General features: G+C 40.8%; 1 protein-coding gene across 1 annotated transcript; it reads right to left on the bottom strand.

The window, feature by feature from the left end:
• Positions 1-21,447: 21,447 nt before the first annotated feature.
• Positions 21,448-58,905, bottom strand: efhb (EF-hand domain family, member B). The gene is made up of 13 exons (XM_052016618.1): positions 58,745-58,905; positions 58,470-58,532; positions 50,599-50,742; positions 46,696-46,876; positions 42,652-42,762; positions 41,920-42,049; positions 39,322-39,405; positions 35,869-35,936; positions 29,236-29,390; positions 27,553-27,760; positions 27,159-27,338; positions 25,428-25,609; positions 21,448-21,694 (listed from the first exon to the last, which is right to left on the bottom strand). Exons 1-13 carry the CDS (start codon positions 58,817-58,819, stop codon positions 21,533-21,535), a joined length of 1,743 nt encoding a protein of 580 aa, XP_051872578.1. The 5' UTR covers positions 58,820-58,905; the 3' UTR covers positions 21,448-21,532.
• Positions 58,906-72,089: the final 13,184 nt, after the last annotated feature.

Below are 72,089 nucleotides of genomic sequence, written 5' to 3'. Positions count from 1 at the left end.
AATTTATAAAGGAAAATAATCACTAAATGTTCAATTCCATCTAATGGCAGTGATTGGACATTGGCAACAAGTAAAAACAGAATGATAGATATGAGTTAGAATGCATCACCACTTGATGTATTTTATTCAAATTGCCATCTCAGCTGACAATATGGAGATCTGCAGTTCATAGATTCTCATCACCCAGTTACAGTAAGTGCATACTTATAAAAGTTCTTCAGTGACCCTTCCCCAGCTATTCATCAGTCTGGGCTACAACCAGCAAAAACTTGACATCAGTACTTCTAATCAAAAATCCTACCCATCATCAGGACTTCTATTTCCATCTGGGCACTGCTGGTTGCCCAGATCCTATCTCACACTCATTCAATTCTACCCACTATTCCATGCTTGGACTTTCCATTTTCCACCATCTCTACACTCCCATTTTATTCAAAAACCATTTGCAGCCTCCTGCACCAGTCCATCCATCCACTGGACTCTCTGTCCTCAAATGGATTGAATTTTAAATTCATGTCCATGTCTTAATATATGTGCAGCTATCCCCATCACCTTCCACCCCAACTCCATTCCCTCCTTCCTCCATCTCACATCACAATTTTAACAGCATCCCCCAACCTTACATGCCCTCACACATCATTTTATCTACCTGCTCTGGCCTTTTCTATACATGTCCACTCATTCCATTCTTGCAGACAAAATCTATGAAAGTGGGAGATGGAGAAGCACGGGTTCTTACCTTTATAAACTTCCTTGTTATCCACTGTTTTTGATGAGTTCTAGGCAACTCAGCAGTCTTCCACTGAAACAGGTAGAATTGACAGGTGTGAGAGTCAGTCTGTGCTGGTGGTTCATCTCCCCACAATGGGTTTTTCATGCAGTAACTGTAGAGTTGTAGATATATAGCAATACGGCACAGAAACAGGCCCTTCGGCTGCACCGACCATCAACCACTCATTTACACTGATCCTACAATAGCATCCAATTGGTCCACAACAATTCTAAAGAACCATCTGCTATGATAATTAATCTGGACTTCACATATTGTGGATGATATTTGTTTCACCATCACCCAGTTTTCAGTGGGAGCTGGGAACAAAGCCAAAACCATAAGGATGAACTTACTGCTCAATTTATACTGTTATCCTATTTCTTGGAGAGCCAGAAAATAGGCATCCAACTGGTACCAGGAAATAGCCTTATTTACACAAAGGAATGGTTTTGTTACTGGACTAGTAAACAAGAAGTCTAGATTAATAATCCAGGAAATGTAAATTTAATTCCCACCATAGAAGTTAGAAAATTTAAGTTCAGTTTGAAACAATTGAGAATAAAGGACCATGAAACTATCAGATTGTCATATAAACTCAATAGGTTCACTAGTACTCTCAAGGGAGGGGAATATCTTCTATACATATCATGTCTCATCTAGATGTATCTGAACCAAGAAGCCCAGTCCAGAGGACCTAAAACTGAATATTTTTAATGAGGTGAAGAAACAGGCTTTATCTAGCAGCTTGTAAATATGACCAGCCATTGGCAATCAATTTGCTTGCATGCTAGTCACAAGTTCTACAAGGGACTACCCTCTTACAGTGATCTTAAATCACTTCTTAATCTTAACACTAGTGCTGTCTACCGCTGTTGGCAGGACGTCCATGTACCCCTGTGGAAATGTCATTTTCCATCGCTTTAAATTGCCAGTGGTCTCTTTGGCCCTGCTGCTCTGGTCGACTCCTCATGGAGTCCAGCCCATGGATTCAACCAAGACAGCACAATCTCCCACAGACTTCCCAGCTGCTGGAGGCCTCGCTGGAATATGCAGTACAGTACGTGGGCAGGTGGCCAGAATTTGGGGGCAATGTCAAATTATGCCCTCTCTTTAATTGTACCCAACATTTCTTCACTCTGTCAAGATTAAGACTGACAAAAATATAAATAATTGTACCTTTTTGATCAGTAAATCCACTCATTAATGTGATATATAAAGCATGGTAAAAAGAATACCTTTTAATTTCATTTCATCATATAACTGCTTTCCACACTCTCAGATGAGCTCTAGTGAAAGACAAGTAAATAGCATTCAGATATCCTCTCTTTGCCCCCTAGTCTCATTGCTTATATCCTGAACCACCCATTTTGCTGCTTCTTTGAGTAAAATAACTGAGTTCCAAATTAGAGGCAGTGTTTGTGCTGTTAGCACATGGCCATGAAAATTGAGCTGTGAGCTTATTTCATCTAACCATATTTATGGTCAACCACTGGAGAAATCCAGATTCCAGAGGTGAAATGCAAGCACGTTGATCCATTTTGTCAACCAGTTTGGAAATGTAGTATTTCACTGATTAAGGAAATATTATTTAGTCTGAAGATATTTGCAACTTTCCCTGAGTATACTTGCAATCAATACTGAAAATGAGAAGTGAGTCTGCCACTCTGAGTATTTGACAAGAATTGCATAAAGTGAAATGATTACTTTCACAATAATTTAAATACCTAGAAAATACATAACTACATTTATAAAGTTCTTCAACACCTCAACTTCTATTGTAAGTGAAACTGTTGAAATGAATAAAAACAGAAAAGGCTGCAAATATTCAAAACATCATATAGCATCTGTGGAGCGAGAAAAACAGAATTAACATTTCAATTCATCAGAACTGAGAAAAGTTAGAAATGGAGTAAGTTCTAAGTTGCAGAGAAAGCACGAGAGAGGGGTGCAGAAAACAAAGGGGAAGGTCTGTTTTATATGGAGATAAGGAGAGATTAAATGACACAATTGCTGGTGCTAGCTGAAGGCATGACTGGGGAGGTGCAGATAGGAGGAGATATATTTCTAAAGCAGGATGGTGTGCACTTGTTCCCTTGATCCTCTTGGTGGTAGAGATCATGGATCTCTGCCCTTTTTCCAGTCCTGATGAAGAGTCTCAGCCCAAAATGTCGACTGTTCATTTCCCTCCATAGATGCTGCCTGACCCTGATGAGTTCCTCCAGCATTTTGTGTGTGTTGCTCCAGATTTCCAACATCTGCAGTCTCTCTTGTGTTCCAGTGAACTTCAATCAAGTTTTCCACTTTCAGGGAAAAGTCACTTCTACCACTGGTGGACACTCTTCACAGGAGATTCTGGCAACAAAGACAATTCTCTTTTGGAAGAAATGATCTAGGTCCAAAATAGTTCTGAAGAACTCTTCAGATTCTCCTGAAAAATCAGATATGATTTTGCAACAACTGAACATAGATTACCTCAAAATATAATTTCATGATCCAAACATATTGTGGCTCAATGTAATTATATGTGCAATAAATCCAGTTATGAAAGGAATGACATTAAAATTGCTCTAAACATATGAGAAATAAAATATCCATAATTATCACCAGTTTCACAGAGATCAAATAAGTACTGGAGAAGGTAATGCCAAAAATGCAAGATCCTCTGGCCATTATTATAGTTGTTATGGAGGTATGTACAACCATGAGATAATCATATGTATCATCTCTACCAAAAATGGTAAAATCGATTATCTAATAGTGTAAAATATTCCTATGCTTTTGTGAAATTACTAACTGAAAAACATTAAAAAGCAATTTGTAGTTACTTGATCCTGCAGTATTTTCTGCTGCGCCAGATAGTCGCAATGATGTGCTGTGGACTCCCTCTACTGGTTGAATTCAATAAAGCAGCAAAGTTACTCTGAACTATTGCATTCTTCTCCATCTCCCCAGTTCTCGCCTGACTGTTAGTTGTTTCATCCTTGACCTTTATTTACACTCAGGGTTTGTTCACGGGGGTCTAGACTGCAGCAAAGCCTATAACACTGATATTATCCTTAAAGAATATTACCCTGATTTTATTAATCTTCTATTGACAGCTCAACTTCAAATATGTTCACTCCAGTTTCTGTCAACTGTATAGAAAATGACCCAACATGACTTGAAGCTTCTCTTTTTACATGCGCTTAATGTTTTCTTTACCATTATATTTCTTTTGATATGTATTTTTGATGTTTGTTATGTGACATACTATCCTTTAGAAGAAATGTTGTCAACATTAATACATTCGAATGGTACAGTCTTTTTATATTGTAAGAGGGTATGTATCTCTGAAGATCGAGTGAAGAGGCATTGGGGTCTCGGTGTAACACTTCTGGTAGTCAATTGGAGTTAGCAAAGTGGGTCAGACTATATCTGTGGAAAGAGAAAAAGAGTTAACATTTCATGGCGAAGACCCTTCACCAGGGCCACAATCTTCTATTCTAATGATGGGTCTTCAATTGAAACATTCGCTCTACTTCTCGCTCCACAGATGCTACCTGGCCTGCTATTTCCAGCATTTTCTGTTCTGATTTCAGATTTCCAGCATTGGCCTTTTTTTAAATTTTCATTTTGGTTTTAAGGATACCTGATTGTTTGCAAAGAGTGTTCTGTGTAGTAATTATCTACCTAAGATCCAGGTGCTGAGTGAGGAGTAAGAGGGGTAAGAAGAGAAAGACTTGCATTTATATAGAATCACCCTTGGCCTCAAAGTCAATAAAATATGTTTGAAGCATTGCCACTGTTGCAATATAGGAAACACCACAGCCAATTCTCAAACAACAAGCTCCTACGTACAATAATCTGATAATAACCGGATCATCTATTTTCATGATGTTACTTGAGAAATAAATGCTTGACTGATAATATAATAGACAACTTAATCTGCATGTCTTCAAATCATTTTATGTCCACCTTGGACAGCAGCTGAGGACTTGATTTAAAGTTCATCCAAAAGGCATCACGTCCAGTGGTGCAACACTCCTTCAGCTTAGATTTTTGTGCTGAATTCTCTGGAACTAACAATCTCGTGACTCATTGCTGCTAATCAAACCACAGCTGACACTGGCTAAGTTAGTGAGCAACGGCTTGGTATATGGAATATGAGTTGGCAAGAATATCTCAACGCACCTTACAACCCATAATTGGTACTTGAATCCTGTCTCATGTTGTGTGATTATTTTTCTCACTGATTGGTTCAACAGACAGTCTGCAGCAGCCTCATACCAGTCTTCTGGTTGCCAATGCTCAACAAACTTCCTCTTCTGCTTCCAAATTTTTTCCCTAAAGGGTAATGCGCCAAAGAATCTCAGTAGCTGCTGCCACCCTTCATGCCGCTCCGGCTGCTACTTTAGAAAAGCAATGTTGCCTTTTAAATGCTACACCAGTGCTGGATGTTTTTCCACCCTGCAGGAGCAATGTTACTGATTCAAACCCATTAGGCACAGACAGTGAGAGTTCCGGGAGGGCTGTGTTTGACTGTGGTAATGTTCCCACTGAGTCATTAACCTGCCATTGGAAAGGAAGTCCAAATGCATGATTTCAAATATCCAGAATTCATTGATTACTGTGTGTTCCAAAGAACCCTCTGCACCGACTGGTGAATCTACCATACTGTGGGAGATGCTGCAAGTCACTCGTGCCTGGAATTCTTTCTGTTTGGCTTTAGTTGACCCTAAAAGCAGCTGGAATCTGACTGGTGATTTTTCAGAGCAATTTAAATGCTATGTATTAGGAGTCTCCAAAACTGCTCATCTCCGCTTATACTTTTCGACATGGTTTCCTGTGAGGAAAGAGTGTACAATCCACAGTGAACAAACTAAAACCGTACAGGCAGATTTGATTTTTCTAGTAAGTGAAAAGTAATGTCTTATGGTGTAGGGACCACAAACATGTCGGATTGCTGACAGATGTAAGTAAAATTTCTTCTTTTCCTGAATGAAAACTGCCAACAACATATATTCATGTCAATATTATGAAAATAGTGTCATGTCTTAGAATGGAAATTTAACTTCCCAGTTCTCACAAACATTGAATAAAAGAAACCAGCTAACACAGAGATAAAGTAACAGAGATGGTGGGAGAGAGCTGTACACCAGAATAACAATTCATTCACTCTTTCTCCCATTCAGTTTGGGACCCATATATGCATGTATATGTGTCAATGCAAATGGTTGGGTACATGGTGAGGATGTAAAGGGTTAAGAAACTGGGACTATACATATAACCAATGGAAAAAATAACTTGCAAGCAAGAGCAGGCAAGCTACTGACTTGGCTAGGTGATAATTGCTGTGTCCAGAACCTTGGTGACAGGCCAATATACTAGACAATAAGGGTGGTGGGTATAATAAACAGACTGGAGGAAGTTTGTTTTAAACAATGAGGGTGATACCTGTCTTTGAATCTCTTGATTGTAAATCAATTATATTGGACAATAGGTGCGATGTCTGCCTTTGGATCTCTGAGGCCTAACCGAAACTCGTGGAGCCGAATTCATTAAGTGTGCGTGACAATATCTGTATAAATTACTGTCTGCTCCTTTGGACTGCGGAGACCTCGGGAAGCGACTCTCAAAGAATGCTAAAGAGACCCCTCCCAGGCAGTATACTGCTAATAAACGTATTTTAACTGAATCAACCTGGTGGCACTGTGTTACTTTGCAGCAGACAGAAGTGGGAACTTAAAATCGGGACAACAATTTGGCGAGTCAGCCAGGAGTCCAAGACGAGGTTTCAGAAACAGCATGAGCGATCGACAGGGATAACAACTACCTGAGACGGAAGGGCCCACAAGGTAAGATTCACCTTGATCCCTCTCAGGAAGTCGGACACCTGATCGATCCCTTCGCTTGTCGAATATCCTCTGAAGGACTCCTCGCGAACCTGTTTGAGTGCCACAGGTAAGATGGGTTTGGGGTTCAAGTCCCCAGTTTCAGGTTTAGCGTTTGAGTCCCCAGGTTTGGGTTTTAGGTTTGTGTATTTTAAGGTTTTGAGCTCTAAGTTTTGAGATCAGTTCTCCGGTACTACCACCCTGCCTTAGACTGGTTCTTAAGAGGGGAAATCCCCACAGAAAGGTCAGGAACCTGGAGCGGGTGAAGGAAAGAGACCGATCTTATAGATAATTGCAGCGATTTGTACGGTACAGTGGGAAAAAAATTGGGACAAACTCTCGATAAGTCTGGGTCCAATACCCCACTATCTAAGTTATGTAAAGACGATCCGAAAAATGAGAATAACTTCTGTAAATTATCAGCATGCCTCAATAAAAAAATTGGGAAATGAAATATGGCCATTAGGGGGAACTTGGGATGTGGATAAGTGCCTAAAGACAGAAAGGGTGATTTGGGAGCGCAGTACAGAGGAAAAATGGAAAACAATAATGTGGACCTGAAAAATGGCCAAAGACCTAACAAATAGATCTAAACAGAGTAGCTGGGAACATAATGCACGTAGAAGGGGGATTAGTGTATGCGATGAAAAAGGAAACCCCAAGAGTTGGGAAGTTCTGAAGTCTCAGTGTGAAGACCACGATGCTGAGAGAAACAGAAGGGAGAGGGAAGGGGTAGATCAGAAAAATAAGGAAAAACGTAGGTATAAAAATAGAAAAAAATAAGGATAAAGTGGCGGTACCTCCCGACATGTCTGGCGTGCCCCTGTTGTTCCAAAGTAATGATACTGACAAAAATGAGGAGGATTGGATGGTCCGACCTACAGCCCCTATCTACCCCCCCAATTTCACTGCCGCCCCCATATAATGCGACTAGTCCGCAAACCGTTCCGCTCTCACCACCAACGACTACTATCCAACTTCTGTCCCAAGGACAATTCCATGGCCCTATTGTGTCCCGAACTAGAAATCATCTTAGACGGAGAGAAAGCTCACATATGAATGGTCCTAAGGCCACAGACAAGCGACGGAACTTTTTGGTAGGGGACAGACCTTTAGTAGATCCTCAGGTGGACACCGATTATGACTCCCGACCACTGATAATGACGACCCTAAAGATCCCGGCCCACCACCTATGTCGAATGAGGTAAAGGGTATCCAATGCACCCCAATGGCCCAAGAGCCCCAGTGTATGGACCCCCCTTACGCGCCACTACTGCCCCCTCGTAATTACCCAGGACCCAGGGGACCCCCATAAACCGCACCAGCGAGTGCCAGGTCAACAGGATGCTACCTTTGCGGGGCACCTGACCATTGACAGCAGGACTGCCCCCACTACCGCCAACAGCAGGCTTGACCCCCAGGAAACGACAATCTTTTTCAACTAGCAACCCATTTTCCGCCTAACTAGCTGTTGGGAAGTAGCCATTCCATGTACCCTACCCTCACTGATAACCCGGCCAATGAACCTATCATTAGTTTATTAGTTGAGGGAAAACTGATCCCCTTTATGATAGATACAGGGGCCAATACCTTGACCCTCGAAGCTCCTTGTATCGCCCAGCATGATTTTAAACTGTCCATGGCCACGGTTTTTTTGAGCAGTTAAGGACGGTACAGCATTTTTAGTTCAACTGCCTAATGAATTGTGGGATCAGTCAGCCTTGATGTCCCCTCACATTACCCTGTCAGTTAATGAGGGTCATAAACCGAAGGACACAGGCCTTTACGGGGTTCCCCAGATACTGCCAGAAGGGACCCTGACTTATTACCTCAACCCTTTTTCGGTGACAGGCTGTTTACGCCACCATCAGCCCCACCAACTCCCTTCGGATGAGCCAACCCCCGATTCATGGGCCGCGTCGAAAGCTGAGGTAGGGTTCACCCCAGTGACCCCAATCCAAATCCGTGTAAGACCTGGAGCACAGCTGCCTTCCGTCCCACAGTACCCCCTTCGGAGAGCGGCAGTTGACGGAATAACCCATTTAATAGATTCATTCTGCAAACAGAGCATCCTGGTTCCTTGCCAATCACCCTGCAACAGTCAGTGGTTGTTTATTCCTCCCATACTGTAACGGCACTCCTGACTTCCCATCAGACTCAACACCTTACCCAGGCCCGTTTAAACCAATATGAGGTAGTGCTCCTGAATAGCCCACTCCTTGCTTATGTAAAGAACTTCCTCCAGGCCATCCTCCTCCCTAACAAATTGGCCATCATTAAATGCTCGGCTCACCTCTCAGATGCCTCCCTAGTAACACAGGGCAATAACAGGGCAGACGCGGAGGCTAAATTGGCAGCACATCAGGGATCTAAAATCGTTTTGACTGTGGAAAAACAGGCAGTTGCTTGCAAGCCAACAATAACAATGCAGGGCACCCCAGACATGGTCACTGTGCAGCACTTACAGGGGGATACCCCTGACTCAGAAAAACAAGTATGGAAGGTGCACGGGTGTACACACTCTGCGCCACATGGCCTCTGGACTACTCCAGTTGGTCAAGTATGTATACCTGATTCCTTGTTACCGATGCTTATTGACTGCCTACATTCTGACACCCACCTTGGCAAGGAGGGAATGATTAACATTTTACTACGTACCTGGTGGCATGGCAGATTGGGGGAAGCAGCACAACGATCGTATTTAATATGCTAACAAACCAGTGCTGGGAAAGGGGTGAAGTGCACCCCAGGCAAAACCCCCTTGTCAGGTGGTCCTTTTGAATGTATACAACTTGATTTTATTAAATTACCGCGTGTTTGTTGTTATAAATACTGTCTTATTATTATTGATGTATTCAGTAGATGGATTGAAGCTTTTCCAACCACCAACAATAAGGCCTCAACGTTGGTGAAGTCATTGCTTACAGAGATCATACCAAGGTTTGGGGTACCCCGACAGATAAGTTCAGACAATGGTCCCCACTTCATAGGGAAAATAAATAAGGAGTTGTGCAAGGCATTGCATATTGAACAGCAGTTCCACTGCACCTACCACCCCCAGGCAGCAGGTATAGTAGAACGAGCTAACGGCACTCTGAAGAATAAATTAACTAAATTAGTATCAGAGACAGGTCTAAATTGGCTGAAGGTTCTCCCCTTAGCATTATACCACATGAGAATTACCCCCCACTTGGCCACCGAGGTGTCGGCTGCCGAAATTGCCTATGGACATCCGGGAAGAACCCCATGGGATGCTGACACCCAGCACCCACCCAGGTTGACCTTAATATCATGGGGGATGAACTACAAAGGTATTTCAGACAACTTACGTCCTCTTTAAAGTTTCTTCATTCACAGGTGGAGAGTGCCTTTAAACCACTGGAAGGATAGGATGCGGAGTTGCCTGACCTGGACATCGGAGATCCAGTACTGATACGGGATTGGAAGTGCCCAAATCTGGGACCTTGGTGGAAAGGCCGCTTCCAGATACTACTCCAGACTTCTACAGCTGTGAAAGTACAGGGCCAGGAACACTGGATTCATCTGAGTGACTGTAAATGATGGCCATCGGAAGGAAAATGATGTTTCTTAAATTTGGACTCCTTACCATTACCGGTACTCTTGCATGGGCATTAGAGGATCATTTGTTTTACAAAACACATATACAACTACACAGGAACCGCACCGTTTGCTACCCCTTGGCAGAATCAATGGAAGGTCTTTTTGTAGCCACGCCAAGCTGGAGCCCCAGGGCTATCTTAAAATATGAATACTCAGAAACAAAGTGTATTGGGCAGATGGGAACTTAGAGGAGGGTGTTGCCATGTAAATGCTTGCAAAGAACAATAACAGATCCTAGGAGCACAACTAGCTACCAGTCCTTCTCCCGCTGCTTCAACAGTAAAGGATGGGGTTGTGGGATAATGATTGTACAGCACACAATATCATGTGTCACCACCACCTATACGGAGAGAATATGTGGATTTAGGGGGGATGGTTTAGGTGTGAGTGTGCTACCACTGGGTGTGTTAAATTACTTGCAGGGGAGCGATGGGTTTGTGGGGAAGGGAATGGGATCCATGTAAAATTGTCTAATGTCTCTTTAGAATGGCTAACCTGGGAGAATTACCTGAGAGAGCATGGGAGAAATGTTGTTGGAATCTCTTGGTATTCTCAGATGCCCAGTCCACAGCAATCGGGTAATGTAACCTGTTACTGGGCCAAGGAAGGGTATGTGTTCCTCTCTAATGGTACTTACACTACCGCCACCCCCACTCTGCCAGCCTGGTTTGCAATAGGAACAATCGGGCCGGTCACGGTCCCCTGCCCCCAGAAGGCTCATGTCCGAAGACTTGTGGCACAGTCAGTTAGTGAGGAGTTCTGTGAGGACTGGAGGGATCCTATTACGTTGGGATCTCCCTTATCGTCATTAGGCTATGGGTTTCTGAGTACTCTCTCTCTGGGGGGTTCGGCAGGAACTATAGCCGTAAAAAAAACCGGAACTACCTTATTTGTGGACTGGCCGTGCTGGGAAACAGTACCATAAAGGGCCTGGAGGCAGTCAACCAGGAACTTGCGGAGCTTCGACTTTATGCCCAGGAGACCTGGTATGCTGTGGACTACCAGTTGGCTCAGCAAGGAGGAGTATGTGACATCGTAGGGGACAAATGTGTCACCAATGTGAGAGATGAGTCCTGCATTTCCCATGCCATTCAGGACATTCAGAAGCAGGTAGATAGCTTTAGACAGGGACTTACAGGAGGGGCGGGTTGGTTGGGGTGGCTACTAGGAGGATCATGGGCATCATACCTGCTGCACGGAGCAGTAGGGCTAATCGTTATTATTATAGTATGCTGTGTGGTGCTGGCCTGTTTAAATACCAGTTATTAATAAGGCCCCATTCTCGGCGCCTCTCTAGATTATCATGAAATGATAACAGGAGGGAATGAAGAAGTAAAGGGTTAAGAAACTGGGACTTTACATATAACCGATGGAAAAAATAACTTGCAAGCAAGAGCAGGCAAGCTACTGACTCAGGGCTAGGTGATAATTGCTGTGTCCGGACCCTTGGTGGTGGGCCAATATACTAGACAATAAGGGTGGTGCGTGTAATAAACAGACTGGAGGAAGCTTGTTTGAAACAATGAGGGTGATACCTGTCTTTGAATCTCTTGATTGTAAATCAATTATATTGGACAATGGGTGCGATGTCTGCCTTTGGATCTCTGAGACCTGACTGAAACTTGTGGAGACGAATTCGTTAAGTGTGCGTGACAATATCTGTATAAATCACTGTCTGCTCCTTTGGACTGCGGAGACCTCAGGAAGCGAATCTCAAAGAATGCTGAAGAGACCCCTCACTGGCAGTATACTGCTAATAAACACGTTTTAACTGAATCAACCTGGTGGCACTGTGTTACTTTGCAGCAGACAGAAGTGGGAACTTAAAATCGGGGCAACGCATGGGAGATTACGTGTTTATGTATAGATGGGCTTCGTGTGAAGGCTGAACATTATGTGAATAAGACGTGCAGGTACAGGGGCAACTGGAATCTTGACCATGTTGCCTGCAGTTGTATATGGATGGCACAGTGGTGCAGAAGGTAGTGCTGTTGCTTCGCAACTCCAGTGGCCTGACTTCAATCCTGATCTCAGGTGCTGTCTGTGTGGAGCTTGCACTGTGACCGTGTGAGTTTCCACAGGTGCTCTCATTTCCTCCCAAACCCAAAGACATGCTCGCTGGCAGGTTAAGTGGAATTGCCCCTAGAGTTAGTGGTGGGAGGAGAATCAGGGAGGAGTTGATCAAAGTGTGAGAGTGTAAGGATTACAGGAGAATGGGATTGATGGGATTGCTTTGAGAGCTGGCATTAACTCAATGGGCTGAACAGCCTCCTGATGTATTGTAAGAAAATACAAGATATATGTGTATACTCTTATAGCACAGAGTTTCGGGTAATGATATGGATTGTGAGTTAGTTATTGGACAGAAAGCAAAGAATGGGATCAGGTAATAATAGGCCAGTTAGCCTGACTTCAGTGGCTGGTAAGATGTTAGAGTCCATTACTAAGGATGTTTCGGGGTACTTGGAAGCTCATGATAAAATAGATTGAAGTCAGCGTGGTTTCTTGAAGGAGAGATCTTGGAATTCTTTGAGGAAACAACAGGCAGGATAGACAAAGGAGAGTCAGTGGACGTTGCTTACTTGGATTTTCAGAAGGCCTTTGACAAGGTGCTGCACATGAGGCTGCTAAACAAGATAGGAGCCCATGGTATTACAGGAAAGGTACTAGCAGGATAGAAGATTGGCTGACTGGCAGAAGGCAAAGAGTGGGAATAAAGGGGGCCTTTTCTGATTGGTTACCGGTGACTAGTGGTGTTCCACAGGGGTTAGTGTTGGGTCCGCTACTTTTCACGTTATATGTTAATGATCTGGATGGCAGAATTGATGGCTTTGTGGCCAAGTTTGTGGATGATACAAAGAGAGGTGAAGGGGCAGGAACTGTTGAGGAAGCAGGGAGTCTGCAGAAGGACACGGACAGGTTGGGAGAATGGGCAAAGAAGTGGCAGACGGAATACAGCGTCATACACTTTGGTAGAAGGAATAAAGGCATAGACTATTTTCTAATTGGGGAGCAAATTCAGATATCAGAGGTGCAAAGGGACTTGGGAGTCCTAGTGCAGGATTCCCTAAAGGTTAACTTGCAGGTTCAGTCAGTAGTAAGGAAGGCAAATGCAATGTTAGCATTCATTTCGAGAAGACTAAAATATAAAAGCTAGGATGTAATGCTGAGGCTTTATAAGGCATTGGTCAGACCACATTTGGAGTACTGTGAGCAGTTTTGGGTCCCATACCTAAGGAAGGATGTGCTGGCATTGGAAAGGGTCCAGAGGAGGTTTGCAAGAATGATCCCGGGAATGAAAGGGTTAATTAATGAGGTGCGTTTGATTGCTCTGAGCCTGTACTCGCTGGAGTTTAGAAGGATGACAGGGGATCTCATTGAAACCTACCAGATATTGAAAGGCCTGGATAGAGTGGATGTGGAGAGGATGTTTCTGGTAGTGGGAGAGTCTAGGACCAGAGGGCACAGACTCAGAATAGAAAGGCGTCCCCTTAGAACAGAGATGAGGAGGAATTTCTTTAGCCAGAGCATGGTGAATCTGTGGAATTCATTGCCACAGTCAGCTGTGGAGGAAAAGTCATTGAGTATATTTAAAGCGGAGGTTGATGGGTTCTTGATTAGTAAGAGTGTCAAAAGTTCCAGGGAGAAGGCAGGAGAATGGGGTTGATAGGGAAAAATGCATCAGCCATGATCGAATGGCAGAGCAGACTCGATGGGCTGAATGGCCTAATTCTGCTCCTATGTCTTATGGGAATAAATGGATCGTTTTCAGGTTGGCAGGCTGTGACTAGTGATGCACAATGCTATTCACATCCATTTCATGGATTTTGCTGAGGGGACTAAATGTCATGTTTCCAAGAGTGTTGCGAATATGAAACCAACTAGGACTGTGAGTAGAGGGGAGAATGTAAAGAGGCTTCAAGGGGATATAGACAAGCTGAGAGAGTGGGCAAGATTGTGGCAGATGCAATATAGTGTGGGAAAAATGTAGAGCTATCCAGTTTGGTACACAAAAGCAAAAAAGCCGCTTGTTTTTTGAATGGTAAGGGATAGAATAAAGTTGATGTTTGAAGGGACCTAGATGTTCTCTTGTACACATGTCAGTGAAAGCCAACATGAAGGCACAACAAGTGATTAAGAAGGCAAATGGTATATTGGTCTTTATTACAGAGAATTTGAGTATAGCATTAGAATATTGCTTTTGCACAAATTCTTGGAGAGACTGCACTGGAGTATTGTTTACGGTTTTGTTCTCCTTGCCTAATAAAGGATATATTTGCCATTGAAGGTGTGCAATGAAGATTCACTAGGCTGGTTCCAAAGATGGCAGGTTTGCCATGTGCAGAGAGATTGAGTTTACCAGGCATATATTTTCCAGAGTTTATTAGAATGAAAGGAGATCGCGTTGAAGGGCCAAAAGGCCTATTCCTACTCCTGACTCTTACATTCTTACATCCTTATTGCAGTGACTAGACCAAATAGCTTCTTCTGGAAACTGGTGAAATATATATCTTTGGCAACTAAAGCATTGATTCAAACTGGATTTGAGTTGGTAACATCATTATCAGAGTCAATTAGATTCTAAGTAATAGAATTGTTAGTCATTTCTATGGAAAAAAATCAATGCAAAACAGCAGTGCAGTTTCATTCTCTCTGTTTTTATTACTCACCAATCATCATTTTGCAATGAAGTCAAAATCATCTTCCATTAGTATGAGTACAGTTCCAAAGGAACATCCGTAAAGATTTCTTTGGGGACTTGTACACATTTTCTTTCGTCCAAAGGATGTTTGTCATTGATGTAAACTATGTTTGTGTAATTGTGACAACAATCAATTTCAGAATCTCTAGTCATACATTTACAGATCATAAGTGTTTCTTCAAAGAAACTTGGGGCAACTTAATACTACATTCTAGCTTTCCACTTCTTCACCCACTCCCTTTATCTACCACCATCCCAATATCAACAGCCCCACTGTGAACAGCACTTCAGCATGTGGATCCCACCAGTGAATATCATTACAATCTTTACTATAGTATCCAATGATCAACATTGAGTCTCTAGGAATTACCTCAGTCAAAAAATCAGTCACGGTTTTTATGCACTATTAATCTTCACTTTCTGAGGCAGTCCCTCAGGATTAAGGATAAATTGCTTCCACTCTGGTTTTGTGGGTTCTGAGGTGTCTAATGCAGCCAATGTGGGAACCACAGACTATCAACTTACACCCGAGATTCCTCTGAATATCAATGCTCCTAAGGGTCCCACCATTTACTGTATGCTTTCCTCTTACATTACATTTAACCTCCCAAGGTGCAACACCTCATACTTGTCTGGATTAAACTCCCCCTGCCATTTCTCTGCCAATATTTCCAACTGGTCCATATCCCTGACAACTTTCCTTACAATTGACAACTCCGCCAATTTTCGTGCCTTCTGCAAACTTACTAATTAGCCCACCTACACTTTCATCAAAATCATTTTTATATATACAGATCTTGGGTGTAAATCCATAGTTCCCTGAATAAGAATTTAGGGTGGTAAACTGGACATAAGGCATACCTGCCTTCATCGGTTGGAGCATTGAGTATAAAGATCGGGAAGTCATGTTGCAGCTGTATATAACTTTGATTGGACCATTTTTGGGAGTATTGTGTGCAGTTCTGGTCACTGCATCGCAGGAAGGATGTGAAAGCTTTGGAGAGGATGTGGAAAGAGTTCACCAGGATGTTACCTGGATTAGAGGGAATTAGCTATAAGGAGAGGTTGGACAAATTTGGATTGTTTTCTCTGGAGCATCGGAGGTTGAAGGGTGACGATGGAAGTGTATAAAATTATGAGACGCGTAGATAGGGTAGATGGTCAGAGTCTTTTTCCTAGGGTGGAAATTGCAAATACTAGCTTTAATGTGATAGTGGGGAAGTTTAAAGGAGATTTGCAAGGCCCTTGAGTCTATCCCAAAGAAACATATTCAGTCCAGTCTTGCCCCTATTTCTGAGCAACAAGAAGTTAAAAAGGCCACATCCCAACTAAAAAAGTAACAAAGCCTCGGGTGAAGAGTCTCAGTCACAAATCAACAACCTCATCGCCCACATCAAGGAGACCTCAAAAATGCTGTAAATGCTCAAGAAATGAATCAAATCTGGCTGGTAACCGCAGAGGGATCTCCCTGTACAATTAATGCTGATCCTATGCTGCCCTTTCCACTGAGCATCAGAACTGATCCTCCAACATTAATCATCCAATCCCCCAGTCTTTTCCTATTCTCCTCCCAATCTTCTTTCTCTTCTATCCACTCTTTCCCATTCTGGCATTGTTCCCTTCTTCAAAGCTATTTCTTTTTCAACTCTTCTTCCTCTACCAGTTTCCTCCTGCCCTCTTCTCCAAGTGTCTCTCCATCACCCATACCACATTATCCTCCATACCCACTGTTCCTCTCTCTGCTCTTTCCAAGCCTTTCTCCCCTTTCCTTCCTCCTGAGGATAGATTTCAATGATATCATCCCAGCAGAGAGAAGTCATATAAACATCATACAGTTCTGGTGCTTTATTAATGGAGCAGGCATGTTTAGGCTTCTCTAATTGTTAAATTACAAAAATAATTCTGTGTCAATTACAGTCAGATGTAAAAAATGAGTTGGTATTTGTTAGCTTTATAAATTTAAGCTGTATGGTTGTAAAATGTATGGTTAAAAATTAAGATACCAAAATATTCATAACATTATGTAGTAAATAAAAATGTATCTTTCTCAGACAACACAATGCTAAACTGCATTAATTAATCAATTTTCAATCACATCTTTTCTACTTACTTTTTTTTCAGAAACATATTAAATATATTTTGATTCATTAATGGATGCTAAAAGTTACAGCTGTAAAATGTTAATCTGTTTTCAAAAGGAATCGGAGAAGTTTACCTCAAAACTGTTTATTTTGCTTTGATCAAGGTGAAGCAGTAAACTGCTTAACATTTGCTTTGTAATGGGCTTTATGAAGTTAATATATTACACTGCTGCTCAAACCTAATTTAGAAGTTAGTGTAATAAAATTAATGCAATGCATTCTGTGTTTATTAACATTGTCATGCATATAAAAATGAGTGTAATTTGATTTGCTGCATATTTCAAATTAGATACTGTTAAACACTTTGGACTAATATTATTTAGAGACTGCAGGTCCACCATATGATTATTTTAGGTATCCATTCAGAATGTGCATTGTATTTATTTTTACACAGTTTGAGAACTCTGAACAGTAACTAATTCAATATTTTTTTTTGAAGAGATTCAATTAAAGTAGATAATCGATTTATTCTATCATTTATTAACCAAAGAGGGCTGATGCTATATTTTTAGAGGACTAACTATTAAAATGCTCTAAAACTGCTTGAACATGTATAGTTTGCCAAAAACAAGCAATTAACTTCCCCCCCCCACCCCGACAGTTGAAATCAAATTCAAACTATCATTTAGTATTTTAAACAAACATGCGGCAATGCCAACATTTATTACCTATCATTAATTTTTCTTGAGACGATGATAGTGAGCCACCTTCTTAAATGTTTGAAGTCCTTCTGGTGCAGGTACTCCCAGAGTGCTGTTGGAGAGTTCCAGGATGATGAAGGAAAGGCATTATATTTCCAAATCAGGATGATGTGAGACTTTATTAGATTGTGCAAGTGGTGATGTTGTTCCTATGCACCTGCTACTTAGTAGATTTGGAAAGTGCTCTTGGAGGAGCCAAGATTAATAACTACTGTATTTTGAATAAGGTGCACATTGCAGCCGCTGTGCAGCATTGGTGGATGGAAGAAAAATTTAAGTATAGTCTAGCGATCAATCTGTGTTCTGAGTGTTGTTAGCGATCTACATATCCAAGCTATTGAAGTGTATTGGTTCACACTCCTGACTTGTGCCTTCTAGGTGGTGGATAGGCTTTGGGATGTCAGAAGGTGATTCACTCACCACAGGATAAACACCCAGCCTCTGACCTACTCTTAGAGCCATAGTATTTATGCAACTGATCCAGCTGAGCTTTTGTTAAATGGTGATTCCTAGGCTGTTGATGGAGGAAGACTCGGAGTTGTTTCTCTCAAAGACTCTATGACTCAACATTGGTAATGCCTTTGAATGGTTAGAGTAGATGGTTTGACTCTCTCTTGTTGGAATTGGTCATTGCATGGTACTTTTGTGGCACAAGTATTAATTTCCATTTATCAGCCTCTGCCTGAATGCTGTTTGGTTCTTGCTGCATGAAGGCATGGATTGTTTCATTTGCGAATGAATATTGTGCTATCATCAGCGAACATCCCCACTACTTATCTTACAATGGAAGCAGAGTCAATGAAGCAGCTAAAGATAGCTAAGCCTACCTCACTCCCTTTGGAAGTCCTGCAGTCCTGGAGTTGGAATGATTGACCTCCAACACCCACCATCTGCCTTTGTGTAAGATATGGCTCCAGCCACTGGAATGATTTCCCCTTGGTAATACAAGTGGATAGGGTGGTAAAGAAGGCATATGGCATGCTTGTCTTCATCAGTCAGGGCATTGAGTACAAAAGTTGAGAAATCATGTTGCAGTTGTGTAAAGCTTTTGTTAGGCCACATTTGAAGTACTATATGCAGTTCTGGTCGCCATGCTATAGGAAGGATGTGGAGGCTTTGGTGAGGGTACAAAAGAGACTCACCAGGATGTTGCCTGGATTGGAGTGTATTAGCTATAAGGAGAGGTTGGACGAACTTGGATTATTTTCTCCGGAGTGTCAGAGGCTGAGGGGCGATCAGGTAGAAGTATGTAGAATTATGAGGCAGAGATAGGGTAGATAATCAGTGTCTTTTTCCCAGGGTGGAAATGTCAAATACTAGTGGACCTAGGTTTAAGGTGAGGGGGGAAAGTTTAAAGGAGATTTGTGAAGAATTTTTATGCAGAGAGTGGTAGGTGCCTGGAACATGCCACCAGGAGAAGTGGTAGAAGCAGATACAGTAGCAACGCTTAGAAGGCGTTCAGACAGACACACAAAGCAAGCAGGGAACAGAGGAATATGGACCACATGCAGGCATGGTAAGCACAAATATAGTGGACCAAAGTGCCCATTTCTGTGCTGTACTATTCTGTGCTCTATGTTCTATGTCCATTGACTTCAGTTTTACCAGAGGTCTTGTAAGTATAAGTAGTTATAATGTACATTTCCTTCAGTTTTGTACAGCATTTTTGGGTGACTGAAATTTTCATATCACAGTGTGAATATTTGTTGGGAAATTTGTGTGATGGTGGTAGATCCCATATACTTTAAAGACAAGGTAATCTATATTCTAATTAATTTTGCATTTACCACTGACCAACAGAATTGATAGTCAACAGGTACAACTCATGTAGAAAAGCAGTCAACAAAGCCATTATGTAATGAACAGAAATGCACATGAATTTTAAAGAACCTCATGATATTGCTCTGATTTCAACGGTAAATTTCAAGAACTGCCATAAATCCCATGAACACGTCATTAAATCAAGAAATACACTAAAATAATCCAGTAATTTTCATGTTTAAATTGGTAACTTGCCTCTTCTGGGGGGTTACACACAAAGAACACACCAGAATTAAATGTTGATGGAGGTGAAATGGACAAGCTTCTGGATGAACTCACATTTTCCACAAACTTAATGTCATGCCATCACTTTAATGCACATTCTGCTCCACTTGTTAAACCCCCTTTGGGTTTAACAAATCAGGACATGACACGCTTGTAAGCAGCAGACGTAGTAGCAGCAGAAGCAGGCAAAGTAAGAGGTAAATGTCAGCATTCTTCAGGATAGAAGGATCACACAGGACCAATGCTGCAACCACTTTATTAAAACCCAAGACAATAGCTGGGGATGAGGATGGGATGGGGGTTGGTGGAGGATGGAATTACCGGTAACTGGGCCAGATTGTGGAGATTATGCGAGAGACCAAAGATGATGGTTTCAGTCATTGTAACATTTGGTTGCAGGAAGCTACAGCTCAGGAGAAGATATTGGACAGCCTGACTGACAATACAGAGGCAATGAAGGGTAGATAGAGCTGCTGGAGAATTGCTTGTCTGGGATACCTTGGAAGTCAAGCCATGCCTGCAGATGATGCTAGAAAGGGGATTGGAGAAAGTGTTTATGCTGGAGATGAGCTTGCCACAGGCGAAGAGATAAAAGTGGAAGCAAACAGAAGCACTTCTAAAGAGCTGCAAAACAGAGAGACATTGAAGAAAGATAGAAGATTAATGCACTCTAGTCAAAAACTTCTGGCTTTTGTCAGAGTCACTTCAATGCTATGGGAGGATCAGAAATATAATTGGAGAGAATTAAACAAGGAATTTCATCTGAGGTGAGTACAGATCGTCAAGGGGGCAACATGAAGCTAGAGTTATGATAGTATCAAGGTCTTTCTCAATTTGTGCTCCCTTCAAATATAGTTCCAGCTGGAAACATGAAAGCTATAAATTTACATTATATTATTTAAAATACTCTTTTGCTACTTAACAACAGTAAACAATATTGTTGCAAATGATTAGTGATTCAGCAAAGAATCTCACATTGTTACAAAGACATACTGCCATAGACACCTTCTTGTTCAAAACAATGGATTTGTATTTCCAAAGGTGATTTTCCAAACATCTGCCATTTACTAGTTCTCATTGATATTCCAACAAAGTAACAGCAAGAATTGGTTTGGGGAGCCATTGTGAAAATTCGTTCTCAAGTTGTTTTTTTACTGTTTTTAGCTTGAAGAAAATGTATTTTCACATAATTATTTGACAAAAGAGCAATTGTGAGTTGAAATATCACATAGTAAACACCAAGGAATTTTTCTGGGTGTTTTACAAACCAGATTACAAACATGCCAAAAAGAAAATAATTTTTCAAACAAACCACAGAGTTATATAGATATTTTAATGTTTTCAATGTCAAAGCCCATTATTTCTTTTCATACTTAAAAATACTTATATGACCTTCACAAACACCACTGAAACTCGCTGCATGATATCTGACAAGTTCTGACTGATTTTTGTTCCAAAACTACAATTAAAGGATTACACTGAGAATAAAATTCCAACTATTTAACTTAAAAAGTTTGTTTTCAGTGTTGTGCCCATAATGAGCTGACAAAAAAATTGGAGTTAAAATTTGTGTCTCAAATTGAAATTTTGAAACTGTTCAAAAACTTTAAAAACAATTACAAAATTTTATGCATTTAATTTTTAAGAAATCTTAGATTCCCTAGAGAAATACTAAATCATTAACAAGTTAAAGTCTCTGATGTCTGGATTTCATCCAGGACCTCACGGAATGTCTCTACGGAAACTTCTCCCTTTGAATGTTTCTTTGCAGCGCGCTGCCATACCTCTTCAAAGGTCTCCCTAGGCATATCCACTCCAGCCTTACAAAATATTTGCTTTATCTGAACCAATAAAAATGGAAATGAATGTCAATGCAAATTCAAGACCAAATTACTGCATTCTTTGTGATTAAAAATTGAATCTGCAAAGATGATTTAACCGTCAAAAGGAAAATTGAAACAGAGGTTTATCCAAATGAATTTGATTGAAAAGTACTAAAAGTTACCTACAACATATTTAAACACAGACATTCACGAAATATAATAAGCAGGACATTTCATATTAATTCATCTACTGCTTTAAGGGCCCAAGCTATTTAAAAAATATCAGCATCTTACAGAAACTTGGATGTACAATTTGTATATAACAATACACAACATATCATGAAGGCCACTACCTGGTGTCAAGTTAGCAACCACAATGCTTTCATGTTGCATCACTCTGCTATACCCTCCATACTTAAGGAACCATGCCAAAGCAATATCTAGCTATATGGAATAAGAGCTATGTGCTCTGACTACCTGGTTTTTAACTTCAGTGTGCAACCTATGCACAAGAGCACAATTTGCTTACAACTAAAGCCCTGCTGCCAGCTGCCAGAGCAGTGATAATTGAGGATCCCAGAGTAAGCTTCTGCTGCCTGGGATCATCTGGAGAAGTCTTGCTGTAAAAGCCAAGTGGATGTCCAAATTCACTGTCATTTGCTGTGAATTATGCAATGTCGTGATCATGCAGCCTTAATCCTTGCAAGCAACTGAGGAGTAGGATATGGAGAAAGAGGGAGAAGAAAGTGTGTGGAACCCCCCCCCCCCCCCCCCCCCCCCCCCCCACCCCAACCACCCCCCCCCCCCCCCCACACACACACACACACACACAAAACTACCCTTTGGTTTGGCTGTCAGATTACAGTTTGTCATACTGCACTTCAAAGGAACACGGTGCTAATTCACCATTCCATAATTTTTCACTCTGTTGCTGAACATCTCACTGTCCAATTGACATTGACAGAATAAAATTCAACCCTAAATCAGCCTTCCACTCCAGAATTATTTATTCAATTTTGCAATAGTGCTTAGAAATATCAATTAATCACTATTATGCATTCCTTAGTGTCTGTCTACTGCATGATTTTATTTGCCCTGGTATTGGTATTGGTATTGGTTTATTATTGTCACTTGTACCGAGGTGCAGTGAAAAACTTGTCTTGCATACCAATTGTACAGATCAATTCATTATACAGTGCAACTACATTGGGTTAGTACAGTGTGCATTGAGGTAGTACAGAGTGCATTGATATAGTACAGGTAAAAACAATAACAGTACAGAGTAAAGTGTCACAGCTACAGAGAAAATGCAGTGCAATAAGGTGGTGCTCCTGTGCAGTCCTCTGTAGATTCAGAATGCAGTGATGGAGGCTACAGACATCCTTGGAGGATGACGGTAAATCTCCTGTGGGTGGAGAAGGCCTGTGTCATTTTGCATTGCCTCATTAGAAATGGCAATAATCTGGCTTGCTTTCAGGTCAACAGAAGGGCATTAGCAGAGAGGCAGTGGTGAGATCACAAATACAGTGAGAGGACAAAATGTTCATGCTCCATATAGCAAAGGACACTCTCCTGGAGGAGCACCTCAACAATCCTAGTTACCTATTGGAGAACAGATTGGTGGACTGCTACGATACCTTCCAAGTGCCTTTGAACATTGGTATCCAGAGATGTGATCCCATTAACTTGAGCTTCCACTATTCTACTCAATGATGGATAATTTCTGCTTGTGCTGGATCAAAAGGTGAGACATCAGCCATTGGACTTGGGTCTGCAAGAGTTGAAGTGGAGCTGACCATCACTTCCATGATGGAAAGGATAAGCACCAAACTTCCTGCAAAGCATTGTCCCTCCCCATGCTCCTTGGCATTGACCCCATGTTTTCTTGCGGGCCTGCCAATGCTCTGAGCATTTCATTGTGCATATATTGAGCTTTTCTTTTTGTAGGTTGTGCCATTGAATGTTAATCTAAGTCCATAGCAGCAGAATGCATGCACAACTTAATCCTTGAAAGTTTGCAACTGGGCTACCCTGTCTTTCTGCCTTGTCCAGTTTATTCATACCAGGTGACTCACCACTTACAGATCACATGTTTCACCTAACCTCTTTGAAATGCAAAATATCTGGGCCTGAGCTATTGGTTTCAAATGCCAGATTGAGTGACACTGTGCCTTAATATTTGCTCTCAAGCTATTAAACCATTGAAAGGCCTTTTGCTGAAAAAGGAGGGCGAAGTTATGGTAAGGGAAAAGTGGGGCACAAGAGGTGCATATGTTAACACCATCTGCAGCCTGTAAATCAGAAGAACTTGAGGGAAATGGAATGTTAGGAAGAAGATTATGTATGACCATGCTTGTATATACTAAGATGTTTTCTCCACTGCTGCCAAGGGGCAAAGGCTACTTAAATGATGGTCAGCATTTTCTGTTCTAGGAGAGTAAATTGTTGCAAGAGCACACTTTTCAGTTTGTCTCTGTTGTCAATTCTGGGTCACCTTGTTCTAGAGAGAGAGAATAAGAAAGGGAGAAAGTGAAAAAGAGAAAGTAAGAGAATGAGGAAAAGGCAAACCAGAGAAAAGAGTGAGCGAATGGGTAGAAGAAAGGGAAAAGTTGGTGAGAATGGATTTGGGTGCTACGCTTGAATAACAAGCAACCTCTGTGAACTGGATACGGTTGTGAGGCTTGGAGAAATATGAAGTGTGTGAGGATGTGTTTCCACATAATGTGAGCTGTGACTCCTGATCAATAGAGATTGTTGGCCATTAACTAGTAATGGTGTGATACACTGAGCAGTGTATAAGGCTAATAGTACAGTTGGATGATGACCTTCCATGCAGCATCACTGAGCATTTTTTAGTACTGCAACCTGGTCCTTGACATTAGATTCCTTGCAATTATACCCACAGTTGGGCCCCTGCGTTACCATCAAATCATTTGCCTAGAGGACCACATAGGCCATTTCATTAAACACCAAGTCATAACAAAGGCTTCTCATCTTTGTCAGAAAATCTTCATGCCCACTCTTGCCTACGTTCTACCATCTTTTTCAGCCAGCTCAAGTGGCCCCTGGAATGGATTCTGCCACTGGATCCAGCCATAAAGTACTCATCTTGTTTAAGGGTGTCATTAATCACTAAAAGTGCAATTCACAAAATTAGAACCAGTGCTGATATCCTAAAGAAATCAACAGCATATTTATCATGAGATAATCACTGAAATCATGATGAGTACAAATGCCATGTGTGGCCTGCAATGGATTGAATGGGCACAGGTTAATCACAGCTCAATATCCCAGCACCCATTTTCCAGCACTATTCAATTTAGCCACCATTGAACAGGCAACTAATGCCTGAAAGCTTTCTGGTTCCAATTTAGCTTGTGGTACTATTTACTTTCTGAGCAGCAAAAAGCAGCAAAATTATCAAAGTCAATAGGAGCACTGTTTTCTAAAGAGGTCCTGGCTAAATATATGTAGAATTGCCCTGGTCTCATTGAAGTCACTTTTCATCCTACAGTATGGTTACCCTTGGCTCCAACTGAGAGAAAGAAATACATAGGAGGAGGAATGAGGCCTTCAGCCACTCAAACCAGCTCCATGTGGCTGACCTGTACCTCAGCTCGATTTTTCTATCTTTGACCCATATCCTTTAACACCAAAAACTTGTAATAATCATCAATTATTCTGATCAATGCAAGTTTGCTTCATCGTGTTTGGACGAGGAAGAATTAAATGATGTTTGGCAATGACTTACCTCTTCTTTGGACCTGTCTAAAAACATGTCCTTCTCATAAACTTGACTTTGAGCAAAGATAGAAGGATTCAGCAAGCCCGAAGCAGTTGCTTCATCACCATAGTTAATCGTATCACTAATACGACGAAAACGAGGGGCTGCTAAGTCAGTACGAATAGTAGGTACACCACAAGTTCGAAAATCTGTTTAAAACAAAATATGAAAACATATATCAAGAGATTCTTACTTAATATTTTAATCAAAATTAGACTTTAACAGCAGATATATTCCTTCCATGCATTGTGACTTAAATGCAAATTATACTTCCAACAAATCTTCTTGTTGAACTACAGTTAAGTTCTTTTCGATAGAGCATCTGATGTTGTTATAGATCATTAGTAGCATGTCATAACACTGCTTATAGTAAATTTTTGGTTCATATATCTAACTTCTTAATTTTCACTTGACACATTCTCTTTGGATAAATTTTCATCTTCAGCATTCAAAATGCTGAGCCTCAGATAAGGATCATACGTCAGGAATCCAAGTGCTTGGCCAATTTCCCATCCATTAACGTTAATGAATAGGACTTTTCTCTTTGCAGAAAGGAAAGACGGTGAAGAGACTCGATGAAGGTCTTCAACACTTTCAAGGGCATGGAGCATTTATATCCGGAGAAATTTGCAAATTAGTTATTAGAACTGGGGCTAGAGAGAAAGAGAAAGTTTTAGAATGTTAAATGAAAAATAACATTTTTTCTGTGAGAATATGAAAAAAAATGTTAATTAATTGCCAGTACAATGGTGGAATGGAGAATCATTGTTTTAAAAGAAGAAATAAATGAATTCCCACTGGGAAGAACAACACAAGGTTATTAATTCTAGAGATAAAGTAGGAAAACTGATGATGGATTTCAAATAGTAGGCCACATGGATCAATGCACCTGAAATTTCCAGGGTCATCATTAGATCAGTGGGTTGACATGATCATTAAAGAATAGCTGTTTATGCCATCTTCTCTGCTGCTTTTTCTTTGATCTTCCATTAAAGGCACAGCAGAAGATTAGGACAACACCATATACGTTCTTCTCCTGTTTAAAACATTATTACATTACCCTGTGAAAACTTGGGAAGATGAGCGTTAAAATTCCTCAAGTACTACACAATGAGCTAGAGGCTCAATATATTTCTAATTTATGGCCTAGGAATCAATTTGTTTGCAAAAGTGCAACAACAACCATTTTATTCATGGGCAGCCATTGTGTACTTCAGTGGAAACTTTCTTGGACAATGTTAACCAACCACCCTCTCCTACCCCATCCCCTGCTACTTCAAAAGAAGTGTTACCCAGGAAGTGATGTCACTTAAAGCAAATCTGGCATGGAAATAACCTCAGATGTGCAAGCGTGACTCACACTGGAAGTGTGCTGTGGAATTTCTGGAGTGGTGCAAAGAATAGCCAATTTTTAATCATGGAGCAATGAAATAAAATTCACCTCTATACTTTCTTCTGATCACACCCTTTTCTCCAGATCAACGGAACATAAAGACATGAAAAACAAAAACAGGAATAGGCTGCCATCACTTATTATAGGAGACAGGAGTTGCATACCATTGGATGAAACTAATTTCAAGTATTCAAGAATTAATCTTAACTATATCATATATTCTGTATAAAAGCACAAAACTGTTAATTTAAAATAACAATATCTGTTATTTTAAATTAAAATGAAAATGAAGTCAGCACACTTACTTTCTGGTGAATAACTACCAACAACTGCATTAATCAGTGAAGAGCTTGTGCGATAGTGGCCATTGGACTTATCTTCTTTTCTGGTTATAGTTTTGAGTGTCTTGACTGAACTACCAATTTCTAATGGTACAATATCATCCGGTGCTACTAGCCCACAGCCAGCATCATTTGTCGCATTTCCTGTTGAAGAATTAGTTTCTCTTTAGCAAAGGGGCATATGGTTGTTAAAAGTAATATCAGTTGATACTGATATCTGAAGATAGCAGTCAGGTTGCATCTGTAGTGAGCAAAACAGAGTTAATGTTAACTCTGCTCTTCTCTGCATAGACACTGCCTGACCTGCTTAGTATTTCCACCATTTGCAATTTTTCCAAAATATGCAGCACTGATGTACCTTTTGTAATAATCTTTTGTTCTGTTTCTCCCAGAGGCATTTTATCTTTCCAGTTCAGAAAATTTGCAAACTCTAAGAAGTTGATGGTGCCAACCCCTTCCACGTCACAGTAGTCAAATAATTCATCCATCAGCTTGGGGTCTAACTTAAGGTTAAACTGTAAAAGGACATCTCGTAGCTCTTCTCGGTCAATTTTACCATCACCATTCTGGACAGAGTCAAATGAAAGAAGAATAGAAATCAATCATTTTGCTTCTGACTGTCAGTATCACACATCAGGAATTCAAGTTAAACCTTCCCCAAAATTTTCTATCCATTCACCTAAATGAGCAAAAACATACTCCTGGTTGATCGTGGTTGGGTGGACTCTGGGCAATTAGGGGGGCACAGTATAGCTAAATTCCCATAAGGTATACAAGGTAGATGAGAAATAGATTTTCTGTCATTGAGACTGTGTAGGTCCTCATACAGCAGCCACCATTGAGTTGAGCATTGTACTGAGAAAGCAACTATTAATTAAAATAGTAGTAAAATAGACTTAATTAACCAACATTGTTGTACAATTTCTCCTTGCACAATAAGAAAGGTAGTTTTATGAACCAGGAGCTGCAAACACTGTTACAAAGTTTCTCTCCATTCTGCACCCCGCCCTGTTATACCTCACCACCACAAGAGCAATAAAAGTATCTCTGACATCAGAAGTAGAAAGAAGCAGCTGAATTGAAATAGCATCCAGTCAATCATCAGTATCTTGCATGCAATAGACTGATGTATAAGTCCCTTGCATTGCAAATGCAAAGGATGTCATGGCCAATAGAATCCCAGCATGCTGTCAATGAAAACTTGAATGCAAACTTATTCCACAAAGAATCACTTAGGAAGAGTGGTAAACTGGTAAACTAAGGATCAAGGTGAAGCAAACTAAAGCTGTCAATTTTCATACACATAAACAAAAGGGAATAAATGAAATATACAAACATACAGTTGAATGTATGTAGAATGACATGAAATAAAAATCAGGCCTATCATATTCAGCAAATACTGCAGTGTTATATGCTATCTACCTTAATAACTCGTATCTCTTGAGAGGCAAAAGAGAAAGTTAGCTACACTTATTCAGGAAAACATTTAAGGAATTGTTCTCCAAGTCCCTAAAGCAATCAGGAAATTCCAGCTAGTTATTATAATTTAAAAAATCCAGATAACTAACAACTTATCCTTTATTATTTGGAATTCTTGGGAACTTATTGTTCCTTTCAAAGAATGTAACCTGGCATTTGTAAGAAGTCTGGTCCAGATATTACCCTACAAAAAGATATATTGACTGGCACATAGTATGAGTTTTTTCTGAGAAGTTTGTATGCATTCCCTCTGGTTCTCAAAGTAGTGATAGGTCTATTTCTACCACAAATAACTAACCAAATTCCTTCATTATATACCTTCTAAATTAAATGCTTTCTGAATACTCAAAACTCAAAGCGTGTTTCTTGTAAGATTATTTATTATTCTCAGCACACTACTTAATGGCCAAATGATTAGAATAAGGTTAAATTAAAATTGGAAAACAAACATTCAAATTAATGGAACCAGATTTTACTTGCTCATTAATTAAGACTGAGTACCAGTTGTGCAACTGTTACATTTTTAGAATGTTAAAAGAAGGCGAATAAAGAATTTACTTACTTTGTCATAATGTCGAAAAGCTTCAAGAAGTGTTCTGAAATTCTGGAAGTTAGTTTTTTTCAAATGCTGCCGAATGGTAGTTAAATTCCCCTTTTCCCTGTCTTTTTCTCGGCGGAATTTGGTAGGAGTCCTATTGTAAATAAGATCTCCAACACCTGAGATAAAAATGCATTCATTGCAATGATGCAAGCCAAATTTTTAAAAAAGAAGCATTCATTAGATTTGCATACAACAATTGTAGTGCTCAGAATTTGGCTGCAAATTTCAGCTCCATAGAACCTATTGTTCTGGGGCAACAGATGCCAATTTGCTTCAATTCAGCTTGCAATGCACTTATACATATTTGTAACATAACTCAGTAAAAAGATGAATGGTTCTTGACCTGAAATATTTAGTCCATTCCTTTCTCAACAGAAGCTGCATCAGTACTTTTTTCTTTAATGCTGAAAAGCATGTTTGTGTATGTGAAGAACTCACATAATATTGCATCAGTATTTATGAAGGAAAAGGAAATAGAGGACAGGGAATTTAAGCATAGAGCATGCTAATCTGCTCGGGCATTTTGACATAAAGAAGGAGGTAGTGTTGGCTCTCTTAAAGAACATTAAGGTGGGTAAATCCCCAGGCCTGATGGGATATACCCCAGGATATTGAGAAAGGCAAGAGATGAGATTGCTGGGGCCTTTACCAATATCTTTGTGTCCTCTCCAGCCACAGGCGAGGTCCCGGAGGACTGGTGAGTAGCTAATGTTGTTCCATTTTTCAAGAAGGGAAATAGGGATAATCCTGGAAACTATAGACCAGTGAGTCTCACGTCATTCGTAGGGAAGTTACTGGAGAGAATTCTGAAGGGATAGGATTTATGAGCATTTGGAAAACCATGGCCTAATTAAGGACACCCATGTCTTGCTAACTTGACTGAGTATTTTGAGGAGGTGACAAGAGTGATTGATGAAGGTAGAGCTGTGGATGTTGTCTACATGGATTCTATCCATGGGGCGTTTGACAAGGTCCCTCATGGGAGGTTCATCCAGAAGATTAAGATGCATGGAATCCATGGTGAATTGGCTGTTTGGATTCAGAATTGACTTGCCCATAGAAGACAGAGGGTAGTGGTTGATGGGACTTATTCTGGCAGGAGGACTGTGACTAGTGGTGTTCCACAGGGATCCGTACTGGGACCTCTGCTGTTTGTGATATATATAGGTGACCTGGATGAAAATCTTGATGAGTTGGATAATAAATTTGCAGGTGATTGAGGCTGGAGGAACTTCAGCTCAGAATTGATGAGCTGGAGTTGCAGCTTCAAACACTGCAAAGCATCAGGGAGGGAGAGAGTTATGTAGATGCTGTGCATCGGGAGGCAGTCACCCCCCCCCCCCTTAGAGCAGGTATTTCAAGGGTCCAGGAGGCAGATAGATGGGTGACTGTCAGGGGAGAGACAGAGAAAGGGAACAGGCAGACAGTGCAGAGGACCCCGGAGGCTGTTCCCCTCAAAAACAGGTATTCTGCTTTGGATGCTGTTGAGGGGGATGACCTACAGGGATCAAGCGGCAGTAGCCAGGTCTGTGGCACTGGGACTGGTCCTGCTGCTGAGAAGGGAAGGGAGGAGAAGAGGAGGGCAATAGTGATAGGGGACTTGATAGGGGAACAGACAGGAGGTTCTGTGGACATGAGCGAGAATCCCAGATGGTATGTTGCCTCCCAGATGCCAGGGTCCAGGATGTCCCTGATCAGGTCCACAGCATTTTTGTGCAGGAGGGAAAGCAGCCAGAAGTCGTGGTACATGTTGGTACTAACGACATAGGTAGGAAGAGGGATGAGGTCCTGAAAAGTGAGTTTAGGGAGCTAGGCAGAAGGCTGAAGAACAGGACCTCAAGGGTAGCAATCTCAGGATTGCTGCCAGTGCCACGTGATAGTTAAGGTAAGAATAGGAGGAGATGGCAGGTGAATGCATGGCTGAGGAGTTGGTGCAGGGGGCAAGGTTTTAGATTTTTGGATCATTGGGATCTTTTCTGGGGAAGGTGGGACCTGTTACACCTGAACTCAAGGGGGACCAATATCATTGCAGGCAGGTTTGCTAGTGTGGTTCAGGAGGGTTTAAACTAGTTTGCAAGGGGGATGGGAACCGGAGGGATAGGTCAGTGGAAGAAGTGCATGGAGTAAAGCCAGATCTAACATATAGAGAGGCTTTGAGGAAAAAGAAGCAGAGTATAGGGTATAAAAGTAGTAGGGTGGATGGGCTAGAGTGCATTTACTTAAATGCAAGAAGCATCAGGAATAAGAGTGATGAACTGAGAGCTTGGATAAATGCATGGAACTATGATATTGTGGCTCCTGCAGAGACTTGGCTGTCACCAGGGCAGGAATGGATACTGAATATTCCTGGATTTCAGTGTTTTAATAGGGATTGGGAGGGGGGGGAGAAGAGGAGGATGGGTGGCGTTACTGGTCAGGGATACTGTTACAGCTGCAGAAAGGGTGGATAATGTAGCAGGATCCTCGCTAGAGTCAGTATAGGTAGAAGTTAGGAACAAGAAAGGAGCAGTTACTCTACTGGGAGTATTCTATAGGCCCCCTGGTAGCAGCAGGGACACTGAGGGGCAGATTGGGAGGCAGATTTTGGAAAGGTGCAAAAATAACAGGGTTGTTATCATGGGAGACTTCAACTTCATAAATATTGATAGGCACCTGCTTAGTACCAAAGGTTTCGACGGGGCAGAGTTTGTTAATGTGTCCAGGAAGGATTTCTGTCACAGTATGTTGACAGGCCAACTAGAGGGAATGCCATATTAGATCTAGTATTAGTTAAGGAACTGGGTCAGGTGACAGATCTCTCAGTGGGTGAGCATTTGGGGGACAGTGACCACCGCTCCCTAACATTTAGCATTGTCATGGACAGGGATAGGAGCAAAGAGGACAGGAAAATATTTAATTGGGGAAGGGCAAATTATGAGGCTATAAGGCTAGAACTTGCGAGTGTGAATTGGGATGGCACTTTTGAAGGGAAATGTACTATGGAGATGTGGTCGATGTTCAGGGATCTCTTGCAGGATGTTAGAGGTAAATTTCTACTGGTGAGGCAGAGAAAGAATGGCAGGGTGAATGAACCATGGGTGGCAAGAGAGGTGGAACATCTAGTTAGGAGGAAGAAGGCAGCATACATAAGGTTTAGGCAGCAAGGATCAGATAGCTCTCTTGAGGAATATAGGGTAGCAAGGAAGGAACTTAAGAAGGGGCTGAGGAGAGCAAGAAGGGGACATGAAAAGGCCTTGGTGAGTAGGGTTAAGGAAATCCCTAAGGCATTTTTCACTTATGTGAAGAGCAGAAGGATGACAGGAGTAAAGGTAGGACCGATGAGGGATAAAGGTGGGAAGATGTGCCTGGAAGCTGTGGAAGTGAGTAAGGTCCTCAATGAATACTTCTCTTGAGTATTCACCAAGGAGAGGGCCTTGATGAGCTGAGGACAGTGTTCGTAAGGGTAATGTTCTAGAGCATGTTGATATCAAGAGAGAGGATGTGTTAGAGCTGTTAGAAAATATTAGGACAGGTAAGTCCCCGGGGCCTGACTGAATATTCCCCAGGCTGTTCCGCGAGGCAAGGGAGCAGATTGCTGAGCCTTTGGCTAGGATCTTTGAGTCCTTGTTGTCCACAGGAATGGTACTGTAGGATTGGAGGGTGGCAAATGTTGTCCCCTTATTGAAAAAAGGTAGTAGGGATAGTCCAGGGAATTATAGACCAGTGAGCCTTACGTCTGTGGTGGGCAAGCTGTTGGAAAGGATTCTTAGAGATAGGATCTATGGGCATTTGGAGAATCATGGTCTGATCAGGGTCAGCCAGCATGGCTTTGTGAAGGGCAGATCATGTCTCACAAGCCTGATAGTGTTCTTTGAAGAGGTGACCAGACAGATTGATGAGGGTAGTGCAGTAGATGTGGTCTACATGGATTTTAGTAAGGATTTGACAAGGTTCCACATGGTAGGCTTCTTCAGCAGGTCAGAGGGCATGGGATGCAGGGAAACTTGGCCATATAGATTCAGAATTGGCTTGCCTGTAGAAAGCAGAGTGTTGTGGTGGAAGGAGTGCATTCAGATTGGAGGGCTGTGACTAGTGGTGTCCCACAAGGATCGGTTCTGGGACCTCTGTTTTTCATGATTTTTATTAATGACTTGGATGAGGGGGTAGAAGGGTGGATTGGCAAGTTTTCAGATGACACAAAGGTTGGTGGTGTTGTGAATAGTGTAGAGGCTTGTTGAAGATTGCAGAGGGATATTGATAGGATGCAGAGCTGGGCTGAGAAGTGGCAGATGGAGTTCAATCTGGAGAAGTGTGAGGTGGTACACTTTGGAAGGACAAACTCCAGGGCAGAGTACAAAGTTAATGGCAGGATTCTGGGTAGTGTGGAGGAGCAGAGGGATCTGGGGGTCCACATCCACAGATCCCTGAAAGTTGCCTCACAGTTGGATAGGGTAGTTAAGAAAGCTTATGGGATGTTAGCTTTCATAAGTCGAGGGATCAAGTTTAAGAGCCATGAGGTAACGATGCAGCTCCATAAAACTCTGGTTAGACCACACTTAGAGTACTGTATCCAGTTCTGGTCGCCTCATTATAGGAAGGATGTGGAAGCATTAAAAAGGGTGCAGAGGAGAATTACCAGGATACTGCCTGGATTAGAGAGTATGGATTATGAGGAGAGACTAAGGGAGCTAGGGCTTTACTCTTTGGAGAGAAGGAGAATGAGAGGAGACATGATAGAGGTGTACACAATATTAAGAGGAAGTAGATAGAGCGGACAGCCAGCGCCTCTTTCCCAGGGCACCAATGCTCAATACAAGAGGGCATGGCTTTAAAGTAATGGGTGGGAAGTTGAAGGGAGATATCAGAGGAAGGTTTTTTACCCAGGGAGTGGTTGGGGCATGGAATGCGCTGCCTGCGGCGGTGGCGGAGGCAAGTACATTGGTCAAATTCAAGAGATTACTAGCTAAGCATATGGAGGAATTTAAAATAGAAGGATATGTGGGAGGAAGGGGTTTGATAGTCTTAGGTGAGGTTTAAAGGTCGGCACAACATGGTGGGCTGAAGGGCCTGTATTGCGCTGTACTGTTCTATGTTCTATGATACAAAGATTGGTGGTGTTGTGGGTAGTGTAGAAGACTGGCAAGGGATACAGTGGGATATAGATCAGTAGCAGATATGGGTGGAGAAATGGCAGATGGAGTTTAACCCGGCCAAATGTGAAGTGTTACACCTTGGTAGATCAAATGTAAAGAGACAGTACGCTGTTAATGGCAAGACCTTTTGTTGATGAGCAGTGGGATCTTGTGGTCCAAGTTCATAGCTCACTGAAAATAGCTAATCTTTATGCACCAATCTTTATGTACCAATCTTTATGTTATGCTCATGTGATCTCAGCACTATCAAATTGGATTCAATGCCATGTAGTTAATCGCAGAGGATTCAACATTTAGGACCTGCATTATTTAAAGGAATCAGCATGGCTTGCAGGTTGGTTTGAATAAGGTATCAATTGTTTTTTCCAGGTCTTGTTCATTTGTGAAGTACACAAGAAGCCTTCACTTCAAGTATTTAGCAACATCCAGATTTTGCTGGGAATGCCACTGACTGCACTAATGTCAAATCACAGACACCTCATATAAGTGCCATGACGATAAGGGCTTTACTTCTCTCATGATGATCACTGCTCTAATTGCTCTAATTGAATTGCAGAACCGGGTCTAAGAACTAGAGGGCCTACTCCAGTTCCCATGTTCCTCCATTTCACTTTGCTCTGACACCTTCAGGTATTTAAAGTCAATTAAACATTGCTTTGTGGTGGAACCTTGCATTATGCTTTGGTTCTTTAAATTGGTATAGTAATATATTTAAACAAAAGCTCTCCGCATTTTCAAACTCTATCTCAGAATCACCTCCTTATTGCCACATGCAACCATCCAAATTCTCTTTCAGTATTACAAACCAATGTTATTGAATCCTTATGAACCTTCCATCCAGCGAGAACCTCATCAATATTCCACATACAAATTGTCATATTGCCTTATGTTGTAAGAAAGCATATAAATCAGACACAAGCTACAAAAATATCTTTCTCAGTCCCTGTATTTAATAATGTATTCGTATATAAGATTTGGATTCTATTACTAGTAAGTTGTAAGATAAGAAGAAATTTATCCACATAATCACAATAGCCAAATACAATGTAACGTTCCAATGAAACAGCTCACAATGCATTATTTTTCTACGCTAAGAAAGCCAAATCAAAATTAATTTCAGGGATTTCCAGAGTCATAACTTAATCCTCTGTATCTTTAATGGCTGACCTCTGCTCGTACAATTAAATAGGGCAACCTTTCACAGCCTCAGGGCATCCCGCAGGCTTTACAAACATTGGACTACATTGTAGCTTTATGCCACACAGCAAAGTTGTCTATCAACTCATGAAAATTAACCAAGGTGAATTGTCTACTTCCACAGGAAGGAAGTGCAAGTATAAATGAAGCTTAATATTTCATAATTATATTATTAGTTTTCATCCACTTTAAATCAAAGTAATTGCCAATGTTAATATGGCATGTTTATCCATCTGGAAATTTCAGTTTAGCTTTAAGTCATTACCATACTCATCAGGATGCAGTAGGACACCAAATGTGTGATCAGGAGGAACCTTCAGAGTATCTACAATTCTGAAAGAACCAAAGAGAGAAAAAAAATAAGACATTTTTTTATGGAAGCAATATATTTTGAAGTGGGTGAATAAAAAGAATAACAAATTTGACTCATTGCTTAAAAACTGGGCCTCAAGGGTTCCCAAATTGACAGCCAGGAATATTGGCACTATTCCCTGCAGAAGAACATCTCGCAACATTGTGCGTAAAAACATACAAGGCCCACAGCTCAAGAAGCCAGTTGTAGATGGTTTCACGAGGTCCCCTGTGCATGGTTAATTTGCCTTGTGGCATCTAGCACCACCACTGATGGCACTCTGGGAAACTAACCCTGTAGAATACCTGTAATAAAATGACTTGCTTGAACGTGGAGCCAGGGGAAACATCTATGTGCTCCCACTAGCTCCTCAACTCTCTTCAGATTGTCACTGTACCCAGCCCCTCTGGCTCCTAGATCCACAATTTTGAGATTTCCCTCTCTCTTACCCAGTCTTCCTCCAGCCTCACACCACCATTTACCTAATGATTCATATCCAAGGCTATTACAAACTAGCATCAACCTAAAACTCCATCATTTACCTTCCAAGCCTCCGTTGGCAGCCTCATTCTATATGAAAGAAATCTGATCCCACATATTCAGGGCTCCAAGCATAAGATTGTGAGAAATAGGAGCAAGAGTAGGTCACCTGGCCCCACAAGCCTGCCCCACCATGCAGTATAATCATGGATGATCTGCCCCAGGTCTCATCTCCTTTTCTATGCTAGTTGCCCATAGCCTTCAATTCCCTGATCTTTCAAAAATATATCTACTTCCATTTTAAATATCCCCAATGATCTAGTTTCCACAACCCTCTGGGGTAGAGAATTCCAGAGATTCACTGCCCTCTGTGGGGAAAAATTCCTATGCACCTCAGTTTTAAATGACCATTCCCTCATCTTGTAACTATGTTGTTAGGGAATTGTCAGACATGGGACATCTTTCAGGGGTTATGGAATAAGCGTAGCAGGCATTAATACAAATGAGAACCAGTCTTCAAAAACCCTGTCGAAACGTAAAGTACTAGCAGTAATCAGTTTTGAAACCTGGCGACCTATCGTTCCAACCTTTTGTTCAAATACATTGTCCCTTTCTCCTTTGGGCCAATCCTGTTCAGATTTCCCTATAAGTTGTATCTAATTCACCCTCTCATACAAGTCATGTGTTTAACATTATTAGTAGCATCTGCTACTCATAAGATGAAGGTTTGGACATCAGGGCAGGATATATTCAAATCTGCCTCTAACCCCGAGTTTTGTTAATTATACATTAGATTAATAAATGGATTATATCAACAAAGTAATGCTCTCCAGTTAAGTAGCACTTACTGATCCATAACGTATGTTTGGATGGAGCACAAACACATACAACTACTAATGGTAAAAATGTGCAAAAATCTAATGTCTGTTGATTGTTGATCATGTATGTTTTATGCATTTCTGAACATTGAAGTTCCAGAAATTGATTGATATTGTTTATAAGTGTCAATGTCTGCAATTTAGAGCAAATTGAAGAGTAAGTATTGATGCATACATTTGTGTTGTTATATCCTTTAATTCAAAGCTGGAGCATTGTGACTTTTTGTGAGCTGCTCTCAGCAGAGCTATTCATTACATTTATTATAATCATTCTACCCCAATTCTAAGAACGTGCACTGCACTTTCTCTGTAACTGTAACACTATGTTCTGCATTCTGTTTTCCTTCCTACTATTTTGATGTACCTATGTATGGGATAATCTGTCTGGATGGCACACAAACAGAAGCTTTTTACTGTATCTTGGTACATCTGACAATAATTAACCAATTTCAGTTCTAACATACATCTGTTTTTGGGATTTGAGTAATATCTATAAGACGACATCTATTATCTTCTATTTTTCCCTGGAGAATTCATTTTTCAGGATCTCAACATTGCTAGAAAGGACAGCATTTACCGCCCATCCCTAATTGCCCCAAAGACATTTTATGACTAAACTGTATTGATGGTGCAGGAATCACATACAAGTCAGACTGGGTAAGAATGGCAGATTTCCTTCCCTAGAAGATATTACTGAACCAAATGGGTTTTTCTAACAATCCTTTGGCTTTTAGTGCTTAGTCTAAACCAGGGAGTTATTTTTAATGCCAGATTATTAACTGAATTTAAATTCCACAGCTTTGATCACAGGACTCTGGAATGTTGGTCCAGGCCTCTAGATTACTAGTCTGGTAACTTAAGTGCTATGCCACCACCATATCCAGATAAAAATGGAAAAATAGTAAACGTTATTCAGCAGTAAACAAAATTAAATACAGGTCATTGTGGATAAATAACTATAAATAAAGAATATTCACACTGAGTCCAAAGATAACCTAATAGCAGAAAGAAGATATCTGCATAAAATTAGGCAAATGAGTAATGGGGATTGGAATAATAATCATGGGGAATTTCAGCTATCCTGAAATTAACTGGCCATAAGTGATGGGTAAAGCCAATTAAGGGAATGGAGTGTAGGGGACTCCTTTCTAACACAGTGTGCAAGAAGACCAAAAAGGGAAGATTGACAACCTAATTTGATAATCAGAGATAAACAAGAGCTGGCAAAATAATTAAATTCAGGGTAAATCTAGCCAACAGTGTATCTACCATAATATAAGGCAGAGAATAATTGAGAAGGAAACAAACAGGATAAAGATCCAACTAACAGATTTTGAATGCCTGAAAATAAAACCTGTAATGGTAATACAATGACAAGAAATGATGTGGAACGGAAATGGAAAAATTTTAAACTATATTCTGAGTCCAGAAAAAGTATACGCAACTAAAACAATGAATGAATTAAGCACTATTGGGCCACTATGGATGAATAAAAGATACTGGGGGAGAAATGCATCCTTAGTCACCAACACTAATCATGTATTTTTCACCTTTAACTTTGTTTTTGTCTTTTGTCCCTTAGGGTCAAGATGACCTGCTTCTACTCAAGTTCTAAAATTTCCAAGGAGCCTGATGAGGTCATCATGGGATCGACAGACTCTAGTGCAGGTAGAGGTTCTTGACAGGGTGGGCAAATAGGTAGTTTAGGAGCTGTGTGCTCCCCCCATCATTTACACTGGGTTTTCGTGTTCTCGATTCATATATGTACAGTCTATTCTATTGCATACAGTACCTTGGTCACGAACAATAAAATTTGGCTGCTGGGAGGCCTCACATGAAGCTAGCATAGATCTCACAGGCTGCAGTGCTGCTTAAGGGGAAGAGATGTTTCCTGGCCGTTGCGTTTACTGTTTCTGAAGAGGGTCCAACTATGCATTTTTCAAATAAATAAACTTCAGGAAAGTCATAATAAATATTGTTTTTTTCCAAAAATTTAATTTTGACTTACGGATCAAGGACTTTTCCAACTTGATGGTGGGTTTTTTCTCTGAAGTCATCAATTTTTTTTGATATGATCATTGCAGATTTTTGCCTATATTAAAAGGAAGTGAAAATTAAAATGTATGTGTTAATAATATTAATATTTAAACAATGCATAGGAAGGAAATATCATGAATTGTGAGGGAAGAATTTATGAACGTGCAACAAGAAATAAAAATGCTGGAAACACTCAACAGGTCAGGCAGCATCTATGGAATGAAACATTAACTCTGTTTCTCTTTCCACAGATGCCGCTGACCTGCAGTGTTTCCAGCACATTCTGCTTTTGTTTCAGATTTTCAACATCTACAGGTTTTATGAAATATAAATATATTTATTAGGAAAATACCAATTTTACTTAACAGTGCAATACTGTTGCTTTTATATAAACTGTGTGCTGATAGCTTTTGAGCATGCTGTTTGAAATTTCATTCAAAGGTGAGCAATATCAGGACTTATCTGACAAAAGCTCATCTGACAAAAGCTCAGTTAGCACATTCATTTATTCAGTGTGGGCATCACTGGAGAGGCCACTATGTATTGTACAGCTCTAATGTTAGAGGTAATCCACCTTTGTGAATTGGTTCAAACCGTTAGGTGAAGGTAATCCTACAGTGCTATCCAATAGGGTTATGCCAGAATTTTGATTTAGCAACAATGAGATTTAACTTGAAATTCCTCCCCGGTCAGTAGCACGAAATAATTACATCACTGTATTGTCCAAAATTCATTCGTTTGACTTCAATTGAATACACTTTAGTGGAGGAGTACAACACAGTGAAAAATATATAGCATGCTTTGGGAATGCTATAATAATAGCATATAATAACCAAGAATAAATTTCTTGACAAGTGATAGATTTTCAAGTCAGGAAGATGAATGGCTTGGAGAAGAACTTGCAGGTAGTGCTGTTCCTGGGCACCTGCTGCACTTCTTCCAGGAGGTGGAGGTTGTGAATTTGGAAAGTATTATCAAAGAAGTCTTGGTGAGTTGCTGCAGTATGTCTTGTAGATGGTGCAAGCTGCCAGTAACAGAGGAAAAAGTTGATAGAGTGCCAATTTAGCAGGTTGCTATCTTTTAAATGATGATGAGCTTCAAGCTGGTGGGAGAGTGGGCAAAGAAGTGGCAGATGGAATACAGCATGGGGTTATGCACTTTGGTAGGAAGAATAAAGGTGTAGACTATTTTCTATATGGGGAGAAAATTCAGAATCAGAGGTGCAAAGGAACTTGGGATTCCCAGATCGGGATTCCCTTAGGGTTAACTTGCAGGTTAAGTTAGTGGTAAAGAAGGCAAATGCAATGTAGGCATTCATTTTGAGAAGACTAGAATATAAAAGCAAGGAAGTACTGCTGAGGCTTTATAATTTAGGGCCCCATATCTAAAGGAACGATGTGCTGGCCCTGGAGAGGGCCCAGAAGAGGTTCACTAGAATGATCCCAGGAATGAAAGGCTTAACATGGGGGGAGCATTTGATGTCTCTAGGCCTGTACTTGATGGAGTTCAGAAGGATGAGGGGGGATCTCACTGAAACCTACTGGATAATGAAATGCCTGGAGAGAGTGGATATGGAGATGTTGTTTCCATTAGCAGGAGAGTCCAGAATCTTAGGGCACAGCCTCAGAATAAAGGAACATCCCTTTAAAACTGAGGTGAGGAGGAATTTCTTCAGCCAGAGGGTGGTGAATCTGTGGAATCCGTTGCCACAGAGGGCTGTGGAGGGCAAGACAATGGGTGTATTTAAGGCAGAGATTGATTGGTAAGGGGGTTAAGAGTAATGGAGAGAAGACAGGAGAATGGGGTTAAAAAAATTGATTGAATGATTGAATGATTGAATGGTGCAGCAGACTCAATGGGCTGAATGGCCTAATTCTGCTCCGATGTTTTATGGTCTTTTTGTGGAGACACGAAACACTGCAGATGCTGGAATCTGGAGTAAAAAACAAACTGCTGGAGGAACTCGGTGGGTCAGGCAGCATCTGTGGAGGGAAAGGATTGATGTTTCAGGTTGAGACCCTGCATCAGGACATCAGATGCTGCCTGACTCATTGAGTTCCTCTTGCTGTTTGTTTTTTTGCTTGAGATTCCAGTGTTTTATTGGAACTGCACTCATGCAGGCAAGTGGAGACATTCCATCATACTCCTGACTTATACTCAATAGAGAGTCAAGAGATGTGTCACTTGTTACAGAATAAATTCTGTTCTGCACTTGTGTCACTGGAGTTTTCAGATCAGCCTGCAATGGAGACTAATAAGATGGGAAATATAAAAAAAGGTCAAGGAAAATGAGTGGGAGAAGCACCAAAACCATGATTTAAACCCCATTATGGTCCTTTTGTTAAGTTTTAAGATGGTCTTACACACTCCAATGCCAATTCCCATGTCACTGATCTTCTGACAGCTCAGACATATTTCTGTCTCAGTCCGATTTAAAGCCTGTCAGTAAATTTATAAATCAGTCAATGTACAAAGCCAACTGCTATGTTTCATTAGGGATGTCATGTTTTACTGAAGAAAAGAGAAGCAGGGTTTCCCCTCAGCACTAATCTTTGTAATGAATACTTACTGTTGCATTTCAGTTAACCAGCGCAATGATTTTGCAGCCAATCTTCCATCATTGAAATAAGGAGTCTCTATTCCAAATGCACTTTCTTTGCTGATTCTTGACCAATTGTATTTTCTATCCACCTGTTCCCCTATGGAAATAGTTCAAATCAGTTTAAATATTGGAATCCCTCCCCTTATTTTTGCTCAATTATATGTATCATTATAAATTCTTGTGCTGTAGGGAAGAATTCAAAACAGTGTGAACCAGCCTTACTATGCATGTTGATGACAATAAAAAAAAACTGCATGTTGGTCACTTTGATTTAGGTTGATGATTTTATTTAAAAAGATTTCAGGAAATACCTTTCCCACCTTCAGAAAGCAACCTGCTACTGCATTGCTCACTAACCATGTAATCATGGAATCTGCAACCACATGAAAATGGAATTAGTGTGACCTCTGGATGTTTGCTAAATTAATCCCATCTATTGGACACTTGAAGAATCCAGAGTCTTAAACTCCTAGAGCCAAGGAGCAAATATATTGGCCCTTTGCCCCACAATGAAAATTGCTCTCCTGATTACTACCAAATCCAGACTTTATGCCAAATGGAGCCACTTATCATATTCCAATTTTAATCCTCACGTAGAAAACTACCATAGTTTGTATAATTGTACATACCTGTCAGAGATTATTGTTATTGCCGACCTATGTTATTGCAAATAAACAAGAATAAGTCATGTGTCCTTACCAACATTGTAATCATTATGTGTTACAATATATAGTGGATGTCCACTTTGCGATTCTTCATAAATTTGTTGTCGAGTCTTTGGTGGGTTTACAAGCTCTCCAGCAGTGATATCTGAAGTAAAATTTTCAATATTGATTTGTGTTCAAAAGTATAATTAATGATTAATTACCCATATTTAAACTAAACATTTATTATTTTGCAGCTATCAAAATTGGTTTTAATTTTCACTGCTGCCAAAGTCAGAATATTATGTCAGAAGGTGGTGTGCTCAACCTACATCAAAACATACTCATAATTCCATACATTATTAGAAGTCCAACAAATTTTTTGAAGATGGTGCCTTTCAATAATGACATAATGTTTTAATGGGTCCTTTGTGCACGTCAGATAGTTTTTTCTGGTTAAGAATCACAGACCTCATAATCTAAAGTATGGGGTCAGCCATTTAACACTTCACATCCATGCTGGTCAAAAATTGAGGTTAGATTAATTCCCTTTCTCAGCTCTTGGCACACAGCTCTGTAGTTATGGTTCTTTGTGTGTTCATGCAGGTTCTTTTGTGCATATGACATGCAAACAAATAGAGACCACTGCATATGTGTAATGTCAAATGGTCTTGCATAATATTCATTTGTGTATCCTTGGTATGGACTGCTTACACAGTAGCAGGGCTTAACATTACCCAAAGGAGAACAACTTTACCCTTTAATAAATTCTCATTTAGATTGTCTCTAATAGATTCTCATTTTTCTCTTTGCTCACTTCCACCACCCGATCTGAAAGACAACCACAGGTGTGACCATAATCATTTACCCGTTGCCCCCATTACAGAAGTACATGCCCATCACTTCCTTAACCCCTACAATCCCACTTGACCTCATTCCCAAGATCGTCCACAGCCCCACTCATATTAGACTGCAGCTCAAAAACCTCCTGATCCTCCACCACCCAATCCAATCCTTAAAATCCCACTCAAGGTGCAAACCTCTCTATCACTATCTGGGCCCCTATCAACTACTTCACTCCAGAACCCAAGATCCATAATTTCTGTTCTGGCACCATGACATTAGTATGTTGTCATGGAGGAAGCTGTGAAAATAGGTGTGGACCAACCCATCTCCATAACCCTGCTGTGCTAGTTTAATGCACCTTGTATAAAAATATTCAAAGGCACCTTACAGAGACACTTGTACTAAGCTGCGAAGGAGGTATTGGAAGACATGTTGCTAGACTTAGGCATGGTTTGTGTGGTTCTTATAAGAGGTTGGACATGGTGCAGCAGAGAGAGTCACAACGTGCTTTATTTGAGGCTAATTCTGCATGGCTTTGATATCCCACCAGCTAAAGCCAAGAGCTGCTGGCTACAAGAATGCATGCAAGACAGGAGAAGCAGGTGTGTTCCTCTCCAGGTCCTAAAGCAAGCCTGCAACAATTTCTCCCCCATGATCAGTTGAACCACCTCACCAAAAAGAAAATTTGGCTAATTTCCACTGCCTAACCATAAGCTCCCTTTCACCATTTCAGATGAAAGCCCACCATCTCTTGAGTCTGGTCCACTGTCTTTAATACTGGGGAATGAACCCAGCAATGTCTAGCTACTGAAATGTAGCACAGGAATGCCATTAGGCAGCCAAACAATCTTCTGTCCCTTGCCATTTTCCTATTGACATTAAATGGAATGAAGGATCCACTTCCAACAAAACAGAAAATTTATAATGCAGGAGGCCACTTGGCCCATCATGTCCATCCTAATCTAATCTGTCCTTCCAGCACTAGATCCTTTGCTCTGCAGGTCACAACTCTTAAAGTACCCATCTGAGTAATTTTAAAGGTGATGAGGGTTTCTGCCACTACCAACCTTTCAGGAGAGAGTCCCTTTCTTGGTGAATAATTTTCTTCCTCATCTCCCCACTAATTCCATAACCATTTATTTTTAATCTGTGCCCCTGGTTTCTAATTTCTCTACTGAGAAAATAGGTCTTCCCTATTTAATCAATCTAGCCCTTTCATAATTTTATACTCCTCAGTTCAGTCTCCCTTTGGCCTCCTCTGATCCAAGGGGAAAAAAACCTAGCTAATGGAATCTTTCTTAAACTACAGGTTTTCAGTTATGGCATCATCATAAATCTCTTCTGCATCTTGCCCAATGTAATCACATCTTTCCTGCAATGTGTTGACCATAACTGTACTCAGTACTCAAGCTGTGGCCTAACTAGTATTGTATGCAGTTCTGTCAAAATCATGACGTTATAGTCTGTGACTCAGCTAATAAAGGAAAGCGTTCTATATGCCTTATTAACCACCTTATTGGCCTATCCTCATTAAGGACCTATGAACATGTATTATAAGGTCTCTCTGTTCCTCCACACTACTTAAATACAATTAGCAACTAGCAGTTAACTACTTGGTTGCTCGCTTCCTCCTTTTATAACCAACAGAATAGCACTTGCTATCTTCCAATCCTCTGATATCAGCCATGTAGCTAGAAAGGATTCAAAAACTGTAGCTACCTAAAAGGATCATAAAGGAATTACAGATTAGTTGTTGGACCATTCTTTTCTGCCTACTGGTTCAATTGTATGCATTCTTGGAGGTCTTGTACATTTTATAAAAATTTTAAAATTCTCAGAAACCATCATTAATGGTGACTACGAATAGCATGACAATGGCATTAATAGTGGTTTACCAGTCCTTTAGGGAAGGAAGGCTCGCCCTTCTTGCCCAGCTGTGTGGCTGACTCTTAGCCATCCTCTGTAATTACCTCATTTCAAGGACAATTAGGGCTGAGATATAAATGCAAGCTTTGCTAACAATACATATATCTCATGAAAGAAAAAGCAAACAATAATGCAAGAAGTCGCTTCCTAAAATGCATGGGCTATTAAGGCTCCCTCATGTGATTGACAATGGAGAGGCCAAGCAGAGCAGGACTGATTGCTACAACAGGGATGATATGGATGATGAAAAGCAGCACATTCAGTAAGAGAATAAGAAATAGGAGTCTCTTAAGAAATATGGTCCCTCACTCTCTCTGCTACTGAATATGATAAAGGCTGATCCGATCTAGGTCTGGGCACTTTATTGCCTAAACCCATTATCCTCAATTCCTCTATCCACTGGTATTTAATTCCACTTAATTTCTTCATTAAGAAGAAATATTTTTATCTAACTCAAAAAGAATGAATGTCTGAATTTCACAAAAAACATCATAAATCAAATCTGCCTAAAGCAGAGCAAGGATCGTATTACATTTGTATATTTTTATGTCCTTGTTTCTTCTTGGGCTGTTGCTAGAAATAAATGCAATATCTCACAGCTTAATATAAATGAGATCCTTGAACCTCTCCATACAAACAGAAACAAATTCACCTAATTACCCCACTTCTACACTGGTGAAGGATGTAAAGAAAAAGCATTTTCTCAAGTAATAGGTCTAACAAGCAGTAGACCCACAACCAGATTCTAGGCCATGTGCGTCATTCATCCAGCCAATGCAGAGTCGTAGAACAGAAGCACACTATTCAACTTGTACCTGAGCCAATTCTTCTAAAACATTATTCAATCAGTCCCACTCTTCTGCTCTTCCCAAAACACCTCAACTGTTTTTCACTTCAGGTTTTTATCTGATTCTGAATCTGAGTTTTGAATTTGTGTCTACTGTCTTTTCACTGTGGATTGAAGATCATGAAAATTACATACAAGTTGTTATTTCTCTCATGATGTCTCCAATTCCAGTGGTTTTTCTCTGCACCTAATCCAGAGCCTTGCTACCCTTACGCAAACCTGGTCATCGTATTGACATAATACCTACGAGTGTTTTACAGGTTAGCAGTGCGCTCTTGACTTTGTACTCAATACTTCTAATTAAAAAACAAAGGATCATGTATGCCTTTTTGACAATATACATGAAAGTTCTGGTTCTGTTCCTACAACTCCTTTAAAATAGTATCCTTATCCCTTACCTCAGATGTTTATTGATACATAAAATATTTTAGCTTATCTTTTTTTTTGTCTTTTAAGACGTGTTTATCTGTTTATTAGCACCTTTGATTACTCTTTTCCCAAATGTGGTATTATATATATCTAGTCCTTTGGGTAGTCCTGGTGCTTGATTGTGAGACTTTCCCAGTGGAGCTCGTCGATGGCTTGGATAAGCTGCAGTAATTTTGTCTGAAAATATGTGCTGGACCCGTGTCCTGATTGGAGGATTTATCAAAGAAGCAACCTAAATAACAAAGTGAAATGAGAAGAAGTTACAGTATGATTAACTTTTGATAATCATCTTATTGTTAATTTATTTTCCAGTGGTGGTTAAATGCCTGCACTTCTGCACACTGTGGGGTCCATTCTTCCATGTACTGCTTGACTTCATTGCCATCAAAATTGTTGCTGGGTGTACATTTGTAGATTTGAGTCCACATAAGGACTTGAGAACAATCAGTATTGACACCCCAATGGAGTAATGAATGAATATTGCATTGCCAGAGTTACTGTTCTAAAACTGACGTCATATTTGCTTGGAGAGTAAAGATCCCACAGTATTATTTAATAAAAACAATGGAACTCTCCAGGTGTAATGCATCCCAATCTTCCCCAGTCATTATCAGTAAAAATAAACAGAGTGGTTGTCATTCAAACAACTGTTGTAAATGCTCCATTGAGGAGTTCATTGACTGCCATTTTTATCTGTGTAGTCATCACTGCAACCTAGCAACAATTAACTGTAGCGGTTAGCGCGACGCTATTACAGCACCAGCGATCGGGGTTCGATTCCCATCGCTATCTGTAAGGAGTTTGTACATTCTCCAGTGTCTGCATGGGTTTCCTCCGGGTGCTCCAGTTTCCTCCCACATTGCAAAGACGTACTGGTAGGTTAATTTGGGTTTAAAAATGGGCGGCGCGGACTCATTGGGCTGGAAGGGCCTGTCACCACACTGTAAATAAAATTTAAAAATTAAAAATAATATTCCATGATACAAGAGCATGTGTAAATTGTCCCTTTGTCAGATAATGTACTTGAACTGATCCAAGATGGATCACATCATCATCATTCTGTCTGTTTTGCTCAAACTTTCCAGATCTTTAAATACAACATAAATATGGGTGAAACTGTGAAAGAAACAAGTTTGTTTTTCTAAGCATAGACCATTTTGTGCAAACAAAATCCACACCATTAATTGATATTTTGCCTTATTTTTAATGTAAGATAATTGAAGAAAATCTAGTTTTATTGTAGTAATTCACATTCATGATCTTTTGTGTTTCAACTGAGAGATTGCAGGGTTCCAGTGTGTGAATCATTTATAAATCATGGATCGGATTTTACAAGCAAAATCTGGCAGTCCTATATGGAATGCCATCATTGATCTGTGCTTAGTGCCAGATTGTTCAAGAAAGGTTGGCACAATATTGTGGGCCGAAGGGCCTGTATTGTGCTGTACTGTTCTATGTTCTATGTATTTCATAAGAACAACCTGGCAGGACTGAGCCATAGGACCACTCAAACCTGATTCACTCTTCAATATGATAAAGATTGATCTGATTTTGGCCTCAGGTCCACCTTCCGACTTGTTCTCCCTAACCCCCGACTCCCTAGAAAACAAAAAAATTCTCTCCCTCTCTCCTTTGAATATATTCATTGATTTGGATCTACAGCTGTCTTGGGAAGAAAATTCCAAAGATTTGCAATCCTCAGAAAAGATATTCTTCTTCATCTTCATTGTTAATAGGTGACCTCTTTTTTCTGGAAAGCCATGCTTCACCAGCTGTCATTGTTTGTTCAGTGTTGTTGTGGGCAAGTTCTCGCCTCTCCTTTCCCCACCTCCTGGGCACCTCATGATTCAGGATTTACAAGGGGAAGGGCCTTTCATATGCAGGGCCTCATTACAAAATGGTACATATCAACAATTTGATCTCATTTTCCTTACCTTCAAACTGTGTTGTGGGCCAAATTAAATCTTTGTATTCAACCCTGGTTAATTGGTTAATAACATTATGAAAACAATCAAGACTTAAGATTTTTTTTAACCAATATCTTTTCCAGATTTTAAAAGACAGTTTTGTAATATAACTATATGGCTGCAATTAAGATAATGATGGTAAAAAAATGTTATATCAAGCATAGAAATTGAATCAACTGGCATCAGCTTTACATACACAAATCATGCAAAAATTGATTTTACCCAGACTTCATCAGCCCAGTGATCATTTTATGGTGAAATTGCACCCAAGAAGAAATTAGTCCAGTCACTTGTGTGGAGATCCATATTAGCACATTTTTTTTGTGTGTTTGAGGCATGCACATAATGACATCACTACTCACACAATAACTATTTCCACCCTTTCCTATAAAGGTTGGACATTTGAGCTCAATTTATGACTGTTGTGGAATAGTCTCAGTACATCCAGGAGCACCTGATACTGCTTTGTTGAATTAATCATCATTTAAAGGAGCGCTCTTCTGACATAGGGAGATCTGACTTAGTAGTTTCAGAATCGCTGCAGGTTTCTCAAACACCATTTCTATTCATGTAGAACAGCTAGTTGCTTATGTGTACCACCCCTTTGCTCCAGGAGAACTGTGAGCTGCTTCAAGCAGGATCGACATGAGACAGATGAAAACAGACTTTGCATGGCCCCCACTCTGTGCCTCTACAGCAGCTGTCATCAAAACCAGTAGGCACTCTGTAATGGGACTGTTGTCAATCCACAACAAAGAAGTTCACATGATCTCCAGAGAGGAGTTCATGTTCTTCTGCCTTGGTACAAATTTCTGTGTTGGCTTAGAGATGGACTTCTCCTCAGTCCTTATCAGTTCCCATCTTCAGTTAGACAGTCCTGATAACCATCACAGTGCATTTGCATTAGCCCTGTCATGACCAACATCCCAATCATGGTCCTCATCTAATCACCCTTGAACAGAATGGATATGTGAAACACCATCTCCAGCCAACCCCTTGCACCAGATTCCCTCATGGTGGTGCCTGATTGCAGCCCATTGATGCGAGTGTAATCTGTTGTGACACTCATCTTTCTGAACTAATCAGCTTATCCCTCATGCTGCCAGTCTCAGAGATATTGCCATGTGGTGCCAGACACAATGACACACAGTGGTTATCATCATCATCATCCTCGCCCTCCTTCCCCTTCCATTCCTCCAGTATCCCCCTCACTCTTGCTCCTCCTGTTTCCTCTGCTCGAGCTACAGATGAAATACTGTTTCTTTTACCTCAAGGAACAGCATCCTATCTTTTAACTAAGCATGTTACAGCTCTCAGCCGTTAATCTGGAATTAAATAATTTCAGACAAGCAGTCTATAAAGTTTGTATCACAAAAGAAGAGGTTCTGATGAAGGTAATTGGGAATGTTAACTCTGTTTTTCTCTCTCCATAGATGCAGTCTGACTTGCTGAGTATTTCTGTTTCATTTCAGCTTTCCAGAAGCTATAGTCTTCTGTATCTCACAATTTCAGTATTTTTTTGTGCTCTCTCCTCTGTTTTTATTCATCTCATTTTATTTACATTTCCTCCAAATAGATCAGTTGCACTTAGTAAGCCTTCACCAGCCATTTTCACACAGCACCAATCCCATTGTTCTCTCTATCCTGTACATTCTCTGCAACCTAAAAGATGTTTGATTTTGAACTTTTCCTAATTCTAATGAAAGCTCATCATCCTGAATCATTTGTTCTGTTTCTCTCTGCTCAGATACTGTCTGACTAGTTGACTATTTTCAGCATTTGCTCTTTCTATTTCAGACTTAGTGATACAGAATTGTGTTTCATTCAAAGGATCGTGTCTGTATTGTTCCAAAGAATGACTATTGTAAACATAATTCAGCATGTTTTACATTGCTTTTCATATTTAAAAAACGTAAGAACAAAATAGGGTATTGCAATAAAAGTAGAAAAAGCAAAATAATATTGCAACATTTCAACAAGTACTTACAGAATGAGAGGGTTTGCTAGAAACTCCATGTTGCAAAAGTGATGCAATATCAGGATCATTTGCCTTGCCATAGAAAATTGTGGCAGCACCAGGTTTGGGATTCCTACTATTGAAAAACTTTTTTACCGTGGGTGGTGTAATAGGCTGTAGGAATAAGCAATGAGAAAAATAAACAAAACATTGTTTTTATGTCAATTATTCAGGCCATAATGTCTGATTTAGATTAACCAAGAATTAAATAATAGGCATCCGAACATCTAATAATAGCTCCAGAATTTATGATCTTTATTCTTAGGGAACAACTGCTTAATGTATTCATCGACATGCTTTTATCTACAATGTTAGCAAAGATATTAACTCAATTAATTCAAATGGATATGTAAGCAGCAAGACAAAAAAAATGTGGCTGAGCCAACAGACCAATGAACATTGGATGAATAGATGGATGAATGAATGAATGAATGAGCAGTAAGATTGCCTGAAATGTATCTGAGAAAGAATAATAAATTCCAGGAGAAATAAAAACATTTTGCACAAGTAATATGGACAAGCCAATTGGAAGGAAATGAGCATAATTTAAAAGAAGTGTCAATCCCATTTTAAATGAACTAAGGTTTAGGGAGCTAAGCCAAATTGGAACATAAATGTGGCCCTCTTGTGAGAAAAAGATTTTCATTGCTGTGCAAAAATATTTATAGGGTAACTTTATAAGTCTATTTTCCTGCCACAAAGCATCATCTAGTAAGATCACATCTTGAGAACCTTCTCAATTAATAGTATGTGCTGCCAGTGACCATCAGGGTCATTTGTAATGGACGTGTGTCAGTTCAGAGCCTCAGTCACTGGCAGCACATATTATTAAGTCATATCATTACTAAGGTATTTTTTAAGCAGCTGAAAAATTAAAGGCAGATCAAGCCATTTTTGGCATATTTTGTTTCAACTCCTTAGCAGTTAACCATTCTATGACTCATAAATTAAGAGCGAAATTTCGAGCTATGAATTTCTGAATGAATCAAACTTTGGATTTGTTCATACTTAGTTAGATTTTTGATGAACAGAATTTTCAGCACAGGAGTCAAATTGCTCCAGTACATTTATGCCACAGTATAAGACTGCCATTCTAGATGTGCTTTTCCAATACTTTTTTCCTTCATCTGTGGTCTTAATAATTATTCATGCAAACTTGTCATTACCTCTTTGCTTTTGCACTCCATGCATTAGCTGTGTGTTTACTCCAACCAAATGCCAAATATTTCTCAAAACATATGTGTTACTTTGAGGCATGACCAATATGAGGTATCATGTTTATGAGGCCACAATTATGGCCAGTGAGGCTGGGTGACTTTAAAGTACACAGGTTAGTTACAAAATGAATTAAAACTTCTCCAGTTGATATACCAAGACAGGACAAAAAAATTTCAATTTTACACTTCTAGCAAAATCTGTCTTAGTAATTAGAATAATTGGCTGTTTCAGCCAAGTCAATCTGCAGTGCATGGAAACAACTATCCCAAATATTATGGGGCCAGATAATTTGAATAATTAGCAGAAAGTCCCAACACATCTTTGGCCTGACCACAATGGAGCTAAAGTTTGTATGGATGTGCACATTTAAAGGTAAGTGGCCACATAAGGGAACACAATCTTTCTTTTATCAATATCCTTTCCAGTTACCTTGCATTAGTCAGTATTCTTCTGTTCTTTTATACAAAGATACATTCCCTTGGTTTTAATATTCTTTTCTTTCCATAGGATAAAGCTTCTAATGCTATTAGCAATAATTTTCCAAAAAGGAAAAATAGAAATCCAAACAATAGGACAGAAAAGCAAACTGAGAATATACCTGTTGTAGAAGTATTATGCAGAATATGTTAGCAAGTAGGACATCAGCTGAGCATTCTGCTTAGCTTTCAGGGCATGCTGTCTGCAGGAGGACAGTGCATATTCCCTGTCAGAAGTGTGTGGCCCAGCTCACCCAAGAACAAAGTGCAATATTTTGGCTTGCCTGAAAATTTTTGAACTCCAAAACCATTCTATGGCAGCAAGAAATGTTTCCTATCCGTGAGGAAAATGATGAACTCGTAAGTCATTGAAAACTATATCCATGAATACTACCTCATTATTCCTTTTTTGCACTATTTATTTTTGTTAATTATAGATTTTTATGTTGCACTGTACAGCTGCCACAAAACAACAAATTTCACGTCATATGTCAGTGACAATAAAACTGATTCTGATTCTTTGTCACTTGTTTGAAACAATGATTTGTCATATATCACGGTGTTGGCTCAGTGAAAAGGCAGAAAGGAAGCAGTCTGCTGTATCAAGCTAGATCAAGGAATCCAGTTTTGGAACTTCAGTAGGTTGTAGTCTGGCCATCAACAAAAACTCAAAAAAAAATATTTTCCTGCCATAAAGCTCAGCCCATCACAAATTTGGCAATTTGTCCTCAACGTACTTGCCTTCCCTTTCCATACTTGCACTTAAATCAGATTATGCAGTACTTGCAATGCCATGTAAAATCACTCCTAAAAGGTCAAATACTGCTTTAAGGTCTCAAAATCATCAGTTTTGAATATAACACCTTGAAAATATTTACAGAAATAGAATAATATGTTGGAAAAAATGCTCTATCTTCATAGTTCTTAACACTATTTAGAAAAATTGATTTTTGGAGATTTGATGCCAATGCTCAATCATTAATATATAATCAAGATTGTTAATGCAATACTTAAGCTTGCTACATTCTTATAAATAACATCTCTCATCCAAAATGCAAAATGGTTGTTGTGCCTAGACAAATAATAAAAATCCGACATGGCTATTTCTAAAAGCACCTGGTGGTTCCCTACTATCCTAGCTAACATCACAAGAACAGTTCTATTGACAATTAACTTTATTTGCTGGCTCTGGATTTAGTGGCTTCAAGCAAAATAGCAGACACAATGAAAGGCCTGGGGCAGCTAAACAGCCAGTAAAAACTGTTGTCTGAGATGCTGCTTTCAGAGTATAAAGACTTTCAGAACATGACAGACTAATTCAATCCTTCAGTAGCATGTTTACCTGTTTCATAATATGAAAGAATCCACATTCCACATGTGTGGGATTGTGGCACAGAACTGGAAGCATTGTATCATCCTTGGAATTGGAGCAGTTCCAGGACATCTGCACCACAATCTTCACAGTGGTTCATTATTGTGGATTTGAACTCTCTAACGAATGCCCAAAGAGTGCTACAATACAGGCTTTCATTTGCACTAAAGCTCTCTCAATGGATTGGCTCACAAGGTTATTGTTCAAACTAGGAGGAAAATACTGGCAGTCTTGGCAAAGCCGATCCAGATCCATCAGATTAGCAGGCAATGTGTCACAAAGCCCAGGAAATGGAAAAGGTTAAAACAACAGTGAATGCAGAGCAAAAAAAAAAACAAATTGCTAGAAGAACTTGGCAGGTCAAACGGCATCTGTGGAGGCAAAGGGGTGGTTGATGTTTCGGGTCAAGACCCTGCATCAAAACTGAGAGTGTAGAGGGAATATAGCCAATAAATATGTGACAGTGAGGGGTGAGACAGAGGCTGGTAGATGATAGATAGAACCAGATGGGAGGGGGGAGTGTTAAGGCAGAGGCTGACAGGTGGAAATAGATGAAAAAAAAGACAGATGGAGCCGATGGGGGAGAAGAGAGGGAAGATATAGAAACAGAGGCTGGTAGGTGATAGGTGGACCCAGATGAGGGAGGGATGATGGGCAGATGGAACCAGGTGGGGATGAGTGAAGGTATATCTCTCCATATCATTCCAGTTTCACTGCAGGCAGCTTCCCCTCATGGACAGCCATGGACCCCGAAAGCAAGAGGGCTTTGGATGCAAAATAAGTGCTGCGTGAACCTGACCCAATTAGTGTTCTAAGAAAAGCTAAATGAAACATCTCCCAGCTCCATATAGTTCACCATCTACCATCCTTGCAGCCACAAAATACAGTTGTATTGTCCTTGCGAGCTAACCACTTCAATGTACAACAGAAATGGAGTGAGAGAAATCTAAGTGCTGGAATGCTTTGGAATCCAAGTCACCATTTCCCTCCAGAACATGCTGGTTTACTTCATGTTATGTCTCAAAGTACAGTACTCTACGGTATTATTCTCTGAAAGAAATCCATCTAATTCATACATGCAAGTCCTTCCCACTCCCTAAAGAGCTTTTTTTCTAAACATTTTTCATTTGCTCACTGAATTTACACCCAACCCATTCCACCTCTGGTCCTACAGCTCTGAAAAGGGCGAGATCCTCCAATCTATTCCTGCTTTTGCTTTTGCTTTTCCTTCATTTTGAAGTAGTGTCAGATTAATTAGTAATGCTTCATAAGGCACACACACACACGGCAAATTCCATGGTCACTCTGAGAAAATAGATTTGTTGGCTCAGTCTGCAACAAATATGGATGTTTCTTGAAATAAATTAAAAAAATAAAGGCTTTCCAAGTATGCTTAATAGATGTGACAGGTTAGAGTAACCAAGGCCTTTCAGATTTCTATGGAATATTTTATTGCAGTGGAAGGTCAAAATGGAGGAATGATGTGTCCTGGGACATGACAACTTTAGTGTAGGTAACAACTTTAGAGTTTCTACTTGCTGGTGTCAAAATGCCAAGGCACCCCTTTTAGTCAGACTTTACAGTCTCGCCCTCTTTAAAACCACTAAGTGGATATCAGATTCTAAATTCTGGCAATAGCAGCTAGTATCCCTTTCAAATGGAGTTTAATTCAGATGTGCAAAGTGTTGCATTTTGGGAAGTCAAATCAGGGTAGGACTCAGTGTGAATGGTAGGGCCCTGGGGAGTGTTGTAGAACAGAGGGACCAAGAAGTACATACATAGTTCCCTGAAAGTGGAGTCACAAGTAGACAGGGTGGGGAAGAAGACTTTTGGCATGCTGGCTTTCATCAGTCCGGGCATTGAATATAGAAGTTGGGATATTATGTTGCAGTTGTACAAGAGGGCGCACTTGGAGTATTGTGTTCAGTTTTGGTTGCTCTGCTATAGGAAAGATGCCATTAAGCTGGAATGAATGCAGAAAAGATTTACAAGAATGTGTCCGGGACTCAAGGGTCTGGGTTTTAGGGAGAGGTTGGGCAGGCTAGGACCTTACTCCTTGGAGCATAGGAGACTGAGGGGTGATCTTATAGAGGTGTATAAAATCATGAGGGACATAGACAAGGTGAATGCACTCAGTCTTTTTCCCATGGTTTGGGAATCAAGATCTAGAGGGCATAGATTTAAGGTGAGAGGGGAAAGATTTAATAGGAATCTGAGGGGTGACTTTTTCACACAGACAGTGGTATACATATGGAATGAGCTGCCAGAGGAAGTGGTTGAGACAGGTACCATAACAACATTTAAAAGGCATTTAGACAGGTACATGTGTAGAAATGGTTTACGGGGATATAGGTCAAATGCAGGCAAATGGGACTAGCTTAGATGGTATTGGTATTGGTTTATTATTATCACTTGTACTGAGGTACAGTGAAAAACTTGTCTCGCATACCAATCGTACAGGTCAATTCATTACACAGTGCAGTTACATTGAGTTCATTCAGAGTGCATTGATGTAGTACAGGTAAAAACAATCACAATACAGAGTAAGGTGTCACAGCTACAGAGAAAGTGCACTGCAATAAGGTGCAAGGTCACAACAAGGTAGATCGTGAGGCCATAGTCCATCTCATTGTATAAGAGAACCGTTCAATAGTCTTATCACAGTGGGGTGGAAGCTGTCCTCAAGTCTGGTGGTACATGCCCTCAGACTCCTGTATCTTCTACCTGATGGAAGAGGAGAGAAGAGAGAATGACCCAGGTGGGTGGGGTCTTTGATTATGCTGGCTGCTTCGCCAAGGCAGCGAGAGGTAAAGACAGAGTCCAAGGAGGGGAGGCTGGTGTCCCTGATGTGCTGGGCTGTGTACACAGTCCTCCATACACTTGCTGATAAAGTCTGTGATGGTGGTGGCATACTCATCAAGGCTGGCAGCTGAGTCTTTGAACATGGACCAGTCCACTGTCTCAAAGCAGTCACGTAGGAGCTCATCCGTACCGGATCCTCCTGTTTCAGTTTCTGTTTGTATGCAGGGAGAAGGAGCACAGCCTGGTGGTCTGATTTCCCAAAGTGAGGACGAGGGGTGGCTCGGAAGGCATCTTTGATGGTTGTATAGCAGTGGTCAAGGGTGTTGGCACCCCTGCTGGAGCAGGAGATGTGCTGATAGTATTTTGGAAATACACTCTTGAGGTTGGCCTGATTAAAGTCCCTTGCGATGATGAATAGGGCCTCAGGGTATCCTGTCTCAAGGTTGTTGACCACGGAGTATAGCTCATTGAGTGCAGGCTTCATGTCCGTCTGTGGTGGGATGTAGACTGCCATCAGGATAGATGAAGCGAACTCCCTTGGCAGATAGAATGGTTGACACTTCACCGTTAGATATTCCAGGCTGGGTGAGCAGGAGCTCACCAGGACCATCACGTCTGAGCACCACAAGTTGTTGATTAAGAAGCAGACCCCTCCACCTTTAACTTTGCCTGAGGACGCTCTGCGGTCCATTCGATGGATTGAGAAGCCCTCAGGTTGAATAGCACGGTCAGGCAAGGCAGGTGTGAGCCACGTTTCAGTGAGACATAGTACACAACAGTCCCTCAGTTCTCTTTTGTAGGTCAGTCTTGCCCTGAGTTCATCAACTTTGTTCTCAATGATGCTTTGTTTTGAGCATTCCTCTCAGCAAGAGCACAAAGGCCTACACTGCTCTAATTAATGACTCCCTGAACCCAAGGGAAGTTTAGAAATCTAAAGCCATAGGCTTGCCTGCGTGGCAGTCAGAGAAACGAAGAGCAGACCCTTCATCAGGGTCTCGGCCCGAAACGTCGACTGCTTATTTCCCTCTATGGATGCTGCCTGACCTGCTGAGTTCCTCCAGCACCTTTTGTGTATTGCTCCAGATTCCAGCATCTGCAGAATTTTTTGTGTCAAAGTTATCTGGTCAATGAGTGAATGGGAATAGTTAGAGAGTGAGAACATAGACAAAGGAACATTGATAAAAAATGTAGGTTGTGAAATGCAGAGTTGAAAGACATGTCTGGCAGGTCAGGCATGGTATGTCCTTCACTCCCAGAGGGACAAAAAAAGGAAAACAAGCTGAAGAAATATCTCAGATGAAAGACTGATATGGACAGAAATCAAGTTACCTGAAGTTGTAGAATTCAATTTTGGTAATGGAAGAGAAGAAATGTGAACTGAGAACATTGCAGAAAATGTATTGGTGAACTTGCTCTGAAGGAACTGGAGTACTATGAGAACGATGGGGGGCGGGTGGGGGAGGCTTACATAATTTAGTGATCTATTGGTTTCTTGAAAATTTAAATGTTACTTTTTCTTCCATTAAAAAAAAATCCCTTTAGGCGAGGTTAAAAAATGCTTAAAGCATATTTTTATACAGTCTAAAAAATACACTTAGAAGAAAACTGCATCCATAGTCCACCTTCAACAAAATATCTATGTTCCCTTTCGGGCTTCATTGAGTGAATATTTTTTCTTACCCCCCTAATATACTAAAGATGGTACGCGTGGTATGTAAACACCGCCCTTCAATCCCCTGCTTTATGTCCATTAACCATGTCACTATTTGTTTCCTCATGCCCCGTCCCATCTAGGCTTGTTAATTTTTGTGACAATCTTTTGATCAGTCTCACTTCCGATAAACTCCCTTTTCCAAAACAAAATCTTTCTGCGTTTTAACTGGCGTCAGACAGATACATTTCCATTGTGCAAAGACTAGACATCAGTATTACTTATGCTTCTCAGCTTCTATGACTGCAGTGCATTTACATACCCTGGGCTGAATTTCAGTCAGACATTCCAAAACGCTTCCAGTAATAGGCACTAATTTCCCCGCCTGCAAAACAAACATTAATTACTGCCAGTCTGCAGCCACTATTTGTGTTACACCTTTTAGTTCAGAACGTCTTCTGTTGATTTATGTCATCTAAGTACAAAACAAAACAGCAAATAATTTCAGGAATCACATAAAAGTTGCACTTGACGACAATTGGCATGGATACGACTCGGAGCAAAATGTTGAAAAGGGGAGAAAAAAAATCCACATACTGTACATAACACGGGGTCCGTATCGGTGAACTTTCCCTTATATACGGGTTTTAAGGGTTGAAGGACCCCCGGCATGATGAGTTTATTTTATAGTTACGGCGGACACTTTGAAAATGTTTAAATGCAGATTGCTGGCGTCGCCTCCGCAGCTCGCTCCGGGATTTGGCTCTTTTCCTCTGGAATGTTGATCTTCACTGTCACCAGGCAACCAGCTGCACGTGAGCACCGGGCAGAGGGCAGCTGCAGGTGAGCGCTGGGCAGGTGGCAGCTGCAGGTGAGCGCTGGGCAGGTGGCAGCTGCATGTGAGCACTGGGCGGGTGGCAGCTGCAGGTGAGCGCTGGGCGGGTGGCAGCTGCAGGTGAGCGCTGGGCAGGTGGCAGCTGCATGTGAGCGCTGGGCGGGTGGCAGCTGCAGGTGAGCACTGGGCGGGGGGCAGCTGCAGTTGAGCACTGGGTGGGGGGCAGCTGCAGGTGAGCACTGGGTGGGGGGCAACTGCAGGTGAGCAGTGGGTGGGGGCAGCTGCAGGTGAGCACTAGGCAGGGGGCAGGTGTAGGTGAGCACTGTGCAGGTGGCAGGTGCAGGTGAGCACTGGGCAGGTGGCAGCTGCACGTGAGCACTGTGCAGGTGGCAGGTGCAGGTGAGCACTGGGCAGGGGGCAGCTGCATGTGAGCACTGGGCAGGTGGCAGCTGCAGGTGAGCACTGGGTGAGGGGCAGCTGCAGGTGAGCACTGGGCAGGTGCCACAAGTAAACTGGTGGTAGCAGTTGGAAACAGCTCAGACCCATAATAGCCACAAATATTCTGACCTCCAAAATATATTTTACCATTGTCGCAGATTATTTGCTGTCTGCAGGTAACCTTGCCTTCTTACAATATTCAGGAACTGGGAAATATCACAACTTATCCCTTTTATAAGTTATCTCTTTTAACTGGTGCTGGTAAGCCCATATTTATCACACAGCCTTAATCCCCCTATGCGGGTGGTAAAGGATTACAAACCGAATTGTTTTAAGATATGTATTATGAACAGCAGGAATTCTTAACCTCTGTGAAGAGACACAAGAGACTGCAGATGTTGGAATCTCGGGCAACAGAGAAAATGCTGGAGGAACTGGACGGGTCAGGCAGCATCTGTGGAAGGAAATGGACAGTCAGCATTTCAAGTCAAGACTCTTCATCCGGACTGAAAGACAGAGGATAGATAGCCAGTATGAAGAGGTGAGGAGAAGGGGTGGAGCAAGAGTTGGCAGACAATAGGTGTATCCAGGTGAGGAGGGGTGATAGATGGAGGAGGGAAGAGAGGAAATGGCAGCAGGGTCTGGGAGGTGACAGGTGGCGGCAACATGATGGAATCTGATAGGAAAGGAAGGTGAAGCATGGAAGCAAATAAGGGGAGGTGGGGTGAGCAGATGGGACCAGTAGGGGAAGGGGCCCAATGGGAGGAGTGTGTGGGTGATGGGCAGATGAGGTGGGTGGAGGAGGGGAAAAATTGGGAAAGAAACAGAGTGATGGGGGCTGGGTGGGTGTAGGAGGAAATGAGTAGATCAGAAGGAGAGAGAAAAGGGACAAAGAAAGATATGTTTTGTTATAAAGCCTTTTATGATCTCAGGATAAACCAACATGTGTTACAGCCAATTAAAAATTATTTTGATGTATTCTCACTTACATTATGTGGAAAACCTAGTAGCCAATTTGCTGACATCAAGCTCTCGCAAGCAGTGTGATAAATGCCAGATAATCTGGTTTAGTTATATTGATAGAGAGATAAATATTTGGAAGGACACAAGGGATTGGACTCTGCCCTCTGGTGAAAGATTGCCACATTAGCCTGACCATTGTCTAGGACTTGCTGCATGCGGACATGGGCTGCTTCATTTGCTGAGGAGTTGCAAAATGGAATTGAACATTGTGCAATGATCATCAAACATCCTCACTTCTGACCTTATGGTGGAAGGAAGGACGTTGATGAAGCAGCCGAAGACAGTTGGATCTAGCACACTGTCTGAGGAACACCTGCAGAGATATCCTGGGGCTGGGATAATTGATCTCTGACAACCATAGCCATGCAGATAAACTATAAATTGAGTTACCTAATTGATAAGCTGAAGAGGGAAGTTAGAGCGAGAACATGAACAAAGAAACAGCTATGTCCTTTGAGCATTTCATGTAAAGAAATACTTGCACATCTGCATTATCTTATGTTTCAGAATCAGAATCAGGTTTATTATCACTGACAATATGTCATGAAATTTGTTGATTTGCGGCAGCAGTACAGTGCAAGACATAAAAATTAATATAAGTTACAAAAATAAATAAATAATGCAAAAGAGGAATAACGAGGTAGAGTTCATGGGTTCATGGACCATTCAGAAATCTGATGGCAGAGGGGAAGAAGCTGTTCCTAAAATATTGAGTGTAGGTCTTCAGGCTCCTCCCCAATGGTAGTTAAAAGAAAAGGGCATGTCCTGGATGGTGAGGGTCCTTAATAATGGATGCCGTCTTCTTGAGGCACGTCCTCTTGAAGATGTCCTCCATGGTGGGGAGGGGAGGGTTGTGCCATGATGGAGCTGGCTGAGTCTACAACCTTCTGCAGCCTCTTTTGATCCTACATATTAGAGCCTCCATACCAGGTGGTGATGCAACTAGTCAGAATGCTCTCCACTGTTCATTTGTAGAAATTTGCAAGAATCTTTGGTGACATACCAAATCTCCTCAAACTCCTAATGAAGTAGAGTAAATGTTTATAGGGTGGCTTTAAAGAAATTAAATACAAGTGTTACCTGAGAAAAGAACATGTGCCTGTTACCTAAAAATATTATTGTTGAAGGGCAAGGAAAAAGAATAATTGAAATAAGGGTATGGTTTAATATGTATAAGTCTGGACATAGAACATAGATGTTAGAATGTTCTTGAAGCAGTGCTGTACATGCTCAAAACAAGGCCATGCAAGATTGATCACCATGTTCATGTGATGTTATTAGCTTGTACCTATTTTCATCTGATTACGCTATAAATATAACATCTGCATTTTAACTTATTTCTTGTACTGTATCTTTTATCATAGTACACTTACTGTATATACTACTGAACAAGGCTATCCCTATTCTCTGAGACTAAATCCAATATGGAAAATTTAATGAGGCAACACATGTCATAGAGTCAGATTTACATGGCATGGAAACAGGCCCATCAGCCCAACTCAAGCCCAAGAGTCCAAGAGTCGTGCAGTGTTGGTCTGAGGAAACAGATGAGCTCCTACGTGACTGCTTTGAGACAGTGGACTGGTCCATGTTCAAAGATTCAGCTGCCAGCCTTGATGAGTATGCCACTACCATCACAGACTTTATCAGCAAGTGTGTTGAGGACTGTGTACCAAAGAGGACAATACAGGTGTTCCCAAACAGGAAACCATGGATGAACTGGGAGATCCACTCCCTACTGAAGTCGAGGACTGCTGCACACAAATCTGGTGATCCTGACCTGTGCAAGAAATTGAGGTATGACCTTCGGAAAGCTATCAGGGATGCCAAGAGGCAATACTGACTCAAAATAGAGTCCCTGACCAGCCGTCAGTTATGGCAGGGCTTACGTGCCATAACAGGCTACAAGACGAAGTCGGGCTGTATAGCTAACAACAGCGCATCCCTTCCTGATGAACTTAACGCACTCTATGCGCGTTTTGAACAAAAGGGAAGTGGATTGTCACCACCCACCCTGACAGCCTCCAATGCAATTGAACCTGTGGTCACAGTGGAGGATGTAAGATCAGTCTTCCAGAGAGTGAACACGAGAAAAACATCTGGCCCAGATGGTGTCCCTGGCCGTGTGCTCAGATCTTGTGCTGATCAGCTGGCAGAAGTATTTGAAGACATATTTAACCTCTCCCTGCTTCAATCTCAGGTTCCCACCTGTCTTAAGAAGACCACTATCATCCCGGTACCGAAGAAAAGCAAGGTAACATGCCTCAATGACTACCGACCAGTGGTCTGATATCCACCATCATGAAGTGCTTTGAGAGGCTGGTCATGGCACGCATCATCTCCCACCTCCCAGACAATCTTGACCCACTGCAATTTGCCTATCGCTGATACAGGTCTACAGTGGACGCCATCTCCCTGGCCCTACACTCAGCTCTGGAGCATCTGGACAGTAAAGGCACCTATGTTAGACTATTGTTTATTGACTACAGCTCTGCCTTCAATACAATAATCCCAAGCAAACTTGTGACCAAACTCCGAGACCTAGGACTCAACACCTCCCTCTGTAACTGGATCCTTGACTTTATAACCAACGGACTGCAATCAGTGAGGATAGGCAGCAATACCTCCGGCACGATTATTCTCAACACTGGTGCCCCACAAGGCTGCGTCCTCAGCCCTCTTCTCTACTCCCTATACACGCATGACGGTGTGGTCAGATTCTGCTCTAACTCCATCTACAAGTTTGCAGATGATTACCACCATTGTAGGCTGTATCTCAAACAGTGATGAGTTGGAGTACAGGAAGGAGATAGAGAGCTTAGTGGAATTGTGTCATGACAACAACCTTGCCCTCAATGTCAACAAAACAAAAGAGCTGGTCATTGACTTCAGGAAAGGGGGCAGTGTACATGCACCTGTCTACATCAATGGTGCTGAGGCCGAGAGGGTTGAGAGCTTCAAGTTCCTGGGAATGAACATCACCAACAGCCTGTCCTGGTCAAATCACGTAGATGCCATGGCCAAGAAAGCTCACCAGCACCTCTGCTTCATCAGGAGGCTAAGGAAATTTGGTTTGTCCCCTTTGACTCTCACCAACTTTTATCGATGCTCCATAGGAAGCATCCTATCCGGATGCATCATGGCTTGGTACGGCAATTGCTCTGCCCAGGACTGCAAGAAACTGCAAAGAGTTGTGGACACAGCCCAGCACATCATGGACCCCAGCCTCCTTTCCTTGGACTCTGTCTTTACCTCTCGTTGTCTTTGTGAAACAGCCAGCATAATCAAAGACCCCACCCACCCGGGTCATTCTCTCTTCTCTCCTCTTCCATCAGATAGAAGATACAGGAGCCTGGCAGCACGTACCACCAGACTTAAGGACAGCTTCTACCCCACTGTGATAAGACAATTGAACGGTTCCCTTATACGATGAGATGGACTCCGACCTCATGATCTACCTTTTTGTGATCTTGCACCATATTGCACTGCACTTTCTCTGTAGCTGTGACACCTTACTCTGTACTGTGATTGTTTTTACCTGTACTACATCAATGCACTCTGAACGAACTCAATGTAACTGCACTGTGTAATGAATTGACCTGTATGATCGGTATGCATGACAAGTTTTGACTGTACAAGTGACAATAATATACCAATACCAATGCTTGTCCATACCGAACAAGTTGCCTACCTGAGCTTGTCCTATTTGCCTTCGTTCGGCCTATATCCCTCTAAAACTTTCCAATCCATGTACCTGATTTTTATGAAGTATGTAATGTAAATAAATGTATTTATTCATCATTGATGGGGCTTGCATTCTTCAGTATTATCTGAAAAAACAGGAAAAAAATGCCCCAGATTACCTACGTGGATTTTTTTTTTCAACAGATTAAAAACCCTTGCTGGCAATAAATGTCAACCATGCAGAAATTACATTATCAATCATTTTGCTTTACGAATGCCTGGTAATGATTTTCAAAATGTTCACATAGACAATTAACCAATCCCATTTGCTTGTCAGATGTGCTGTTCAGTCATGCGATGGTCATAATCTGATGGTGGCAAAGCTTGTATGACTTTGAATGTATTGTTGTCAATACTGATTTAAATTTAATATATTTATATATTAATAGATATTTAATATTTTCTAAAAAATACCCAATTTTGTTGAACACTACTAAAAATTGACAATATTCCCCACGACCCTGCAAAGTGAATTAAGATGCATCCTGAGAAAAAGGTTCAACTTGCTTCCAGAAGTAGGTTTAAAAGCTTTCTCTCTTAGGAGATACAACAGAGCCCCTTCAAGCTTTGCCACCATGAAGCAAGTGATCAATAGATGTGATTTAGAGGAAGCCATTAGAACATCAAAAAGGCTCAACATCCTGATGGATTGGATTGCAAGTGGAGAAGAATGAAAGGGCTCATCACCCATCTTTAGATAGGTGAACATAGTGGAAGAGGAGAAAGGTGCAGCGCCCATTGATAGATCAGCCAGTTCATTTCTACCTAGTTCATGCTAATTGAGCCTAGGTTTACACAGCATTCATTTATTCACAGGAGAACACTCACTCAATGTGTACTGTTGTGTTGTGATTAAGTTGCTAGACCAGCATCTTGAACCAAAGACTTGAGTTAGAATCCCATTGTGATATCTGGACAAGTTTAAGTTCAAGTAATCAAATAAATTAAGTAGAAATGTTTTAAAATGTTCAGTGACTGTAACCATTACACCACCAGATTACCATAAAAACCCTCCTAAAAGTCTTCCTTACCTGATTTGGCTAATGTGTGACACCAGATCCACCAGAGCAATCAACTCTGAATATCTCCTTGATTCAGGGAAATGAGGAATGGACAATAATTGCTTGGTTTCCCACCAATATTCATATCCATTGAAAAATTGAAAAAAATGTATATCTATACTTGGCCCATTTCAATTGCTGGATTCACCTCTGCTTCCCTTTACAATAAGTTGTTCAACTGTTGTTGCCTGCCCAAGACATATCTGACAAATAAATTCTCATAGGGATCATCAATAGATTTTATGCAGCTTTATAATAAAGGGAAGTATAGCATTCATCAAACACCCATATTGAATTATAGTTTTTGTAAGCTACATTTCATTCGCTTCTTCATCCTACTGTGGCTTCAAAAGAGGTAGATGCAGTTTGCTCAGATCCTTTCCATATTGCTAAGATACCTTTGGCCTATGTTGTCTGGGATATGGAGCCTGTAGTATACTGCATTCATATGTATCTTTATGAACTTTATATAACATGTGATATAACTCCTGATACATTGTTGTATCAGTACTGCTGTTAGTTGAGTACTGTACACCATCAATGAAAGATGTTCAGTTCTATCTTTGTGACTTGACTCACTAGACAGAAGTATAGAGGGATCTAAATACACTACGGAGCCTTCACAGGCCTTGCCAAAAATTGCTCTCCCTGCACCTGTGTAGCAACAATGCTGGTCATTGGAAGTGAGGCACATCTGTTACTGGCTGCTGAGAGATAGTCTGAGAGAAATGAGGACAATTTGAGCAGCAATTGCATTTCCACATGCTCTTTCACTGTCATCCCTGCCCTGGGCCAGTGCCATATCACTCTTATCAGTGAGCAGCAGACCACTGTGGCGGAGATTAGTGACACATTGTAATGCTGCAAAGAAATTAGCGACCATCCTGTTTAAAGAGGCAGGCAAGTTGTCATCCAGAGTCTGAAAGCCTATGCTAATGGCCTACATGGGCTCATTGAGAACTATGCTCACAACTCCAAGGAGCAACTCACACTTCTCATGGAAGGCATTGTTACAAGGGCTGTGGTGATAGTACAGTAGTGAAGTTAACAAACTAGTAATGTGGATAGAAGCCGAGGCTAACAATCCAGAAACTGAGTTCAAATCTCATCATGGTTGCTATGGAATTTAGCATTCTAGAGATGTTAATTTAGAAACAAATTAGTGTTAGTAAAGATGATCGTGAAACTATCAGAATTTTTTTAAATACAACTCACCTGGTTCATTAATGCAATTCAGGGAAGGAAATCTGGTTTATCTAAAACTCCAGAACACACACAGTAATGTAATTGATTCAAGATTGGCAACTGATGCATAAATCACACACAAAAAATGAATTAAGAAACAATTCCTTATGCCACCAATGAAATGGATGGCACCTATTATTGTGGAGAGTGTGGATGGCACATTAAATAACGTCCATCTAAATTACCGATGCAACACTAGCATTCTGCTCCTCAACAATAGACCAGGTGTTCAGCTTTAGTATACAACTGGACAGAACATGAAAAGGAATGTATGCCAGGGCTGAGAGTAGACTATAAGATCCTAAGAAGTGAGAACAGGAGTAGGCCATTCAGACCTTGATCCTGTTCTGCCATTCAATAAAATCATGGCTGATCCAATGTTCCTCAAGTCCATTTTCCCGCCGTTTCCCATCACTCTTGATTCCTGATTTAGGAATCTATTTTGGCCTTAAATATACACAAGAATTCTACCCCCTACCTCCAGTGTCCTCTGTGACAAGAAGTTCTAATGGCTCATAACTCTCATAGAGAAGAAATTCTTATTCATCTCAGCTTTAAGTGTGTGCCCCCTTATTCTGAAACTGTGCCCAATAATTTTGGACTCTCCCAAGAGACGAAATATGCCCTCAGCATTTACCCTGACCAGACACCTAGGAATCTTATATGTTCCAATGAGATCACCCCTCGTTCTCCTCAATGCTAATGAGCAGAGACCCAACCTGTTTAATCTTTCCAAGCAGGACAACTCATAAGATCATCCCAATGAACCTTCTCTGAACACTTCCAGTGAAATAGTATCTTTCCTTAAATAAGAGGATCAAAATTGTTTGCAGTGTTCTAGATGTGGTCTCACTAGTTGCTTATACAGTTGCAGTAACTCTTATCTATTTATATACTCTAAATCCCATGAAATAAGTGCCAACATTTCATTAGACTTCCCTATTAGCTGTTGTTCTGTGTGCTAGTTTTCTGTGTTTTATACACAAGGACTCCCAAATGCCTTTGTGCTGCAAGTTTCTGCAGTTTGTCTCCATTTAAATAACACTCTATTCTTTTGTTTTTCCTTCCAAAATGAGCAACTTGACATCTTCCCACATTATATTCCATTTGTCAGCCTTTTGCCCAGTTATTTAACCTATCAATATCTCTCTAAAAACTATTTGTATCCTCCTCACAACTTGCCTCTTGCCTTCCATACATTTGTTTTCTGTCTCCAAGTCAACAATATATATTGTAAACAGTTGTGTCCCTGTGGTACCCCACTGGGTACAGTTAGCCAACCTAAAAATAACCACCTTATTCCTACTCTCTGCGTCATGCCTGTAAACTAATCTTCTATCCGTGACAATATATTATTTCCATCATTATGAGCACTTGCCTTGGGAGGCATCTTGTTGAACACCTTCTGGAAGTCTATATATAACATGTACTGGATCCCTCCTGGTCGAGACTTTCTCAAAAAGCTCTAACAAATTTGTCAGACATAATTTTCCCTTCATGAAGCCATGCTACTTCATTAAATTATGATTTTCCAAATGTGTGGATATAATTTCTAAATAAAAGTTTATAAGATTCTGAGGCGATACAGTAGACAGCTGGTTTCTTTTTCCCGGGGTTGAAATGTCTAATATTAGAGGGCATGCATTTAAGGTGAGAGGGGGTGTTCAAAGGAAATGTGTGGGTCAAGTTTTTTACACTGAGATTGGTGGGTGCCTGGAATACGTTTCCAGGGGTGGCAGTGGATTCAAGTACGATAGAGGTGTTTAAGAGCCTCTTAGGTAGGCACATGAATGTGCAGAGAATGGAGGGATATGGACATCATGCAGGAAGAAGGGATTAGTTTAGCTAGGCATTTAATTACTAGTTTAATTAGTTTGGCACAACACTGTGGCCTGACGGGCCTGTTCCTGTGCTGTACTATTGTTCTAATATGTGATTCTAACATGTTGTTAGGCCAATTGGCCTATATTTATCCATTTTTTTGCCCTTTTTGAATAAAGGTGTCACATTGGCAGTTTCTCAATCATCAGCTTCTCCTCCAGAATTTAAGGATGTTTGGAAGATTATAACTAATGTGCCTGCCATCTGAATAGTCAAGAACACAAGAAAATAATAGCAGGAGTAGCCTCCTGACCCCTGAAGTACTGCCTCAGGCCTCAACTTCTCTTCTGTCCCAAAGTCCCCAAAACCATGATCTTTCAAATATTTTTCTAGTTCCACTTTAATTATTTCCAACGGCCTAACCTTAACAATCTTGCAGGATACAGAATTCCAGAGATTGACCACAATCTGCAAGAAGAAATTTCTACACACTTTGATTTTAAATGACCGCCCCCTTGTAGCTATGCCTATTTTTTCAAGACTCTCCCACCAGTGGAAACATCTCAACATCTATTGTGTAATACCCACTTAGAATCTAATATATTTCCATAAGATCATCTCTTTTTTCTAAAACCCAAGGAGTACAGATCCAACTTCTTTCACTTATCATGTAGGACAGTCCTCTCCCCCCAGGAATTAGATTAGTGAATCATTTTTAGACAGCCTCCATTGCTACTATTGCCTTTCTTAAATAAGGGAACCAAAAGAATGCAGTCTCCAAGTGTGGCCTCTCTATAATTCTGTATAATTGCAGCAATACTTCCCTATTTCTAAATTCCAACCCCTTGTGATAAAGGCCAACATGCGACTTGCCTTCTTAACTACTTGCTGCACCTACTTGCTAATTTTTAGTGATTCATGCACAAGAACACCTAGATCATTCTGTACTTCACTCATTTGCAGTCGCTTTCCATTAAGGTAATAGTCTGTGTTTTGATTCCTCTTACTGAAGTACACTTGTTCACATTAAACTACCTTTGCCAAGCTGGTATTTAATTCCTCCCTGGCATTATCAATATGAATGGGATGTTTGAAGTATCTTTAACCATAAAGACAGATGCAAAATATCTGCTGTTTCTTTGTTCCTCAGCTCATTCTTTAAGAGTTCTATGTTCACTTGCACTTCTTTCTTCCTTCTTATATACTTAAAGGAACCCCTATCTTCTGTTTTTTTTATATTCCTCATTTGCAGAATTCTGAATTTATACTAGTCTTCGGGAGTACTGTTGACTTTCTATTCCTGATAGGTTTTCTTTTTCAACTTACTACCTTGTTTAATTTCCCTGATTAAACATGTTTTGTTCATCCCTCTCTTAGAATCTTTCCTCCTTACCGGTATACATTTTCACTGAGTGTCATGATTTACCTCCTTCATGTCTGCCACCGCTAGTCTACTGACCTGCTGAATTTTTCCAGCAATTATATTTTCACTCCAGCTTTTTTTTACGGTTCATTCCTACCCAACTCTCTCAGTCTCTACAGTTGTCCCTGCCATCAATTCATGCTGATTTGAGTTGTGAATTGCCAGGCGAAAATCCAACCAATTTGCCAAAGTGTCAGTTGTTGTCCAGGTGCATGGCTTTAAGTTCTGAGAAAATACTTTTAAAAAAGTCATTCTGCTTCATCTCTTGCAATGCTTGCTGTATTTGTGAGGGCACTGGAAGACAAAGACACCTATTGTCTAGTCTTCATAACATCATACTGTTACGAGCCAGGTTGCTACTTGGTGAATGTCCCTTTAAGGCACCTGGACAGTAGTGTAGCTGTGTGTGTGTGTGTGTGGTGTTATCTAAGGACTGCAATACTATAACTGAAGCGTACTGGCTGTTGCACAGAGAAACAGAGAGAGAGAGAGAGAGAGAGAGAGAGAGACACTGACTGCTGGTCTCTGTATCTATGGATGAAGAACAATAGCTGTGACTGTCACTATACAATCCATGTATGGATTTTTGGAGCAATCTGTGGAGTCCACTTTGTCGTTAACCTGTACTGGAAAGCAGGTATATCTGTGGGCGGCCACGAATCGAGTGCCCTCGGCGTGGCAGACACTTTGGAACAAAGGAACAGGAGATCATCAGTGATTGAGGTGTCGTGTGGGTTCCATCGTGGAACATGTGGGTTTCGTAAATTCTCTCTATATTCTCTCTACAATCTACTGAGGTTTCCAAAAGCCTTTGCTCACATTCTACCTTATGACTTGCTGAACTGAACTTTGAGAACTATTCCTAGACTTGGGGTTTGGGAATTTGGCACATACACACACTTCGAGTTTATTATTTTTGGGGTCAATGTTTAATATCTAAAGTTTTTATTTCTCTTATTATTACAAGTAGTTATTAATAAATAGATTCTAACATTTATACATGGCTCGTTGTGTTTCGGTTGTTGCTGGTACGTAACGATACTCAACCTTATCATTATTTAACCATTTATATAAAGCCATCATATGTACTTTTGTCTCCATTTATCTGTGACTTCTTTGTTTCTGCATTAATGATCAAGAGGGAAGCAGATGTGCTACTTAAAGGAGCATTTGGTTCCACTGACTTCAGTTGAGTCCGTTTCATTTCATGTGGTGCCAGTGCCAAGAAAAATAATGTGCAAAAATGAAAGTTCATCTCTAAAGGGACTGTGTGGAGGTGACTTTTGCCAGTACTGTCATGGACAGATGCATTTAGGGGAAGTAGACTGGTGAAGGTGATTTCAAGTATGTTTTCTCCACATGTTGGTTCTCCCACCATTTTCTGGAGATGCATTCTTGTAGCCATTTCCTTCAGGACTCAGTGGTGATGCTACAGAGCCATCCTTGGTGATGGACATTGAAAGCGCCCTTCTCTGCCCTACTATCTTCATTGGTTCTTGCAACTGGTGCTTAAAAGGAAGGAATACTGACTGATCAGCTGCGGGAGGGTGATACGCACTAATCAGTATGTGGTTTCCTTGCACTTGTTGAAGTTTTTCCAATATTCCAGTCTCCAAATAGCATTCCATCCCTGGATAGGACAGGATATATGGAGAGATTGTGGTGGAGGATTCTAGGATGCTGGCAGAAAAATATGATTCTATATGTATATATTAGTGTCTTGCTTAACCAATTTGAGGGACAGCCTTCCAACATTGGCATATTCCCAAGACTTTGTCAAAGGACTTTACTCAGTATCCCTTGTTCTATCCAAATTCATGACTTGTTCTTAATATGTTTCTCAGCACTTTTTTTATCATGGTCCAACTTTGTGTAAGCCATTTCAATGGCAACGTAAAAGCCACATGTTGTAATAGGTCTGGAGTCATGAAAAACAGGCTGGGTAGAACTGCTGGTTCTTTGAAGGAGGAATCACACTTAACAAATTTATTAGTGTTCTTTGAGGATGTAACCGACAGGTAAGATTAAAATAGGCAGTCAATGGATGTAGTGTTTGGATAAGCAGGTAGCTTTTAGCTGGCAAACTATAAATAGAGAAGGACCATAGCAATGACTGCTGGAACCTCAATTAGTTACAATCTACATCAATAACTTAGATGAAATGTGACGTAATGTATCCAAGCTTCCTCATGATCCAAAGAGAAGTGGGAAAGAAATATGTGAAAAAATATGAAGCGTCTGAAAAGCAATATAGACAGTTAAGCGAATGAACAATAATATGGCAGATGGAGTATAATGGCAGGAAATGTGAGGTTATCCACTTGGTAGAAAGAGTAAAGTAGAATGTTATTT

The sequence above is a fragment of the Pristis pectinata genome, chromosome 5 (assembly GCF_009764475.1).
Source record: "Pristis pectinata isolate sPriPec2 chromosome 5, sPriPec2.1.pri, whole genome shotgun sequence".
NCBI classification, from domain to species: Eukaryota; Metazoa; Chordata; class Chondrichthyes; order Rhinopristiformes; family Pristidae; genus Pristis; species Pristis pectinata.
This window is presented reverse-complemented; position numbering and strand designations above follow the sequence as displayed.

Excerpts from the sequence above, each read along its gene's own strand:
- efhb (XM_052016618.1), bottom strand. The coding sequence starts at position 58,819 with ATGCCGGGGGTCCTTCAACCCTTAAAACCCGTATATAAGGGAAAGTTC. Across the intron at positions 29,391-35,868 it reads ACTGCATCCTGATGAGTATG|GTGTTGGAGATCTTATTTAC; the intron begins GTAATGACTTAA and ends TTTTTATCTCAG. Across the intron at positions 21,695-25,427 it reads TAGACAGGTCCAAAGAAGAG|ATAAAGCAAATATTTTGTAA; the intron begins GTAAGTCATTGC and ends TTATTGGTTCAG.